General features: G+C 42.6%; 4 protein-coding genes and 1 long non-coding RNA gene across 5 annotated transcripts in view; 3 read left to right on the forward strand and 2 right to left on the reverse strand.

The window, feature by feature from the left end:
• The first annotated feature begins 2,505 nt into the window (after positions 1 to 2,505).
• LOC103282547 (mucin-2-like) lies at positions 2,506 to 32,181 on the forward strand. The gene is made up of 5 exons (XM_062959889.1): positions 2,506 to 2,581; positions 6,317 to 7,726; positions 11,261 to 13,152; positions 13,246 to 15,140; positions 30,549 to 32,181. The coding sequence occupies exons 1-5, from the start codon at positions 2,506 to 2,508 to the stop codon at positions 32,179 to 32,181; spliced, it is 6,906 nt and encodes a 2,301-aa protein (XP_062815959.1).
• LOC134293101 (uncharacterized) lies at positions 9,715 to 10,690 on the reverse strand. The gene is made up of 3 exons (XR_010000137.1): positions 10,551 to 10,690; positions 10,371 to 10,442; positions 9,715 to 9,794 (listed from the first exon to the last, which is right to left on the reverse strand). It is a non-coding gene; the product is annotated as an uncharacterized LOC134293101 (long non-coding RNA).
• A 2,566-nt stretch (positions 32,182 to 34,747) lies between the features above and the next one.
• LOC103282787 (mucin-16) lies at positions 34,748 to 65,350 on the forward strand. Its single transcript, XM_062959890.1, has 34 exons — positions 34,748 to 37,001; positions 37,086 to 37,193; positions 37,272 to 37,498; positions 37,598 to 37,665; positions 37,779 to 37,951; positions 38,037 to 38,063; positions 39,627 to 39,763; positions 39,798 to 39,810; positions 39,853 to 39,988; positions 41,153 to 41,325; positions 42,529 to 42,555; positions 44,250 to 44,377; positions 44,466 to 44,533; positions 45,540 to 45,703; positions 45,977 to 46,003; positions 46,714 to 46,856; positions 46,939 to 47,009; positions 48,261 to 48,433; positions 48,530 to 48,556; positions 49,588 to 49,715; positions 49,801 to 49,868; positions 50,174 to 50,361; positions 50,967 to 51,115; positions 54,136 to 54,203; positions 54,320 to 54,492; positions 55,567 to 55,700; positions 55,849 to 55,916; positions 56,030 to 56,184; positions 56,473 to 56,636; positions 58,359 to 58,426; positions 58,569 to 58,741; positions 63,111 to 63,149; positions 63,249 to 63,328; positions 63,472 to 65,350. Exons 1-34 carry the CDS (start codon positions 34,748 to 34,750, stop codon positions 63,559 to 63,561), a joined length of 5,889 nt encoding a protein of 1,962 aa, XP_062815960.1. The 3' UTR covers positions 63,562 to 65,350.
• A 2,606-nt stretch (positions 65,351 to 67,956) lies between these two features.
• Positions 67,957 to 69,609, forward strand: LOC100552961 (actin-like protein 9). The gene has a single exon (XM_003230578.4). It carries the CDS (start codon positions 68,186 to 68,188, stop codon positions 69,512 to 69,514), a length of 1,329 nt encoding a protein of 442 aa, XP_003230626.2. The 5' UTR covers positions 67,957 to 68,185; the 3' UTR covers positions 69,515 to 69,609.
• A 1,333-nt stretch (positions 69,610 to 70,942) lies between these two features.
• The window catches only part of LOC103282537 (tyrosine-protein kinase ZAP-70), a 32,493-nt gene continuing 31,346 nt past the window's right edge, over positions 70,943 to 72,089 (reverse strand). The window contains exon 13 of the mRNA XM_062959895.1: positions 70,943 to 71,234. Coding sequence (XP_062815965.1) covers positions 71,132 to 71,234 — 103 coding nt within the window. The 3' untranslated portion in view covers positions 70,943 to 71,131. The remainder of the gene's footprint in view (positions 71,235 to 72,089) is intronic.

Genomic DNA, 72,089 nt, shown 5'->3' on the forward strand with positions numbered 1-72,089 from the left:
GTGAAACAAATTTGTTGACTTTGGGTTGCGTCTACACTGCGTAATGAATGTGTTGACTTTGGATCACATCTACATTGTGGAATGAATGTGTTGACTTTGGGCCACGTCTACACTACGGAATGAATACGTTGAGTTTGGTTGACTTTGGGTTGCGTCTACATTACGGAACGAATGTGTTGACTTTGGGGTACATCTACACTGCTGGATGTGTGTGTTGACTTTGGTTGGCTATGGGTTGCGTCTACACTGCGGAATGAATATGTTGAGTTTGGTTGACTTTGGGTTGCGTCTACACTGCGGAATGAGTATGTTGAGTTTGGTTTATTTTTGGTTGCATCTACACTACACTACAATATGAGTTTGGTTGACTTTGCGTCTACACTGCGGAATGAATATGTTGAGTTTGGTTGACTTTGGGTTGCGTCTACACTCCGGAATGAATATGTTGAGTTTGGTTGACTTTGGGTTGCGTCTACACTGCGGAATGAATGTGTTGAGTTTGGTTGACTTTGGGTTGCGTCTACTCTACGGAATGAATACGTTGAGTTTGGTTTATTTTTGGTTGCGTCTACACTACACTACAATATGAGTTTGGTTGACTTTGCGTCTACACTGCGGAATGAATACGTTGAGTTTGGTTGACTTTGGGTTGCGTCTACACTATGGAACGAATGTGTTGAGTTTGGGATGCGTCTACACTGTGGAATGAGTGTGTTGACTTTGAGCTGCGTCTAGGCTGCGGAACGAATGCATTGACTTTAGTGTGTGTCTATACTGCGGAATGAATGTGTTGACGTTGGTTGACTTTGGGGTGCATCTACACTATGGAACGAATGTGTTGTGTTTAGATTGTGTCTACACTGCGGAATGAATGTGTTGAGTTTGGATTGCGTCTACACTATGGAACGAATGCGTTGACTTTGGGCCACGTCTACACTGCGGAATGAATATGTTGAGTTTGGTTGACTTTGGGTTGCGTCTACACTACACTACAATATGAGTTTGGTTGACTTTGCGTCTAAACTACAGAATGAATATGTTGAGTTTGGTTGACTTTGGGTTGCGTCTACACTACGCTACAATATGAGTTTGGTTGACTTTGCGTCTACACTACAGAATGAATATGTTGAGTTTGGTTGACTTTGGGTTGCATCTACACTACACTACAATATGAGTTTGGTTGACTTTGCATCTACACTACAGAATGAATATGTTGAGTTTGGTTGACTTTGGGTTGCGTCTACACTACACTACAATATGAGTTTGGTTGACTTTGCGTCTACACTACAGAATGAATACGTTGAGTTTGGTTGACTTTGGGTTGCGTCTACACTACACTACAATATGAGTTTGGTTGACTTTGCGTCTAAACTACAGAATGAATGTGTTGAGTTTGGTTGACTTTGGATTGCGTCTACACTACACTACAATATGAGTTTGGTTGACTTTGCGTCTACACTACAGAATGAATACGTTGAGTTTGGTTTACTTTTGGTTGCGTCTACACTACACTACAATATGAGTTTGGTTGACTTTGGGTTGCGTCTACACTACACTACAATATGAGTTTCATTGACTTTGCGTCTAAACTACAGAATGAATATGTTGAGTTTGGTTGACTTTGGATTGCGTCTACACTACACTACAATATGAGTTTGGTTGACTTTGCGTCTACACTACAGAATGAATACGTTGAGTTTGGTTTACTTTTGGTTGCGTCTACACTACACTACAATATGAGTTTGGTTGACTTTGGGTTGCGTCTACACTACACTACAATATGAGTTTGGTTGACTTTGGGTTGCGTCTACACTACACTACAATATGAGTTTGGTTGACTTTGGGTTGCGTCTACACTACACTACAATATGAGTTTGGTTGATTTTGGGTTGCGTCTACACTACACTACAATATGAGTTTGGTTGACTTTGGGTTGCGTCTACACTACACTACAATATGAGTTTGGTTGACTTTGCGCCTACACTACAGAATGAATATGTTGAGTTTGGTTGACTTTCAGATGTGTCTACACTGCGGAATGGATGCATTTCTTCAACGCTGCTCGAATCGCCAAGGCTCAAAGCTATGGGATCCTATGTACTAAAGAATTCCGGAGACCTTGTGAAACTATAAATCCTAGGATATCCTCGCAGATAGATTTGCACTTCACGACTGTGATGCATCGCTGGATTTTTTGGCGTCTTCATCCTCCTCTTCCTCCATTAACCAGGCGCCGTCGGAGCCACGCTCGAGCTCCCTTTCCTTCTCTTCTTTTCTTTGTCGTGTTATGAAATCGTGCCCTTTTCTCTCTCTCTCTCTCTCCCCGCTTTCCAGGTGAGGGTTGGGTCGGGCGATTGATTGATGCTTCTCGCTCTGGGTGTGTCGGCTTCTTAAGCTCATGGCTTCAAACGTCCCCGGCCTTTGCCACTTGGCACCGGAGACGGCAGAACGAGGGCTTCCGACAGGAACAGAACGAGCCGCGAAGGACTCCATGCGGGATTCAAGATGGTCCGGAAGCGCCACCGCGGACTCCGGAACGTGTTCCTCGTCCTGATCCTATATTGCCACTTATGGGCTCCAGGTAGGGATTCTTCCGACCTACGAGTTAGTATTTATCCTACTATTGGGTTGGCTAGAATAACCAATTACGAGCCCGAGGTGAAATTGACGAAATTCGGGATTTGGTTGGTCGTAATATATTGTTTGTAGACAAAATTGCCAGAAATTCAGGATTCGGTTGCTCGTAATATTTCGTTGGCTATAGTGACCAATTAAGAGCACTAGCGAAATTGCCAGAAATTCGGGATTCAGTTGCTCGTAATATATTGATGGTTATAATGACCGATTAAGAGCCTTAGATGAAATTGCTGAAAATTTGGGATTTGTTTGGCTCTAATATATTGTTTGTAGACAAAATTGCCAGAAATTCGGGATTTGTTTGGCTCTAATATATTGTTTGTAGACAAAATTGCCAGAAATTCGGGATTTGTTTGGCTCTAATATATTGTTTGTAGACAAAATTGCCAGAAATTCGGGATTTGTTTGGCTCTAATATATTGTTTGTAGACAAAATTGCCAGAAATTCGGGATTTGTTTGGCTCTAATATATTGTTTGTAGACAAAATTGCCAAAAATTCGGGATCTGTTTGGCTCTAATATATTGTTTGTAGACAAAATTGCCAGAAATTCGGGATCTGTTTGGCTCTAATATATTGTTTGTAGACAAAATTGCCAAAAATTCGGGATCTGTTTGGCTCTAATATATTGTTTGTAGACAAAATTGCCAAAAATTCGGGATTTGTTTGGCTCTAATATATTGTTTGTAGACAAAATTGCCAGAAATTCGGGATCTGTTTGGCTCTAATATATTGTTTGTAGACAAAATTGCCAAAAATTCGGGATCTGTTTGGCTCTAATATATTGTTTGTAGACAAAATTGCCAAAAATTGGGATCTGTTTGGCTCTAATATATTGTTTGTATATAAAATTGCCAGAAATTTGGGATTTGTTTGGCTCTAATATATTGTTTGTAGACAAAATTGCCAAAAATTCGGGATCTGTTTGGCTCTAATATATTGTTTGTAGACAAAATTGCCAGAAATTCGGGATTTGTTTGGCTCTAATATATTGTTTGTAAACAAAATTGCCAGAAATTCGGGATTTGTTTGGCTCTAATATATTGTTTGTAAACAAAATTGCCAGAAATTCGGGATTTGTTTGGCTCTAATATATTGTTTGTAGACAAAATTGCCAAAAATTCGGGATCTGTTTGGCTCTAATATATTGTTTGTAGACAAAATTGCCAGAAATTCGGGATTTGTTTGGCTCTAATATATTGTTTGTAAACAAAATTGCCAGAAATTCGGGATTTGTTTGGCTCTAATATATTGTTTGTAAACAAAATTGCCAGAAATTTGGGATTTGTTTGGCTCTAATATATTGTTTGTAGACAAAATTGCCAAAAATTCGGGATCTGTTTGGCTCTAATATATTGTTTGTAGACAAAATTGCCAGAAATTCGGGATTTGTTTGGCTCTAATATATTGTTTGTAAACAAAATTGCCAGAAATTCGGGATTTGTTTGGCTCTAATATATTGTTTGTAAACAAAATTGCCAGAAATTCGGGATTTGTTTGGCTCTAATATATTGTTTGTAGACAAAATTGCCAAAAATTCGGGATCTGTTTGGCTCTAATATATTGTTTGTAGACAAAATTGCCAGAAATTCGGGATTTGTTTGGCTGTATTATATTGTTTGTAGACAAAATTGCCAAAAATTCGGGATTCGGTTGCTCGTAATATATTGTTTGTAGACGAAATTGCCAAAAATTCGGTATTCAGTTGCTCGTAATATATTGTTGGTTATAATGACCGATTAAGAGCCTTAGATGAAATTGCCGAAAATTTGGGATTCGGTTGCTCGTAATATATTGTTTGTAAACAAAATTACCAAAAATTCAGGATTCGGTTGCTCGTAATATATTGTTTGTTATAATGACCGATTAAGAGCCTTAGATGAAATTGCCGAAAATTCGGGATTCGGTTGGCTGTAATATATTGTTTGTAGACAAAATTGCCAAAAATTCCGGATTTGGTTGCTCGTAATATTTTGTTGGCTATAGTGACCAATTAAGAGCACTAGTGAAATTGCCAGAAATTCGGGATTTGTTTGGCTGTGATATATTGTTTTTAGACAAAATTGCCAGAAATTCGGGATTTGTTTGGCTGTAATATATTGTTTGTAGACAAAATTGCCAGACATTTGGCATTCGGTTGCTCGTAATATTTCGTTGGCTATAGTGACCAATTAAGAGCACTAGTGAAATTGCCAGAAATTCGGGATTTGTTTGGCTCTAATATATTGTTTGTAGACGAAATTGCCAGAAATTCGGGATTTGGTTGCTTGCAATATATCGTTGGCTATATTGACCGATTAAGAACATTAGGCGAAATTGCCGGAAATTCGGGATTCGGTTGTCCGTAATATATTGTTGGTATAATGACAGATTAAGAGCCTTAGATGAAATTGTCGGAAATTCGGGATTCGGTTGGCCGTAAATTACCGATTAAGAGCACTAGGCGAAATTGCCGGAAATTCGGGATTCGTTTGCCCGTAAATGCACTTTGTTGTTTATTGTAACTGTGAAACTCCCTGCCCAAGGAGGACACCGTATGTCATACGAAAACCCGTTTCGACGTGTGATCTTGTGCCAACTCTGCTAGTCGTGTGTTTGAGAATCCGATTATGGTTGACAGCTTGACATGAGAAATCTTTCTGGCCTCAAAACTCACAATATTTTGATTATTTCGAGCACCGTTCGGGATAAAATTCGGACCGTTGTCCGATGCGGTTGCTTTCTGTTTTCCGGCTCGCCGAGCGTGTCTTTTGTCACCATTATTCCTGTCCGCGCGACGGTTCGGTTTCCTTTCTCGCAAAATCAAGACGAGCTTGTTGATTTAAGCGACGGGGCGAGAGATCAGCGCAAACAGTGCGGGCGGCGAGAAAGTCGCCCGACAAGCCTCTTTTGGCAGCAACAACGGGAAAGGCATCCAGAAGTTCAGAAAGAGTTCGGCGGGGAAGCGAAATTCAAGTCAGGAACACTGGGGTGTCTGTGGTGGAGGCAAAAAAAAGAAATAGGAAAAGGGTTGAGGGAGAGTCAGTGGGTGGGGTGATGCGAATTCCACACCCATGGAGAGAGTCAGGAACACTAGGGTGTCTGTGGTGGAGGAAAAAAGAAATAGGAAAAGGGTTAAGGGAGAGTCAGTGGGTGGGGTGATGCGAATTCCACACCCATGGAGAGAGTCAGGAACACTAGGGTGTCTGTGGTGGAGGAAAAAAGAAATAGGAAAAGGGTTAAGGGAGAGGCAGTGGGCGGGATCATGCAAATTCTACACCAATGGAGAGAGTCAGGAACACTGAGGTGTCTGTGGTGGAGGGAAAAAAGAAATTGGAAAGGGTTAAGGGAGAGGCAGTGGGCGGGGTCATGCAAATTGCACACCAATGGAGAGAGTCAGGAACACTGGGGTGTTTGTGGTGGAGGGAAAAAAGAAATAGGAAAGGGTTAAGGGAGAGGCAGTGGGCGAGGACATGCAAATTCCACACCAACGGAGAGAGTCAGGAACATTAGGGTGTCCGTGGTGGAGGAAAAACGGCAAATTGTCCCAGTTGCGTGGTGGGCACTGTGGTGTCTGTGGATACACAAATTCATATTTTCACTGTTATTATTTGTATATATTATTATTATTACTATTTATTATTATTAGTAGTAGTAGTAGTAGTTGTAGTAGATGGTGACATCTCTCTTTGTCTTTCAAGTGAATTCACAAAGCACAGAATCAAGCCAGGAAAGTGTTACTACGGTCAAGGATGTGTCGACTGAGGCGGAAACCACTTTTCCAACAACTAGTGCGAGAACAAGTTCAGAGACAACCACCTTGACGCTTACTCCATCTACCAAAGAATCCACATCTGCTTCAAAGACAACCACGTTGTCAAAGGATACGTCTACTGGGAAATCCACGTCTACTCCAGAGACAACCGCCTCTTCCCAAACTACTCCAGAGACCACCACCTTGACCCCAACTACATCTTCCGAAGAATCTACCACTGCTCCAGAGACAACCACCTTGTCTGATTCTACCACTGCTCCAGATACAACCACCTTGTCTGAATCTACCAATGGTCCAGAGACCACCACCTTGTCTGAATCTACCACTGCTCCAGAGACCACCACCTTGTCTGAATCTACCAATGGTCCAGAGACCACCACCTTGTCTGAATCTACCACTGCTCCAGAGACAACCACCTTGTCTGATTCTACCACTGCTCCAGAGACCACCACCTTGTCTGAATCTACCACTGCTCCAGAGACCACCACCTTGTCTGAATCTACCACTGCTCCAGAGACAACCACCTTGTCTGAATCTACCACTGGTCCAGAGACCACCACCTTGTCTGATTCTACCACTGGTCCAGAGACAACCACCTTGTCTGAATCTACCACTGCTCCAGAGACCACCACCTTGTCTGAATCTACCACTGCTCCAGAGACCACCACCTTGTCTGAATCTACCACTGCTCCAGAAACCACCACCTTGTCTGATTCTACCACTGGTCCAGAGACAACCACCTTGTCTGAATCTACCACTGCTCCAGAGACCACCACCTTGTCTGAATCTACCACTGCTCCAGAGACCACCACCTTGTCTGAATCTACCACTGCTCCAGAAACCACCACCTTGTCTGATTCTACCACTGGTCCAGAAACCACCACCTTGTCTGAATCTACCACTGCTCCAGAGACAACCACCTTGTCCGAATCTACCACTGCTCCAGAGACCACCACCTTGTCTGAATCTACCACTGCTCCAGAGACAACCACCTTGTCTGAATCTACCACTGCTCCAGAGACCACCACCTTGTCTGAATCTACCACTGCTCCAGAGACCACCACCTTGTCTGAATCTACCACTGCTCCAGAGACCACCACCTTGTCTGAATCTACCACTGCTCCAGAGACCACCACCTTGTCTGAATCTACCACTGCTCCAGAAACCACCACCTTGTCTGATTCTACCACTGGTCCAGAGACAACCACCTTGTCTGAATCTACCACTGCTCCAGAGACCACCACCTTGTCTGAATCTACCACTGCTCCAGAGACCACCACCTTGTCTGAATCTACCACTGCTCCAGAAACCACCACCTTGTCTGATTCTACCACTGGTCCAGAAACCACCACCTTGTCTGAATCTACCACTGCTCCAGAGACAACCACCTTGTCTGAATCTACCACTGCTCCAGAGACAACCACCTTGTCTGAATCTACCACTGCTCCAGAGACAACCACCTTGTCTGAATCTACCACTGCACCAGAGATAACCACCTTGTCTGAATCTACCACTGCACCAGAGATAACCACCTTGTCTGAATCTACCACTGCACCAGAGATAACCACCTTGTCTGAATCTACCACTGCTCCAGAGACAACCACCTTGTCTGAATCTACCACTGCACCAGAGATAACCACCTTGTCTGAATCTACCACTGCACCAGAGACCACCACCTTGTCTGAATCTACCACTGCACCAGAGACCACCACCTTGTCTGAATCTACCACTGCACCAGAGACAACCACCTTGTCTGAATCTACCACTGCTCCAGAGACCACCACCTTGTCTGAATCTACCACTGCACCAGAGATAACCACCTTGTCTGAATCTACCACTGCTCCAGAGACCACCACCTTGTCTGAATCTACCACTGCTCCAGAGACCACCACCTTGTCTGAATCTACCACTGCACCAGAGACAACCACCTTGTCTGAATCTACCACTGCTCCAGAGACCACCACCTTGTCTGAATCTACCACTGCTCCAGAGACAACCACCTTGTCTGAATCTACCACTGCTCCAGAGAAAACCACCTTGTCTGAATCTACCACTGCACCAGAGACCACCACCTTGTCTGAATCTACCACTGCACCAGAGACCACCACCTTGTCTGAATCTACCACTGCTCCAGAGACAACCACCTTGTCTGAATCTACCACTACTCCAGAGACCACCACCTTGTCTGAATCTACCACTGCACCAGAGACCACCACCTTGTCTGAATCTACCACTACTCCAGAGACCACCACCTTGTCTGAATCTACCACTACTCCAGAGACCACCACCTTGTCTGAATCTACCACTGCTCCAGAGACAACCACCTTGTCTGAATCTACCACTACTCCAGAGACCACCACCTTGTCTGAATCTACCACTGCACCAGAGACCACCACCTTGTCTGAATCTACCACTACTCCAGAGACCACCACCTTGTCTGAATCTACCACTACTCCAGAGACCACCACCTTGTCTGAATCTACCACTGCTCCAGAGACAACCACCTTGTCTGAATCTACCACTGCTCCAGAGACAACCACCTTGTCTGAATCTACCACTGCTCCAGATACAACCACCTTGTCTGAATCTACCACTGCTCCAGAGACAACCACCTTGTCTGAATCTACCACTTCTCCAGATACAACCACCTTGTCTGAATTTACCACTTCTCCAGATACAACCACCTTGTCTGAATCTACCACTTCTCCAGAGACCACCACCTTGTCTGAATCTACCACTTCTCCAGATACAACCACCTTGTCTGAATCTACCACTGCTCCAGAGACAACCACCTTGTCTGAATCTACCACTTCTCCAGAGACAACCACCTTGTCTGAATCTACCACTTCTCCAGATACAACCACCTTGTCTGAATCTACCACTGGTCCAGAGACAACCACCTTGTCTGAATCTACCACTGCTCCAGAGACCACCACCTTGTCTGAATCTACCACTGCTCCAGAGACCACCACCTTGTCTGAATCTACCACTGCTCCAGAGACCACCACGTTGTCTGAATCTACCACTGCTCCAGAGACAACCACCTTGTCTGAATCTACCACTGCTCCAGAGACCACCACCTTGCCTGAATCTACCACTTCTCCAGAGACCACCACCTTGTCTGAATCTACCACGGCTCTAGATACAACCACCTTGTCTGAATCTACCACTGCTCCAGAGACCACCACGTTGTCTGAATCTACCACTGCTCCAGAGACAACCACCTTGTCTGAATCTACCACTGCTCCAGAGACCACCACCTTGCCTGAATCTACCACTTCTCCAGAGACCACCACCTTGTCTGAATCTACCACGGCTCTAGATACAACCACCTTGCCTGAATCTACCACTGCTCCAGAGACCATCACCTTGTCTGAATCTACCACTGCTCCAGAGACCACCACCTTGCCTGAATCTACCACTGCTCCAGAGACCACCACCTTGCCTGAATCTACCACTGCTCCAGAGACCACCACCTTGTCTGAATCTACCACTGCTCCAGAGACCACCACCTTGTCTGATTCTACCACTGCTTCAGAGACCACCACCTTGTCTGATTCTACCACTGCTCCAGAGACAACCACCTTGTCTGAATCTACCACTGCTCCAGAGACCACCACCTTGTCTGATTCTACCACTGCTCCAGAGACCACCACCTTGTCTGAATCTACCACTGCTCCAGAGACCACCACCTTGTCTGAATCTACCACTGCTCCAGAGACCACCACCTTGTCTGATTCTACCACTGCTCCAGAGACCACCACCTTGTCTGAATCTACCACTGCTCCAGAGACCACCACCTTGTCTGAATCTACCACTGCTCCAGAGACCACCACCTTGCCTGAATCTACCACTGCTCCAGAGACCACCACCTTGTCTGAATCTACCACTGCTCCAGAGACCACCACGTTGTCTGAATCTACCACTGCTCTAGAGACAACCACCTTATCTGAATCTACCACTGCTTCAGAGACAACCACCTTGTCTGAATCTACTACTGCTCCAGAGACAACCACCTTGTCTGAATCTACTACTGGTCCAGAGACCACCACCTTGTCTGAATCTACCACTGCTCCAGAGACCACCACGTTGTCTGAATCTACCACTGCTCTAGAGACAACCACCTTATCTGAATCTACCACTGCTCCAGATACAACCACCTTGTCTGAATCTACTACTGCTCCAGAGACCACCACCTTGTCTGAATCTACCACTGCTCCAGAGACCACCACCTTGTCTGAATCTACCACTGCTCCAGAGACAACCACCTTGTCTGAATCTACCACTGCTCCAGAGACCACCACCTTGTCTGAATCTACCACTGCTCTAGAGACAACCACCTTGTCTGAATCTACCACTGCTCCAGAGACAACCACCTTGTCTGAATCTACCACTGCACCAGAGACCACCACCTTGTCTGAATCTACCACTGCTCTAGAGACAACCACCTTGTCTGAATCTACCACTGCTCCAGAGACAACCACCTTGTCTGAATCTACCACTGCTCCAGAGACCACCACCTTGTCTGAATCTACCACTGCTCCAGAGACAACCACCTTGTCTGAATCTACCACTGCTCCAGAGACAACCACCTTGTCTGAATCTACCACTGCTCCAGAGACAACCACCTTGTCTGAATCTACCACTGCTCCAGAGACCACCACCTTGTCTGAATCTACCACTGCTCCAGAGACCACCACCTTGTCTGATTCTACCACTGCTCCAGAGACCACCACCTTGTCTGAATCTACCACTGCTCCAGAGACAACCACCTTGTCTGAATCTACCACTGCTCCAGAGACCACCACCTTGTCTGAATCTACCACTGCTCCAGAGACCACCACGTTGTCTGAATCTACCACTGCTCTAGAGACAACCACCTTATCTGAATCTACTACTGCTCCAGAGACAACCACCTTGTCTGAATCTACTACTGGTCCAGAGACCACCACCTTGCCTGAATCTACCACTGCTCCAGAGACCACCACCTTGTCTGAATCTACCACTGCTCTAGAGACAACCACCTTGTCTGAATCTACTACTGCTCCAGAGACAACCACCTTGTCTGAATCTACTACTGGTCCAGAGACCACCACCTTGTCTGAATCTACCACTGCTCCAGAGACCACCACGTTGTCTGAATCTACCACTGCTCTAGAGACAACCACCTTATCTGAATCTACCACTGCTCCAGATACAACCACCTTGTCTGAATCTACTACTGCTCCAGAGACCACCACCTTGTCTGAATCTACCACTGCTCTAGAGACAACCACCTTGTCTGAATCTACCACTGCTCCAGAGACCACCACCTTGTCTGAATCTACCACTGCTCTAGAGACAACCACCTTGTCTGAATCTACCACTGCTCCAGAGACCACCACCTTGTCTGAATCTACCACTGCTCTAGAGACAACCACCTTGTCTGAATCTACCACTGCTCCAGAGACCACCACCTTGTCTGAATCTACCACTGCTCTAGAGACAACCACCTTGTCTGAATCTACCACTGCTCCAGAGACCACCACCTTGTCTGAATCTACCACTGCTCTAGAGACAACCACCTTGTCTGAATCTACCACTGCACCAGAGACAACCACCTTGTCTGAATCTACCACTGCTCTAGAGACAACCACCTTATCTGAATCTACCACTGCTCCAGATACAACCACCTTGTCTGAATCTACTACTGCTCCAGAGACCACCACCTTGTCTGAATCTACCACTGCTCTAGAGACAACCACCTTGTCTGAATCTACCACTGCTCCAGAGACCACCACCTTGTCTGAATCTACCACTGCTCTAGAGACAACCACCTTGTCTGAATCTACCACTGCACCAGAGACAACCACCTTGTCTGAATCTACCACTGCTCCAGAGACAACCACCTTGTCTGAATCTACCACTGCACCAGAGACAACCACCTTGTCTGAATCTACCACTGCACCAGAGAAAACCACCTTGTCTGAATCTACCACTGCACCAGAGACCACCACCTTGTCTGAATCTACCACTGCACCAGAGACCACCACCTTGTCTGAATCTACCACTGCTCCAGAGACAACCACCTTGTCTGAATCTACCACTGCTCCAGAGACAACCACCTTGTCTGAATCTACCACTGCTCCAGAGACAACCACCTTGTCTGAATCTACCACTGCACCAGAGACCACCACCTTATCTGAATCTACCACTGCTCCAGAGACAACCACCTTGTCTGAATCTACCACTGCACCAGAGACCACCACCTTGTCTGAATCTACCACTGCTCCAGAGACAACCACCTTGTCTGAATCTACCACTGCTCCAGAGACAACCACCTTGTCTGAATCTACCACTGCTCCAGAGACAACCACCTTGTCTGAATCTACCACTGCTCCAGAGACAACCACCTTGTCTGAATCTACTACTGCTCCAGAGACAACCACCTTGTCTGAATCTACCACTGCTCCAGAGACCACCACCTTGTCTGAATCTACCACTGCTCCAGAGACCACCACCTTGTCTGAATCTACCACTGCTCCAGAGACAACCACCTTGTCTGAATCTACCACTGCTCCAGAGACAACCACCTTGTCTGAATCTACCACTGCACCAGAGACCACCACCTTATCTGAATCTACCACTGCTCCAGAGACAACCACCTTGTCTGAATCTACCACTGCACCAGAGACCACCACCTTGTCTGAATCTACCACTGCTCCAGAGACAACCACCTTGTCTGAATCTACCACTGCTCCAGAGACAACCACCTTGTCTGAATCTACCACTGCACCAGAGACCACCACCTTATCTGAATCTACCACTGCACCAGAGACAACCACCTTGTCTGAATCTACCACTGCACCAGAGACCACCACCTTATCTGAATCTACCACTGCTCCAGAGACAACCACCTTGTCTGAATCTACTACTGCTCCAGAGACAACCACCTTGTCTGAATCTACCACTGCACCAGAGACCACCACCTTGTCTGAATCTACCACTGCACCAGAGACAACCACCTTGTCTGAATCTACCACTGCTCCAGAGACCACCACCTTGTCTGAATCTACCACTGCTCCAGAGACAACCACCTTGTCTGAATCTACCACTTCTCCAGAGACAACCACCTTGTCTGAATCTACCACTGCTCCAGAGACCACCACCTTGTCTGAATCTACCACTGCTCCAGAGACAACCACCTTGTCTGAATCTACCACTTCTCCAGAGACAACCACCTTGTCTGAATCTACCACTGCTCCAGAGACCACCACCTTGTCTGAATCTACCACTGCTCCAGAGACCACCACCTTGTCTGAATCTACCACTGCTCCAGAGACAACCACCTTGTCTGAATCTACCACTGCTCCAGAGACAACCACCTTGTCTGAATCTACCACTGCTCCAGAGACAACCACCTTGTCTGAATCTACCACTGCTCCAGAGACAACCACCTTGTCTGAATCTACCACTGCACCAGAGACCACCACCTTATCTGAATCTACCACTGCTCCAGAGACAACCACCTTGTCTGAATCTACTACTGCTCCAGAGACAACCACCTTGTCTGAATCTACCACTGCTCCAGAGACAACCACCTTGTCTGAATCTACCACTGCACCAGAGACAACCACCTTGTCTGAATCTACCACTTCTCCAGATACAACCACCTTGTCTGAATCTACCACTGCTCCAGAGACCACCACCTTGTCTGAATCTACCACTGCTCCAGAGACAACCACCTTGTCTGAATCTACCACTTCTCCAGAGACAACCACCTTGTCTGAATCTACCACTGCTCCAGAGACCACCACCTTGTCTGAATCTACCACTGCTCCAGAGACAACCACCTTGTCTGAATCTACCACTGCTCCAGAGACCACCACCTTGTCTGAATCTACCACTGCTCCAGAGACCACCACCTTGTCTGAATCTACCACTGCTCCAGAGACAACCACCTTGTCTGAATCTACCACTTCTCCAGAGACAACCACCTTGTCTGAATCTACCACTGCTCCAGAGACAACCACCTTGTCTGAATCTACCACTGCTCCAGAGACAACCACCTTGTCTGAATCTACCACTTCTCCAGAGACAACCACCTTGTCTGAATCTACCACTGCTCCAGAGACCACCACCTTGTCTGAATCTACCACTGCTCCAGAGACCACCACCTTGTCTGAATCTACCACTGCTCCAGAGACAACCACCTTGTCTGAATCTACCACTGCTCCAGAGACAACCACCTTGTCTGAATCTACCACTGCTCCAGAGACAACCACCTTGTCTGAATCTACCACTGCTCCAGAGACAACCACCTTGTCTGAATCTACCACTGCACCAGAGACCACCACCTTATCTGAATCTACCACTGCTCCAGAGACAACCACCTTGTCTGAATCTACCACTGCTCCAGAGACCACCACCTTGTCTGAATCTACCACTGCTCCAGAGACAACCACCTTGTCTGAATCTACCACTGCTCCAGAGACCACCACCTTGTCTGAATCTACCACTGCTCCAGAGACCACCACCTTGTCTGAATCTACCACTGCTCCAGAGACAACCACCTTGTCTGAATCTACCACTTCTCCAGAGACAACCACCTTGTCTGAATCTACCACTGCTCCAGAGACCACCACCTTGTCTGAATCTACCACTGCTCCAGAGACCACCACCTTGTCTGAATCTACCACTGCTCCAGAGACAACCACCTTGTCTGAATCTACCACTGCTCCAGAGACAACCACCTTGTCTGAATCTACCACTGCTCCAGAGACAACCACCTTGTCTGAATCTACCACTGCTCCAGAGACAACCACCTTGTCTGAATCTACCACTGCACCAGAGACCACCACCTTATCTGAATCTACCACTGCTCCAGAGACAACCACCTTGTCTGAATCTACTACTGCTCCAGAGACAACCACCTTGTCTGAATCTACCACTGCTCCAGAGACAACCACCTTGTCTGAATCTACCACTGCACCAGAGACAACCACCTTGTCTGAATCTACCACTTCTCCAGATACAACCACCTTGTCTGAATCTACCACTGCTCCAGAGACCACCACCTTGTCTGAATCTACCACTGCTCCAGAGACAACCACCTTGTCTGAATCTACCACTTCTCCAGAGACAACCACCTTGTCTGAATCTACCACTGCTCCAGAGACCACCACCTTGTCTGAATCTACCACTGCTCCAGAGACAACCACCTTGTCTGAATCTACCACTGCTCCAGAGACCACCACCTTGTCTGAATCTACCACTGCTCCAGAGACCACCACCTTGTCTGAATCTACCACTGCTCCAGAGACAACCACCTTGTCTGAATCTACCACTTCTCCAGAGACAACCACCTTGTCTGAATCTACCACTGCTCCAGAGACAACCACCTTGTCTGAATCTACCACTGCTCCAGAGACAACCACCTTGTCTGAATCTACCACTTCTCCAGAGACAACCACCTTGTCTGAATCTACCACTGCTCCAGAGACCACCACCTTGTCTGAATCTACCACTGCTCCAGAGACCACCACCTTGTCTGAATCTACCACTGCTCCAGAGACAACCACCTTGTCTGAATCTACCACTGCTCCAGAGACAACCACCTTGTCTGAATCTACCACTGCTCCAGAGACAACCACCTTGTCTGAATCTACCACTGCTCCAGAGACAACCACCTTGTCTGAATCTACCACTGCACCAGAGACCACCACCTTATCTGAATCTACCACTGCTCCAGAGACAACCACCTTGTCTGAATCTACTACTGCTCCAGAGACAACCACCTTGTCTGAATCTACCACTGCTCCAGAGACAACCACCTTGTCTGAATCTACCACTGCACCAGAGACAACCACCTTGTCTGAATCTACCACTTCTCCAGATACAACCACCTTGTCTGAATCTACCACTGCTCCAGAGACCACCACCTTGTCTGAATCTACCACTGCTCCAGAGACAACCACCTTGTCTGAATCTACCACTTCTCCAGAGACAACCACCTTGTCTGAATCTACCACTGCTCCAGAGACCACCACCTTGTCTGAATCTACCACTGCTCCAGAGACAACCACCTTGTCTGAATCTACCACTGCTCCAGAGACAACCACCTTGTCTGAATCTACCACTGCTCCAGATACAACCACCTTGTTTGAATCTACCACTGCTCCAGAGACAACCACCTTGTCTGAATCTACCACTGCTCCAGAGACAACCACCTTGTCTGAATCTACCACTGCACCAGAGACCACCACCTTATCTGAATCTACCACTGCTCCAGAGACAACCACCTTGTCTGAATCTACCACTGCACCAGAGACCACCACCTTGTCTGAATCTACCACTGCTCCAGAGACAACCACCTTGTCTGAATCTACCACTGCTCCAGAGACAACCACCTTGTCTGAATCTACCACTGCACCAGAGACCACCACCTTGTCTGAATCTACCACTGCTCCAGATACAACCACCTTGTTTGAATCTACCACTGCTCCAGAGACAACCACCTTGTCTGAATCTACCACTGCTCCAGAGACAACCACCTTGTCTGAATCTACCACTGCTCCAGAGACAACCACCTTGTCTGAATCTACCACTGCTCCAGAGACAACCACCTTGTCTGAATCTACCACTGCTCCAGATACAACCACCTTGTCTGAATCTACCACTGCTCCAGATACAACCACCTTGTCTGAATCTACCACTGCTCCAGAGACAACCACCTTGTCTGAATCTACCACTGCTCCAGAGACCACCACCTTGTCTGAATCTACTACTGCTCCAGAGACAACCACCTTGTCTGAATCTACCACTACTCCAGAGACCACCACCTTGTCTGAATCTACCACTGCTCCAGAGACAACCACCTTGTCTGAATCTACCACTGCTCCAGAGACAACCACCTTGTCTGAATCTACCACTGCTCCAGAGACCACCACCTTGTCTGAATCTACCACTGCTCCAGAGACAACCACCTTGTCTGAATCTACCACTTCTCCAGAGACAACCACCTTGTCTGAATCTACCACTGCTCCAGAGACAACCACCTTGTCTGAATCTACCACTGCTCCAGAGACAACCACCTTGTCTGAATCTACCACTACTCCAGAGACCACCACCTTGTCTGAATCTACCACTGCTCCAGAGACAACCACCTTGTCTGAATCTACCACTGCTCCAGAGACAACCACCTTGTCTGAATCTACCACTGCTCCAGAGACAACCACCTTGTCTGAATCTACCACTGCTCCAGAGACCACCACCTTGTCTGAATCTACCACTGCTCCAGAGACAACCACCTTGTCTGAATCTACTACTGCTCCAGAGACAACCACCTTGTCTGAATCTACCACTGCTCCAGAGACAACCACCTTGTCTGAATCTACCACTGCTCCAGAGACAACCACATTGTCCTATACTACATCTAGCAAACAACTCACATCCACTCCCGAGACCTCCACTTCTCTTCCAACCACAGGGACTACTATTGAGGTTCCACGTTCCTCAGAGACATCCAAATCTTCTACAGAAAACCCAACAACGTTTACTACATCAGTGGTACCCACTACCTCAGGTAATTTTGGCAATCGGATTCCCAACAACTTGGAGTAGTGTTACTCATTCTTGGTCGTGGTTTTTAATCGTAGTCCTTTCGTTCTCCTTCCGTTTTAGTTGAAGTCATTCATCCGGTCACTGCGGGGCAACAAGGAGGCGAAAACGGGAAAGCCAGGACCACCGTGACTACGTCCGCGCCAACCACCAGCAGTCGTGGTAAGTCGTAATGCTGTTGAATATCAAATCATGGTTGACTCCAGGTTGCATTTCCCACGTGGCTCCACTAGGGGGCAGCATATAATCAAAGCAGATGCGAAACAATTTTCTGCCGAAAAGGGAAATCAAGGACTGGAGATTGGCAGCCACGTTAATTTGATTTTGTGTGCCTTTGACCACGATCACGCCTTTTGAGCCCGACACTCTAAGCACTACACCGTGCTTTCGTAATACGGTAGAGCCCTCTATCTGTGGACCCCGTATCCGCAGTTTCATTTACCTCTGGATTTGTATGATGCTTTGACACTTTTCTCTTGATTTGTATGATGCTTTGACTTTCTTCTCTGTATTTGTATAACACTTTGCCTCTTTCCTCTGGATTTGTATGATGCTTTGACTATTCTCTCTGGATTTGTATGACAGTTTATCTCTTTTCTCTCAATTTATATGACGCTTTGACTATTGTCTCTGGATTTGTATGATTCTTTACCTCTTTCCTCTGGATTTGTATGACCCTTTATCTCTTTCCTCTGGATTTGTATGATACTTTGACTCTTTCCTCTGGATTTGTATGATGCTTTGACTATTCTCTCTGGATTTGTATGATGCTTTGACTATTCTCTCTGGATTTGTATGACCCTTTATCTCTTTTCTCTCGATTTATATGATGCTTTGACTATTCTCTCTGGATTTGTATGACGCTTTATCTCTTTTCTCTCGATGTATATGATGCTTTGACTATTCTCTCTGGATTTGTATGATGCTTTGACTATTCTCTCTGGATTTGTATGACCCTTTATCTCTTTTCTCTCGATTTATATGATGCTTTGACTATTCTCTCTGGATTTGTATGATGCTTTGACTATTCTCTCTGGATTTGTATGATGCTTTGACTCTTTCCTCTGGATTTATATGATGCTTTGACTCTTTCCTCTGGATTTGTATGACCCTTTATCTCTTTCCTCTGGATTTGTATGATGCTTTGACTCTTTCCTCTGGATTTATATGATGCTTTGACTCTTTCCTCTGGATTTGTATGATGCTTTGACTATTCTCTCTGGATTTGTATGACCCTTTATCTCTTTTCTCTCGATTTATATGATGCTTTGACTATTCTCTCTGGATTTGTATGACGCTTTATCTCTTTTCTCTCGATGTATATGATGCTTTGACTATTCTCTCTGGATTTGTATGATGCTTTGACTATTCTCTCTGGATTTGTATGACCCTTTATCTCTTTTCTCTCCATTTATATGACACTTTGACTATTCTCTCTGGATTTGTATGATGCTTTGACTCTTTCCTCTGGATTTATATGATGCTTTGACTCTTTCCTCTGGATTTGTATGATGCTTTGACTATTTTCTCTGGATTTGTATGATGCTTTGACTCTTTCCTCTGGATTTGTATGACCCTTTATCTCTTTTCTCTCGATTTATATGATGCTTTGACTATTCTCTCTGGATTTGTATGACCCTTTATCTCTTTTCTCTCGATTTATATGATGCTTTGACTATTCTCTCTGGATTTGTATGATGCTTTGACTCTCTCCTCTGGATTTGTATGACCCTTTATCTCTTTTCTCTCCATTTATATGACACTTTGACTATTCTCTCTGGATTTGTATGATGCTTTGACTCTCTCCTCTGGATTTGTATAACACTTTGCCTCTTTCCTCTGGATTTATATGATGCTTTAACTCATTCCTTTGGATTTGTATGACGTTTTACCTCTTTTCTCACGATTTATATGATGCTTTGACTATTCTCTCTGGATTTGTATAATGCTTTGACTCATTCCTCTGGATTCCCATGATACTTTGACTCTCCTCTGGATTTGTATGATGCTTTGCTTCTTTCCTCTAGATTTGTTTGCTTGTTTCCTCCGGATTTGTATGATGCTTTGACTATTCTCTCTGGATCGTATGATGTTTTGCCTCTTTCCTCTGGATTTATATGATGCTCTGACTCTCGATTTATACGATGCTTTGACTCTCGATTTATATGATGCTTTGACTCTCGATTTATATGATGCTTTGACTCTCGATTTATATGATACTTTGACTCTCAATTTATATGATACTTTGATTCTCGATTTATACGATGATTTGACACTCGATTTATACGATGCTGTGACTTGATTTCTACAATGCTTTGACTCTCGATTTATACGATGCTTTGACTCTCGATTTATATGATACTTTGACTCTCGATTTATATGATGCTTTGGCTCTCGATTTATACGATACTTTGACTCTCGATTTATATGATGCTTTGACTCTCGATTTATATGATGCTTTGGCTCTCGATTTATACGATGCTTTGACTCTTGCTTTATACGATGCTTTGACTATTTTCTCTGGGTGTTTGTATGATTCCCTTGGGTGATGCTCAGCCTACCCGGCACGCATCACTGCGACAACCTTAGATGCTCCCTTGTGTAGATCTGTATTAATCCCCTTCTAATGCCATGTAAACCTGGGAGCATCCTTCTCCGCCGGATCCATTAGTAACTTACGCAACGGAGCACTTCCTTGTGCGCATCGTGCCAACCGTTGTCGTTAGGTGTGACCTTTGTGTGAAACGTGGTGGAAGAAAGACGTTATGAAACCAGCGAATTATGGTCACTTTTCTTCCTCCTTTTTATATCATTATACTTCACAACATTGGCTTCAATTTGGGAGTTGTAGTTCACCTACATCCTGCGGACTCAAACAATAATTGATCCGGACCAAACTCAACACGAATATTCAATATACCCCAATGTGAACCCTGATGGAGTTTGGGGATAATAGACCTTGACATTTGGGAGTTGTAGTTGCTGGGATTTATAGTTCACCTACAATCAAAGAACCACACCAACGATAGAATTGGACCAAATTTCCCGCACAACTAGCAGAAAATACCAGAGGGATTTGGGTTCCTGAGACCATCCGAAATAGGTGTTTTCTTTTTTGTTATTTACATTTTTATTGGTATATATAAGAATTAAATACAACGAAAGAGCGAGAACAATTTTTGTTGATAGAAAGCGAAGGGGAAAAAATATAGAATCTATTTTGAAAAGAAAGGAGAAAAAGAAGAAGCGTAAGAGTGGAAAAAAGACACAAAGAAGGGGATAAAAAGGGGGGAAAATATTAAAAATTTAAACGGAAAAAAACAACAAATAAAAACAAACTATAAATACTAGGCATGTCCGATCGATGAAAAAAATGTTTCAATTCTCGTTTCTAAAGTAGGGGGTGCTGGCGCTTCGATATAGAAAGTATTTCCGATTTTTTCACCCAAAAATTTCGGATATTTCCGAAAATTCGTAATGATTCTAAATTTTTTCTAAAATGGCGGACGAGCATGCGCAATCGCTACACACCGGGCTTGTATGGCAATCTTCCATGTGGATGCAGAGGACGTTAGCCCCCACCTTTGCGTCCATCGTGGAAGCTTCTGATTGACCGGGGAGCGGCAGCCATGTTAGGCTGCGCTAAGCTCCCATTCAAGGTAGGTTGCAGAAACAAAAAATTTTAAAAATATTTTAAAATATATATTTTAAAAAATTTGGGGGGGGGGAATTAACGAAACATTAAGAGACAATTAGAGAATGGGTCAACAATGGTTCGAATTACATTGCTGGTTGCACTGTGAGACAATGTCTCGGAATGTGTATCAAAAAGCGAGAACAATCCGAAATAATTCCGATATACGATTCAAAACGATTTTTTGGACATGTCTAATAAATACATATAAAATGTATCTTCGCCTTTGCATTTCCACTTTTAGAGTAAGAAAAGAGGATGAAAAATAAAATAAAAATAAATCAACCTCTTTTTTGGAAATAATGACAAACACAAAAAACAATGTTGTCCTTAATATTGGCTGAGAAATATGAGTTTTCTGATGGTCTTTGGCGAGACATCTGAAACTTGACTCGCGACCCACCCTGGGGTCACGATTCCCAGTTAGAGACCAGTAGGAACCACCATGAGACCATTTTGAGCAAATTTTGGTTCGGACTTCACCCCGAACCCCATAAGTCCGACCCCGAAACCGTTATATCATGGCATTAGTTATGAAAGCGGGTCCGTTATCGGAAACGAATATTTCTGGGACGCTGTTGATCGAGGAAGCACCCCGAGGGCATAACGATTGTCAAGTCTCCGCTCATGCGAACAAGATGGGATTCTGACCTTTGAGAAATGACATTTTTAATTATTTTTTGGAAAAAATATGTTCTACTCAAGGGCGGGGAAGGGATCGTATCACCCAAAAAAGGTGTGTCCGTGTCGGGTTGCACCTGAGCGGCGACGCGGACGGGCGACGGCAATAAGACGGAGCTGCATCTTCTTCTCTGCTGACAAATATCTTGGAGAGCTTGACCGTTGATCGATCGGGAGAGGTTGATCAATTGAGCGAGCGAACGAGGCAGGTCAATGGCAAGATGTTTTGATTGGAGACAACCGAGATGGAGCGATAAGCGTAGATCAGTCCATAGTCAGATTGCTCGATCGAGACGGGAAATATCGTATCCGAGGGTGAGCTCGAATCCCCGAAGTCGGAACGACATGGGCCTCTTTGCGTTTGCCTGTTGCATTTTGGGTAAGTGGGATATTATCGCGCTCGTAAGTCTCGGAATTCGGATGCCCGATCGGAATTCGCCCGAAGACTGCAAAACCATCGGTTTGATGGGTTGTTGTGAGTTTTCAGGGCTGTACGACCATGCTCCAGAAGCATTCCCTCCTAACATTTCGCCCACATCGATGGCAGGGGGTGGAACGTCAGGAGAAAATGCTACTGGGACATCGCCGTACAGTCCAGAAAACTCACAACAAACCCAGGGATTCCGGCCGTGAGAGCTTTCGACAACACATCGGTGAAATGCTTAGTTTCGGAAATGGATATGACATATATTTTGCATCCTTGAGGTCGACTTCACAAAGCTTGGCTTGATCCCTGGACTCTTGCACATTTAATACTAATGAAGTACGGCTTCGTTTGTCTTTCTGGCTATGTAGCGATGCTCATGGAGCCCCTGGTGGTATAGTGAGTTGAACTGCTGAGCTGCTGAACTTGTGGTTCGAATCCGGGGAGTGGGGGTGAGCTCCCTCTGTTAGCCCCAGCTCCTGCCATCCTTCCCACCAATAGGAGCAGTACCTCTTGATCTACTCACATTTGCATGTTTTCGAACTGCTAGGTAGGCCGAAGCTGTGGCTAGGAGCGGTACCTATTGATCTACTCACATTTATATTTTTTCGAACCGCTAGGTTGGCCGAAGCTGGGGACTAGGAGAAGTACCTATTGATGTACCCGCTCCCCGGCTCAATATTTATTATTATTATTTTATTGTATGACACAGCAAACAAGATAGATATGTTGGATTTCGTATCACAAAACCACAAGTTGAACACTTCCCAAGTGTCTAGGACTGTGTGTTGGGTCATCAGCTAATTTTTCGATCTTGGCCTGAATTGCATTTGTCCTGATGTCTTGCTCCTGGGCTGCAAGGATTAGGCCTTCTGTCTCCTTCTTCAGGGTCCCATTTGTGAGCCAGAGCCAGGTCTTCTCCTTATCAGCTTTTCCTTCAATCTTGTCAAGGAACTTTCCATGCAATGTTTTGTTGTGCCAGCTGTCAGCTCTAGTTTGTAGTGCGGTTTTCTTGTACTGATTCTGCTCTAGTTTGTAGTGCGGTTTTCTTGTACTGATTCTGCTCTAGTTTGTAGGGCGGTTTTCTTGTACTGATTCTGCTCTAGTTTGTAGTGCGGTTTTCTTGTACTGATTCTTTGTCTGCTGTGCTTTGAGGAGTTTCTGATTTTTGACTTCAATCAAAGCAGGTTCTTCACTTTGCTTTACATACTCTGCCAGGGCATGTTCTTCTTCTTTGACTGCTTGTTTTACTATTATTATTATTATTATTATTATTCGGGGAGATAGAGGTGGGGTACAAAAATAAAATTATAATATTATTATTATTATTATTATTCAGGGATATGGAGGCGGGGTACAAAAATAAAGTTATATTATTATTATTATTAAGTTATTATTATTATATTATTAGCTTGGCCACTCTCCGATCGTGTCTCCAATTGCCGTTGGAAGGAGTCACTTGCAAACGTTAGCCGCATTCCGAGCGCTCATTCGCATGCTTGGGTTCCTTTTGCTCGTTCTCGGGAATATTGCAAAACCAGGCCGTCTTGTTTTTCCTCCCTCCGGGGCCGAGAGAGTGTGACTTTGTGCCCAGCGACACCTGTTGTTTGTCGCAGGTGAGAAAACAACGCCCTGGGCCACTGGTAAACGAAAGCGAGTGGAAATAAAAAAATGCAGAGAACGAGGCGGGTGGGACCCGAACAAAAGGCGGAATGGAAGGAAACCTGTTCTGCCGATAATGAAACGCCATGATTCATAGAGTTTAAGGCCATTGAGTTCAACCCTATTCTCCCAGGCTGAAAGATACCATCCGATCCCTCCCGACAGATGGCCATCCAAACTCCAAATTATATTGTATATATTATAATTATTATATAGAATACTAGGTGTGCCCGGCCACACGTTGCTGTGGCTTTTTTTAGGTGGTTCCGTGTCTTAGAGGGGGGGAATCCTTTGTTGGGAGGTGTTAGGTGGCCCTGATTGTTTCTTGGATGGAATTCCTTTGTTTTCAGTTTTCTAGGTTGGGGGGCCTTTAGTTTTGTTGTTTTGCTCGATGGAGCAACGCCATTATCCTTTTATATATATAGATAGTATTATTATATTGCATGTATGATATAATCATATATTATTATTATTATTATTATTATTATTATGTTATTATTATTATATAATTATTAATATTATATATATATACACAGTAGAGTCTCACTTATCCAACACTCGCTTATCCAACGTTCTGGATTATCCAACACATTTTTGTAGTCAATGTTTTCAATATATCATGATATTTTGGTGCTAAATTCGTACATACAGTAATTACTATATAGCATTACTGTGTACTGAACTACTTTTTCTGTCAAATTTGTTGTATAACATGATGTTTTGGTGCTTAATTTGTAAAATCATAACCTAATTTAATGTTTAATAGGCTTTTACTTAATCTCTCTTTATTATCCAACATATTCGCTTATCCAACATTCTGCCGGCCCATTTACGTTGGATAAGTGAGACTCTACTGTGTGTATATATATATATATATATATATATATATAATAAAACTTTATTTATATACCGCCCTATCTCCCGGATGGGACTCAGGGCGGTTTATAGTCATAAAAGCAACACAAACATTACATAACAACATAATACACATTATTAAACAAAGTAAAATAATACAATTATAACAATAAATCACACTTACATGACCACATCAAGGGATATATATTATATATATATATTATTATTATCATTATTATTATTATTCTTTTATTATGACACAAGATTTAAATAAATAAATATTATTATTATGAGGTGAGATACAATGGGTCCCGGCTCCCTATAAATAAATGATATATTGGGAACAAAATGGGGGAAAAAAAATAGTGAGCAAGGTGGCACCAAGACAAGTGTGGAAAATGTTACTCAAAAAAACATAATTGTGTTATGACGGGACTTGAAAATTGTAATAATTCGCAGAAAATAGCATGGCAGGATCTCCGTCTCTGGAGGTTTTCAAGCAGAAGCCGGATGTCCATCTGTTGGGAGGGATTAGATTGGGTCTCTGGCAGAAGGAGGTCAGTCTGGATGTTCTTTGCAGTCTCCTCCACTCTACGAGTTTTATAATATACTAGCTGTGCCATGAGTTGCTGTGGCTAGGACTTAATTTTTCTTTTCTTTTTTTGTATGAACGTAGAGGCGTGGATGAGAGGTTGTGCTGTCAATTTTCAAGGTTGTGGGGCATTTAGTTTAGTTGTTTTGTCCGGTGCCGTGATTCCATTACCCTTTTATATATATAGATTTGCCCGGCCACGCGTTGCTGTGGCTACGACTTACCTTTTCTTTTCTTTTTGTTGTATGAACGTAGAGGCGTGGATGAGAGGTTGTGCTGTCAATTTTCGAGGTTGTGGGGCGTTTAGTTTAGTTGTTTTGTCCGGTGCTGTGATTTCATTACCCATATATATATATATATATATATATATATATATATATATATATATATATATATATATTTGCCCAGCCACGCATTGCTGTGGCTAGGACTTAATTTTTCTTTTCTTTTTGTTGTATGAACGTAGAGGCGTGGATGAGAGGTTGTGCTGTCAATTTTCGAGGTTGTGGGGCGTTTAATTTAGTTGTTTTGTCCGGTGCCGTGATCCCATTACCCTTTTATATATATAGATGTGCCCGGCCACGTGTTGCTGTGGCTAGGAGTTAATTTTTCTTTTCTTTTTGTTGTATGAACGTAGAGGCGTGGATGAGAGGTTGTGCTGTCAATTTTCGAGGTTGTGGGGCGTTCAGTTTAGTTGTTTTGTCCGGTGCCGTGATCCCATTACCCTTTTATATATATAGATGTGCCCGGCCACGTGTTGCTGTGGCTAGGACTTAATTTTTCTTTTCTTTTTGTTGTATGAACGTAGAGGCGTGGATGAGAGGTTGTGCTGTCAATTTTCGAGGTTGTGGGGCGTTTAGTTTAGTTGTTTTGTCCGGTGCCGTGATCCCATTACCCTTTTATATATATAGATGTGCCCGGCCACGTGTTGCTGTGGCTAGGAGTTAATTTTTCTTTTCTTTTTGTTGTATGAACGTAGAGGCGTGGATGAGAGGTTGTGCTGTCAATTTTCGAGGTTGTGGGGCGTTTAGTTTAGTTGTTTTGTCCAGTGCCGTGATCCCATTACCCTTTTATATATATAGATGTGCCCGGCCACGTGTTGCTGTGGCTAGGAGTTAATTTTTCTTTTCTTTTTGTTGTATGAACGTAGAGGCGTGGATGAGAGGTTGTGCTGTCAATTTTCGAGGTTGTGGGGCGTTCAGTTTAGTTGTTTTGTCCGGTGCCGTGATCCCATTACCCTTTTATATATAGATGTGCCCGGCCACGTGTTGCTGTGGCTAGGACTTAATTTTTCTTTTCTTTTTGTTGTATGAACGTAGAGGCGTGGATGAGAGGTTGTGCTGTCAATTTTCGAGGTTGTGGGGCGTTTAGTTTAGTTGTTTTGTCCGGTGCCGTGATCCCATTACCCTTTTATATATATAGATGTGCCCGGCCACGTGTTGCTGTGGCTAGGACTTAATTTTTCTTTTCTTTTTGTTGTATGAACGTAGAGGCGTGGATGAGAGGTTGTGCTGTCAATTTTCAAGGTTGTGGGGCATTTAGTTTAGTTGTTTTGTCCGGCGCCGTGATTCCATTACCCTTTTATATATATAGATCAATGACAGGCATCTCTGCCGAATAATTTTCCAGCTGGCCGGCAATGCGTATCTCAAACAAGGGAGTGTCTCCATATACAATGGACGGAGGAGCAATAAAGGGCCATTTAGTTTCCGTTCCCACACTTTTCCGTGGGGCAGGGCTGTTTGCCACCTCATCTGGGAGGCTCCCCGACGTCACCTTCATGGCCTTTAGATGTCATTTTTAATGACAATACTTCAATTAATGGACTTAGTGATGCCTTTCGAGGTTGAGATTGAGCTCCTTGAATAGGCGATTTGGACGCAACATGACTTCCCTCTTGTCGTGTTTATACATAAGCAGGCGCCTGTCTTGTAAATGTCGTCGTCCTTTTTTTCCGGGTTTCCGAGCCGAAACCAAAGCGGATCTCGTTCAAAAAGGGCTCCTGCGCCCGTCAGAGCTTAATCCGCCCTGACACGGACTGTCATCCCTATTGATCGCAACAGCACATCGCTCGACGGCAGAAATAAAAACGAGTTAATCCAGACGAGAGGTTGACAGACGGTTGGACATTTCGTTCCATCCATGTGTTTACAGTCCCAAAGTTACACACAAGATAGGTTCTGGGTTGCTGTAAGACTCCTGCAGAGGGGAGAGGAGATTTTTTTTAATTTTTGGCATGTGTCGGATATCGCAATCATAAGTACGAATCATACAAAACTCATCCGACTTACGACACTTTCCGATTTTTTGCACATGCCTAATAACTCTTCCGGGAGTGAATTTCTGTACGAAACTCATCTGCCTTATGACACTTTCCGATTTTTTTGCACATGCCTAATAACAACTCTTCCGGGAGTGAATTTCTGTATGAAACTGATCCGACTTACTACGCTTTCCGATTTTTTGCACATGCCTAATAACAACTCTTCCGGGAGTGAATTTCTGTACGAAACTGATCCGACTTACTACGCTTTCCGATTTTTTGCACATGCCTAATAACAACTCTTCCGGGAGTGAATTTCTGTACGAAACTGATCCGACTTACGACGCTTTCCGATTTTTTGCACATGCCTAATTAACAACTCTTCCAGGAGTGAATTTCCGTATGAAACTAATCCGACTTACGACACTTTCCGATTTTTTGCACATGCCTAATAACAACTCTTCCAGGAGTGAATTTCCGTACGAAACTGATCCGACTTACGACGCTTTCCGATTTTTTGCACATGCCTAATAACAACTCTTCCGGGAGTGAATTTCCGTACGAAACTGATCCGACTTATGATGCTTTCCAATTTTTTTGCACATGTCTAATAACAACTCTTCCGGGAGTGAATTTCCGTATGAAACTCATCTGTCTTTTGACACTTTCCGATTTTTTTGCACATGTCTAATAACAACTCTTCCGGGAGTGAATTTCCTAGAGGAAGATTCCTCTCACTTCCTGCTGTCTCACCCCTGTTTGTAACTATGAGTCATTTGTACAACTCTTCCAGTCGTGATTTTCCTAGATTCCTCTCACTTCCTGCTGTCTCACCACTGTTTGTAACTACGAGTGGTTTGCAAGTCAGATGTTAGTAACTGTGTGCATCGGATATTGTGTCGTAAGTACGAATTGTACAAAACTCATCCGAGTTACAATGCTTTCTGACTTTTTCACACATGCCTAATAACAACTCTTCCAGTTGTGAATTTTCCTTCCTAGAGGTAGATTCCTCTCACTTCCTGTTATCTCAACCCTGTTTGTAACTATGAGTCATTTGTAAGTCAGATGTTAGTAACTGTGTGTGTCAGATATCGCGTCCTAAGTACGAATTATACAAAACAGATCCAAGTTACAACACTTTCCGTTTTTTTCGCACATGCTTAATAACAACTCTTCTAGGAGTGAATTTCCTAGAGGTAGATTCTTTCACTTCCTGCTGTCTCACCCCTGTTTGTAACTATGAGTCATTTGTAAGTGAGATGTTAGTAACTGTGTGTGTCGGATAGCACGTCATAAGTACGAATCATACGAAACGGATCCAACTTATGACGCTTTCCAATTTTTTCGCACATACCTAATAACAACTCTTCTAGGAGTATATTTCCTAGAGGTGAATTCCTCTCACTTCCTGTTATCTCACCACTGTTTGTAACTACGAGTCGTTTGTAAGTCAGATGGTAGTAACTGTGTATGTTGTCTCTAGGGTAGAAGGGAGAAGTAAAACACACCCAACACCCGAATTCCTCCCCTCATTGCCTCCTCCAGCAATGGGACGGACTGTTTCCTTAAGCAGTTAGTTCCAATACCCGAAACTATGCAGAGTCTTGGTTACAGTTGTAGCAGAGATTTTAAAGCTCTGTGTAGTAGCTCACCAAGCAGGGATTTGAAACTCGTTGTCCCCAGCCCAACCACATTGACATTCTGGCAAAGAACGAGCTGGCGAGCAGGAAACGTTTCGGGAAGAACGGCGTTTGATTGACGTGAAGCGAGCGAGAAGCGGAAGAACGAGCCAGCTCCTTCCTTGACGTTGTTTTCATTGGCGCCTTCTTTCTTTGTGCATCCTTGTTTATGTTTTCGCAAAGAGAAAAATAGCAAAATATCGGGATTGTGTTGATGGGTTTCGTGACGAGAACCGGACTTGACGTGGTCCCGTTGAGAAGTACTTTTCCTTCTCAAGATCTCATCCTACTAATCCTACTACACCATCTAAGCCCTCCCGACAGATGGCCACCCAACCAACAAGTTTCCTTTACAGGGTGTTCTGTGTTGTCTGACATTGCCACGTTGTGGTGTTATGACTCAAAGAAAGTGACATTTCCTCCTGGGAGTAATCTCCCCGTATCTTCCGGTTACAAGGGTGGAGTCTAACACAGTAAAAGGGATTAGTAGGGTACTAGGAGGAAGCTCAAGGACTTGACGTGGTTTCACGAAATGCCAAGATGGGAACCAGATTCGGTGGTCTTAGTGTATGTCCAATTCTATTCTATTTACTTTCTATTCTTCCTCAATGTTGTCGTTTTTGGGTTGTACGCTACTCCTAATAGTAACCCGATCTTTCCCTTTTTCCCAGTGGCAACTAGCGTGGCAACGACGGTCCCGACAACAGTCTCCACGTCGTCCGAAAAAGAGAATGCAACATCTCCCTCGTACTCTACGTCCACGGAGGCAAGATCAGCGACAACACAGAGCTCTGCGTCTCCAACTACTACTACGGGTGCAATATCAGCAACCACTTTGCTTTCTGTATCACCACCAGATGTTTCAACTCTTTCTACTCTGACCACAGCTCAAACTGGGACTTCTGTGTCTCCAGTAACCGGTTCTACTTTGTCCAAAGAAGCAGTATCAGCCACAACTATAAGCTATGTGTCTACACCAGATGTTACAACTTTGTCCACAGAGGCGATATCCATGACAACTGGGACCTCTGTGTCTCCGCCGGATGTTACAACTGCTTCTACTTTGTCCACAGAAGCAATGTCATCCACAAGCAGGAGCTCCATATCTTCACCAGAAGTTACAACTGGTTCTACTTTGTCTACAGAGGCAATATCAGCCACAAGCGGGAGCTCCATATCTTCACCAGAAGTTACAACTGGTTCTACTCTGTCCACGGAGGCAATGTCATCCACAAGCGGGAGCTCCATGTCTCCACCAGATGTTACAACTGGTTTTACTCTGTCAACGGAGGCAATATCAGCCACAAGCGGGAGCTCCATATCTTCACCAGAAGTTACAACTGGTTCTACTTTGTCCACGGAGGCAATATCAGCTACAAGCGGGAGCTCTGTGTCTCCACCAGATGTTACAACAGGTACTACTTTGTCCACAGAGGCAATATCCATGACAACTGGGACCTCTGTGTCTCCTCCAGATGTTACAACTGGTTCTACTCTGTCCACAGAGGCAATGTCATCCACAAGCGGGAGCTCTGTGTCTTCACCAGAAGTTACAACTGGTTCTACTTTGTCCACAGAAGCAATGTCAGCCACAAGCGGGAGCTCAATGTCTTCACCAGAAGTTACAACTGGTTCTACTTTGTCCACAGAGGCAATATCCATTACGACTGGGACCTCTGTGTCTCCACCAGATGTTACAACTGGTTCTACTTTGTCCACAGAGGCAATATCAGCCACAAGCGGGAGCTCTGTGTCTTCGCAAGAAGTTACAACTGGTTCTACTTTGTCTACAGAGGCAATGTCATCCACAAGCGGGAGCTCCGTGTCTTCACCAGAAGTTACAACTGGTTCTACTTTGTCCACAGAAGCAATGTCAGACACAAGCGGGAGCTCAATGTCTTCACCAGAAGTTACAACTGGTTCTACTTTGTCCACAGAGGCAATATCCATGACGACTGGGACCTCTGTGTCTCCACCAGATGTTACAACTGGTTCTACTTTGTCCACGGAGGCAATATCAGCCACAAGCGGGAGCTCTGTGTCTTCACAAGAAGTTACAACTGGTTCTACTTTCTCGACAGAGGCTATTTCTGTGAAAACAGGGAGCTCTGTGTCTCCACCAGACGTTACAACAGGTACTACTTTGTCCACAGAATCAATGTCACCTGCAACTGGGAGCTCCGTGTCTGCACCAGATGTTACAACTGGTTCCACTTTCTCGACAGAGGCTATTTCTGTGACAACTGGGACCTCTGTGTCTCCACCAGATGTTACAACTGGTTCTACTTTGTCTACAGAGGCAATATCAGCTACTACTGGGATATACGTATCTTCACCTGATCTTACACCTGGTTCTACTTTGTCTTCAGAGGCAATATCAGCTACTACTGGGAGATACGTATCTTCACCTGATCTTACACCTGGTTCTACCTGGTCCATGGAAGCAATATCAGCTACAACCGGGAGCTCCGAGTCTCCATCAAATGTTACACCTGGGTCTACTTTGTCCATAGAGACAATGTCAACCACAACCGAGACCTCTCTGTCTCCACCAGATGTTACAACTAGCTCTACTTTCTCCACAGAATCTATATCTTTGACAACAGGGAGTTCGGTATCTCCACCAGATCTTACAACTGGTTCTACTTTGTCCACTGAGCCAGTATCAGTGACAACCGAGACCTCTGTGTCTCCACCAGATGTTACAACTGGTTCTACTTACTCCACAGAAACTATATCTGTTACAACAGGGAGCTCAGTGTCTCCACCAGATCTTACAACTGGTTCTACTATCTCCACAGAGACTATATCTGTGACAATAGGAAGCTCTGTGTCTCCACCAGATCTCACAACGGCTTCTACTTTGACCACAGAGGCAATGTCATCCACAAGTGGGAGCTCAGTGTCTCCACCAGATGTTACAACTGGTTCTACGTACTCCACAGAGGCTATATCTGTGACAACAGGGAGCTCTGTGTCCCCAACAGATGGTGTAACTGTATCTACGTTGTCTACCATGACTTCACTAGAACCCACAACACCTCCTGAAACCACTGTGGTAACTTCAATGGAACCCACAACTTCTCCTCCAGGAACCACTATGTTGACATCACTAGAACCCACAACATCTCCTCCTGAAACCACCATGTTGACTTCCCTAGAATCCACAACTTCTCCTAGCACCATCTTAGTCACATCGTTAGAACCCACAACTTCTCCTTCCGAGACAACCACGATCACTTCCCTGGAACCCACAACGCCTCCTGAGACCACTATGTTCACGTCACTAGAACCCACAACCTCCCGTCCTGAGACCACCATTGTCACATCAGTAGAACCAACAACTTCTCCTCCTGAGACCACCATGATCACATCTTTGGAACCCACAACTTCTCCTGAAACCACCATGGTCACATCACTAGAACCCACAACTTCCCTTCCTGAAACCACCATGATCACGTCACTAGAACCCACAACATCTCCCCCAGAAACCACCATAGTCACCTCACTAGAACCCACAACTTCGCCTCCTGAGACCACCATGGTCACCTCACTAGAACCCACAACTTCGCCTCCTGAGACCACCATGGTCACCTCACTAGAACCCACAACTTCGCCTCCTGAAACCACAATATTGACTTCCCTAGAACCCACAACTTCTCTTGAAACCACCATGGTCACATCAGTTGAACCCACAACGTCTCCTGAAACCACTGTGTTGACTTCCCTGGAACCCACAACCTCTCCTCCTGCCACCACCATGGTCACATCACTAGAACCCACAACTTCTCCTCTTGAGACCACAATGTTGACTTCCCTGGAACCCACAACTTCTCCTCCTGAGACCACAATGTTGACTTCCGTGGAACCCACAACTTCTCCTCCTGAAACTCCCATTGTCACATCACTGGAACCCACAACTTCTCCTCCTGAGACCACAATGTTGACTTCCGTGGAACCCACAACTTCTCCTCCTGAAACTCCCATTGTCACATCACTGGAACCCACAACTTCTCCTCCTGAGACCACAATGTTGACTTCCGTGGAACCCACAACTTCTCCTCCTGAAACTACCGTGGTCACTTCTCTGGAACCCACAACCTCTCCACCTGAAACCACGATGTTGACTTCCCTGGAACCGACAACTTCTCCTCCTGAGACCACCATGATTACTTCTTTGGAACCCACAACTTCTCCTCCTGAGACCACCATGGTCACCTCACAAGAACCAACAACTTCTCCCGAAACCACAATGTTGACTTCCTTGGAACCAACAACATCTCCTCCTGAAACCACCATGATCACGTCACTAGAACCCACAACATCTCCTCCTGAGACCACGATTACTTCCCAGGAACCCACAACATCTCCTGAAACCACCATAGTTACATCACTAGAACCCACAACTTCTCCTGAGACCACTATGATTACTTCCCAGGAACCCACAACTTCTCCTGAGACCACCATAGTCACATCACTAGAACCGACAACCTCTCCTCCTGAGACCACGATGCTGACTTCCCTGGAACTGACAACTTCTTCTCCTGAGACCACCATAGTCACATCACTAGAACCAACAACTTCTCCTGAGACCACGATGTTGACTTCCTTGGAACCGACAACATCTCCTCCTGAAACCACCATGGTCACGTCACTAGAACCCACAACATCTCCTCTTGAGACCACGATGTTGACTTCCTTGGAACCGACAACTTCTCCTCCCGAGACCACGATGTTGACTTCCCAGGAACCCACAACTTCTCCTGCTGAGACTACAATGGTCACATCACTAGAACCCACAACATCTCCTGAGACCACCACAGTCACATCACTAGAACCGACATCCTTTCCTCCTGAGACCACGATTACTTCCCAGGAACCCATAACTTCTCCTCCTGAGACCACCATGGTCACTTCTTTGGAACCCACAACGTCTCCTGAGACCACCATAGTCACATCACTAGAACCGACAACCTCTCCTCCTGAGACTACGATTACTTCCCAGGAACCCACAACTTCTCCTCCTGAGACCACGATTACTTCCCAGGAACCCATAACTTCTCCTCCTGAGACCACGATTACTTCCCAGGAACCCACAACTTCTCCTCCTGAGACCACGATTACTTCCCAGGAACCCACAACTTCTCCTGAGACCACGATTACTTCCCAGGAACCCACAACTTCTCCTCCTGAGACCACGATTACTTCCCAGGAACCCACAACTTCTCCTGAGACCACGATTACTTCCCAGGAACCCACAACTTCTCCTCCTGAGACCACGATTACTTCCCAGGAACCCACAACTTCTCCTCCTGAGACCACGATTACTTCCCAGGAACCCACAACTTCTCCTCCTGAGACCACGATTACTTCCCAGGAACCCACAACTTCTCCTCCTGAGACCACGATTACTTCCCAGGAACCCACAACTTCTCCTCCTGAGACCACGATTACTTCCCAGGAACCCACAACTTCTCCTCCTGAGACCACGATTACTTCCCAGGAACCCACAACTTCTCCTGAGACCACGATTACTTCCCAGGAACCCACAACTTCTCCTCCTGAGACCACGATTACTTCCCAGGAACCCACAACTTCTCCTGAGACCACGATTACTTCCCAGGAACCCACAACTTCTCCTCCTGAGACCACGATTACTTCCCAGGAACCCACAACTTCTCCTCCTGAGACCACGATTACTTCCCAGGAACCCACAACTTCTCCTCCTGAGACCACGATTACTTCCCAGGAACCCACAACTTCTCCTCCTGAGACCACGATTACTTCCCAGGAACCCACAACTTCTCCTCCTGAGACCACGATTACTTCCCAGGAACCCACAACTTCTCCTTCTGAGACCACGATTACTTCCCAGGAACCCATAACTTCTCCTCCTGAGACCACGATTACTTCCCAGGAACCCACAACTTCTCCTCCTGAGACCACGATTACTTCCCAGGAACCCACAACTTCTCCTCCTGAGACCACGATTACTTCCCAGGAACCCACAACTTCTCCTCCTGAGACCACGATTACTTCCCAGGAACCCACAACTTCTCCTCCTGAGACCACGATTACTTCCCAGGAACCCATAACTTCTCCTCCTGAGACCACGATTACTTCCCAGGAACCCACAACTTCTCCTCCTGAGACCACGATTACTTCCCAGGAACCCACAACTTCTCCTCCTGAGACTACGATTACTTCCCAGGAACCCACAACTTCTCCTCCTGAGACCACGATTACTTCCCAGGAACCCACAACTTCTCCTCCTGAGACCACGATTACTTCCCAGGAACCCACAACTTCTCCTCCTGAGACCACGATTACTTCCCAGGAACCCACAACTTCTCCTCCTGAGACCACGATTACTTCCCAGGAACCCACAACTTCTCCTCCTGAGACCACGATTACTTCCCAGGAACCCATAACTTCTCCTCCTGAGACCACGATTACTTCCCAGGAACCCACAACTTCTCCTCCTGAGACCACGATTACTTCCCAGGAACCCACAACTTCTCCTCCTGAGACTACGATTACTTCCCAGGAACCCACAACTTCTCCTCCTGAGACCACGATTACTTCCCAGGGACCCACAACTTCTCCTCCTGAGACCACGATTACTTCCCAGGAACCCATAACTTCTCCTCCTGAGACCACGATTACTTCCCAGGAACCCACAACTTCTCCTCCTGAGACCACGATTACTTCCCAGGAACCCACAACTTCTCCTCCTGAGACCACGATTACTTCCCAGGAACCCACAACTTCTCCTCCTGAGACCACGATTACTTCCCAGGAACCCACAACTTCTCCTCCTGAGACCACGATTACTTCCCAGGAACCCACAACTTCTCCTCCCGAGACCACGATTACTTCCCAGGAACCCACAACTTCTCCTCCTGAGACCACGATTACTTCCCAGGAACCCACAACTTCTCCTCCCGAGACCACGATGCTGACTTCCCTGGAACCGACAACGTCTCCTCCCGAGACCACCATGGTGACCTCACTCGAACCCACAACGTCTCTTGAAACAACCACGATGACTTCTCTGGAACCCACAACATCCGAGACCACTCTGACATCTTCACCTTCTGTGACTACAACCACTGTCGTGTCAACTCCAACTGAGACGATCACCTCCATATCTACCACAGGTACTACAATAATTAGTTGTACGTACACATTGAGTATCTCTTACCTTACTTTTTGATTAACCCAACCACCAATCTTTTCTCCAGTCAACGAGTCTCTAATCCACGCCGTTACAGAGAGACCGATAGATCGACCGGTGGACGGTAAGAACGTCACAACTCCAGGGACAACAACGCTGCCTGTAACAACACTGAGTAAGTACGTTCTACTTGGACTTTAAGAGAGAATATAGAAAATATAAGTGTGTCACCATCTAATGTTTTCTTCCATAGGTTCATCCACCAAGCTCGTTCTTCCACCCGTTGTGCCTCCCAATGTTACCACCACAGCCACAACAACGTCCACCAGAAAAGAGACAACAACTTCTGCCACAACGCCTACTCCGGACTTGGAAGAGTTCACCGTCAACTTCACCATCACCAACCTCCGGTACCGGGAAGGGATGGGAACTCCTAATTCAAGCACGTTCAACGCAACCGAGAGGGCGGTCACCACGTTGGTGAGTTAGCTACTCGGGATCTGGCACAAAATTCGGAATAACCACGTCAGACAACCGCCGAACGAGTCCTCATTTATTGTTCTCATTTTCTTTTCTCAGATGGGCCGAATACTCCGCGAGAGCAGCATCGGCCCGGCCTTTTCGAGGTGCAAAGTTGTCGCTCTGAAGTAAGTGGTCTCCAACTATCTGGTGTGTCTCGTGCATCTTCGTCTTTTACTCAGTGAGTTGTCAACTCAGTCGTCTACTCACTTTGTATTTTCTCTCTCCTCCCGCCCACCAGATCGGCGCAAAACGGAGACGCAACCTGGATCGACTCCGTTTGCACGTACCGAAACGACTCCGCGACTCCCGTTTTCGACCGGGTGACAACGTTCCGCGAAATCGTGAACCGGACCAACGGTTTCACCACGATGGGGCCCTACAAACTGAAACAATACAGTCTCTACGTTGACGGTAGGCAGATGGTTTTCGAGTATTTCCAGTGCTGTAATTGGTCGACGATTTGCTCGATTGACGGCTCTTTCTTCTCCCTTCTTAGGTTACCACGAAGATCCTCCAGAACCGAGTAAGTAATTTGCAAATAGTTATTTGTTACTCAAAATAAAATTGGCAGGTAAGCATTGAGAAGTAGCACAGACTTCTCAGATTGGATTCGATCCCAAGGATTATCTAGTTGGAGGATCATCTCGGGTTGGAGGTAGGAATACACTACTCAAGTGTTAATCCAACAACCCCCTAATGTGTAGAGTAGGACTCCTTTCTCGTAGTTCTTCCTAATGTGTAGAGTAGGACTCCTTTCTCGTAGTTCTTCCTAATGTGTAGAGTAGGACTCATTTCCCGTAGTTCTTCCTAATGTGTAGAGTAGGACTCATTTCCCATAGTTCTTCCTAATGTATAGAGTAGGACTCCTTTCCCGTAGTTCTTCCTAATGTATAGAGTAGGACTCTTTTCCTGTAGTTCTTCCTAATGTATAGAGTAGGACTCCTTTCCCGTAGTTCTTCCTAATGTGTAGAGTAGGACTCCTAATGTTTACATCAGGTTTCCCTTCCCGTAGTTCTTCCCAATGTTTACGTCAGGTCTCGCTCCCCGTAGTTCTTCCTAATGCGTAGAGTAGGACTCCTTTCCCGTAGTTCTTCCTAATGCGTAGAATAGGACTCCTTTCCCATAGTTCTTCCTAATGTGTAGAGTAGGACTCCTAATGTTTACGTTAGGTCTTGCTTCCCGTAGTTCTTCCTAATGTTTACGTCAGGTCTCCTTTCCCGTAGTTCTTCCTAATGTGTAGAGTAGGACTCCTTTCCCGTAGTTCTTCCTAACGTTTAGGTTAGGACTCCTTTCTCGTAGGAAATGCCCTGTGAGCAACCAATAGCTTTCTTAAGTTGAGGAAATGCCCTGTGAGTAACGAATAGCTTTCTTAAGTTTAGGAAACGTAATATGAGTAACCAATAGCTTCCTTAAGTTTAGGAAATGTAATATGAGTAACCAATAGCTTCCTTAAGTTTAGGAAACGTAATATGAGTAACCAATAGCTTTCTTAAGTTTAGGAAGTGTAATATGAGTAACCAATAGCTTTCTTAAGTTTAGGAAACGTAATATGAGTAACCAATAGCTTTCTTAAGTTTAGGAAACGTAATATGAGTAACCAATAGCTTTCTTAAGTTTAGGAAGTGTAATATGAGTAACCAATAGCTTTCTTAAGTTTAGGAAACGTTATATGAGTAACCAATAGCTCTCTTAAGTTTAGGAAGTGTAATATGAGTAACCAATAGCTTTCTTAAGTTTAGGAAATGTCCTATGAGTAACCGATAGCTTTCTTAAGTTTAGGAAATGTCCTATGAGTAACCGATAGCTTTCTTAAGTTTAGGAAATGTCCTATGAGTAACCGATAGCTTTCTTAAGTTTAGGAAATGTCCTATGAGTAACCAATAGCTTTCTTAAGTTTAGGAAATGTAATATGAGTAACTGATAACTTTCTTAAGTTTAGGAAACGTAATATGAGTAACCAATAGCTTTCTTAAGTTTAGGAAATGTCATATGAGTAACCAATCGCTTTCTTAAGTTTAGGAAACTACTGATAACCGTTGTGACTTCTCCAAACCAGTGCGGTGATAGTATTTTCTTTGTATTCCAGCCGTTCCGCCAACCCCGTCTTGGACAGTCGTGAATTTTACTACGAATTTCACCGTCACCAACCTGCGGTACAAGCCGGATATGGGGATCCTTCACTCCAAGACCTTCAATGCCACAGAAGTGCCACTCGTGACACTGGTAAATATTTTGTAAGAACTCGGAATGAAAACAGAACGGATTTTTGAGTAACTTTCCCAACCCTTAGCTATGCTTCTGATCTTGTATAGTAGTTTACCACAGTGAATATACTATTCTATTGTATACTCATTACTCAACACTATACTTTCTCCTTAAGCTTGACAGATGCCTCAACAGGAGCAGCATCGGACCAGTGTTTTTGGGGTGCAAGGTAACTACTCTGAGGTAAGTAGTTCTTAATGCTAAGATAATAATAATAATAATAATAATAATAATAATAATAATAATAATAATAATAACAACAACTATATAATAATAACTATATAATAATTGTTTGGTCCCAACTGTATTTTGGCTCCGCCCACCCCTATGGTATGGGATTCCTTCCAAATAATAACAATAACAACAACTATATAATAATAATAATAATAATAATAATAATAGTAATAATAATAACAACAACTATATAATAATAATAATTGTTTGGTCCAAACTGTATTTTGGCTCCGCCCACCCCAATGGTATGGGATTCCTTCCAAATAATAACAATAACAACAACTATATAATAATAATAATAATAATAATAATAATAATAATAATAATAGTAATAATAATAACAACAACTATATAATAATAATAATTGTTTGGTCCAAACTGTATTTTGGCTCCGCCCACCCCTATGTTATGGGATTCCTTCCAAATAATAACAATAACAACAACTATATAATAATAATAATAATAATAATAATAATAATAATAATAATAATAGTAATAATAATAACAACAACTATATAATAATAATAATTGTTTGGTCCAAACTGTATTTTGGCTCCGCCCACCCCTATGGTATGGGATTCCTCCCAAATAATAATAACAATAACAACAACTATATAATAATAATAATAATAGTAATAATAATAACAACTATATAATAATAATAATTGTTTGGTCCCAACTGTATTTTGGCTCCGCCCGCCCCTCTGGTATGGGATTCCTTCCAAACAATAATAATAATAATAATAATAATAATAATAATAATAATAATTTATTATCTATCTTGTTTGCTGTGTCATACCATAAAATAATAATAATATAATAAAACTTTCTATTCTGCCCTATCTCCCCAAGGGATAAATTAAATCAGCCTCCCCGCATTAAGTGGTACCTAGAATTCTCTACTTACAGATACAGCTGTTTTCGAGCTGCTTAGGGTATTAATGGTCAGGAGCTTGACCCCCAACCCGGGCATTGAACCAACAGCCTCTCAGTCAGTGGTGATTTATTGCGGCCGGCTACTAACCAGCTGCACCACAGTCCGGCTAGATGAGCTTAGTGTTATTATCTCGACTCGTTGTTTGGCTTCAAAGCTCTTTCTGTCTGTCTTCCCAGGCGTCTGAACGACGGGGACGCAACAGGGACAGACTACGTTTGCTCGTACCGAAACGATTCCACCGGGCCTACGTTTGACCGCGTCAAAGTCTACCACGAGATTGTCAACCAGACCAGAAACTTCACCCAGATCGGCCCCTACAAGTTGGAAGAATACAGTCTCTACGTCAACGGTAACCAGACAGTTCTCAAATGTTAAAACCATTAATATCATATCTATCTAAACATGTCTATATATGTGTGTGTGTTCATTTCCCCCCTGTAATATTTGCAAGCCATATATATATATATATATATATATATATATATATATATATTCATATCTATCTAGACATGTCTCTATATATTTGTGTGTTCATTTCCCCCTGTAATATTTGCAAGCCCTATATATATATATATATATATATATATATATATATATATTCATATCTATCTAGACATATCTATAGATATTTGTGTATTCATTTCTCCCTGTAATATTTGCAAGCCCCATATATATATATATATATATATATATATATATATATATATATTCATATCTATCTAGACATGTCTCTATATATTTGTGTGTTCATTTGCCCCTGTAATATTTGCAAGCCATATATATATATATATATAGACCTGTCTATAGATATTTGTGTGTTCGTTTCTCCCTGTAATATTTGCAATCCCTATATATATATATATTCATATCTATCTAGACATGTCTCTATATATTTGTGTGTTCATTTCCCCCTGTAATATTTGCAAGCCATATATATATATATATATATATATATATATATATATATATATTCATATCCATCTAGACATGTCTCTATATATTTGTGTGTTCATTTCCCACTGTAATATTTGCAAGCCATATATATATATATTCATATCTATCTAGACATGTCTATAGATATTTGTGTGTTCATTTGCCCCTGTAATATTTGCCAGCCCTATATATAGGTAGGTAAGAATATATTCATATCTATCCAGACATCTCGCTTTACATAGATATTTGCAGAGACATGCAAACATATGAGGGTAAATTCATATATAAAAATAATGTATATGTATGGCTACAGATACACAGGTACATGGATCTATATGTATAAAGGATTTGCAAAGACCCGCAAACATAGGAGGGGAAATTCATCCCCGAAACAATGCAGAGTCTTGGTTACAGTTGCAGAGATTTTACAGCACAGCCTCTGATCTTGTATAGTAGCTCAACAACTACTTCAACTCTGGCTTTAATCCAAAGTTTTTCAGAGTTAGATTCCATAGCCTGTGGGCCGCCTTCCAACTTGATGATACTTCAACACCCATCATCCCCAGCAAACAGGTTTAATCTCTGATTATCGTGGTAATATCTTTGTTCTTCTCCCTAGGTTATCATGAAACGCCTCTGGAATCAAGTAAGTACATGCTTAAAGGGTACTACTACTACTATTACTACTATTATTATTTGGACATTGTAGAAGTTATGCATGTAGGAATCGGGCTTAGCACAGCAGACTAAACCACTGTGATGTGGATAAGAAATAAAATGTACTACTTTGAGTAAAAGGGTACTACTACTACTACTACGATTATTTGGACATTGTCGAAATAATGCATGTAGGAACCGGGCTTAGCACAGTGGACTAAACCACTGTGATGTGAATAAGAAATAAAATGTACTACTTTGTGTTAAAGGGTACTACTACTACTACTACTACTACTATTATTTGGACATTGTAGAAGTAATGCGTGTAGGAACTGGGCTTAGCACAGAAAACTAAACCACTGTGATGTGAATAAGAAATAAAATGTACTACTTTGAGTAAAAGGGTACTACTACTACGACTACTACTATTTGGACATTGTCGAAGTAATGCATGTAGGAACCGGGCTTAGCACAGTGGACTAAACCACTGTGATGTGAATAAAAAATAAAATGTACTACTTTGAGTAAAAGGGTACTACTACTACTACTATTATTTGGACATTGTCGAAGTAATGCATGTAGGAACCGGGCTTAGCACAGCGGACTAAACCACTGTGATGTGAATAAGAAATAAAATGTACTACTTTGAGTAAAAGGGTACTACTACTACTACTACTATTTGGACATTGTCGAAGTAATGCATTTAGGAACCGGGCTTAGCACAGCGGACTAAACCACTGTGATGTGGATAAAAAATAAAATGTACTACTTTGAGTAAAAGGGTACTACTACTATTATTATTATTATTTGGACATTGTCGAAGTAATGCATGTAGGAACCAGGCTTAGCACAGCGGACTAAATCACTGTGATGTGAATAAGAAATAAAATGTACTACTTTGAGTAAAAGGGTACTACTACTACTACTACTACTATTTGGACATTGTCGAAGTAATGCATGTAGGAACCGGGCTTAGCACAGCGGACTAAATCACTGTGATGTGAATAAGAAATAAAATGTACTACTTTGAGTAAAAGGGTACTACTACTACTATTATTATTTGGACATTGTCGAAGTAATACATGTAGGAACCAGGCTTAGCACAGCAGATTAAACCACTGTGATGTGAATAAGAAATAAAATGTACTACTTTGAGTAAAAGGGTACTACTACTACTATTATTATTTGGACATTGTCGAAGTAATGCATGTAGGAATCGGGCTTAGCACAGCGGACTAAACCACTGTGATGTGAATAAGAAATAAAATGTACTACTTTGAGTAAAAGGGTACTACTACTACTATTATTATTTGGACATTGTCGAAGTAATGCATGTAGGAACCAGGCTTAGCACAGCAGACTAAACCACTGTGATGTGGATAAGAAATAAAATGAGTAAAAGGGTACTACTACTACTACTAGTACTACTACTAATAATAATAGAACGACCAGTACAAGGTGTCAAAATGATGACGGGAATATAGTCACTCCAAATAACTTGATCCGTGGGGGAATCAATGGTGGTTTTTTTTACATTGTTGTTGCAAGCACAAGGTTAACTACAAACCAGTCATCTATATAGGGGAATCAATATAATATGAAAGAATGAGTCCCGAATAGTAATGGATCATATAAACAAATCTATCCAATGTAAACTATGCTGTCTTCCGTTCTGGTCCACAGCCCTGCAAACGCCAACAGTAGGATATTTCACAACAAATTTCACTATCACCAACCTCCGTTACAAGCCGGAGATGGCCGTTCGCCATTCAAAGGCCTTCAATGCCACAGAACGGACACTCCTCACTCTGGTAAGTCTCGTTTTGTTTTGGTCGGGGATTGTATTACATGTCTCCCGTTCGTTTGGTATATTACTCAACGCCGTCTTATCTTCTCCAGCTTGGCAGATCCTTCAACACGAGCAGCATCCGTTCAGTGTTTATGGGCTGCGAAGTGACTGCGCTTAGGTAAATCTTTGGCAAGTGTATGATCTAGAACATTGGCAAGTGTATGATCTTGAGTAAGAAGTGTATGATCTAGAACAGTGGATCCCCGGGGTGTGAATTCACTAGTAGGCATGTGAATTCAATCCTCTTATGTCCTTCTCAAGCTGAAGAATGGGATGAACTACCTCAAAGGAAAGCAGTTCGTTCCAATCCCTGAAACAATGCAGAGTCTTGGTTACAGTATTAGCAGAGATTTTATATCACAGCCTCTGATATTGTACAGTAGCTCACTAACCTGAAGAAGTACACTTTAGATTTGATCTCAGAAAGCAGGGCGTGAAAAGTAGACAGTAGACATGTCCAAAAAATCGTTTTGAATCGTATATCGGAATTATTTCGGATTATTCTCACTTTTTGATACGCATTCCGAGACATTGTCTCACAGCGCAACCAGCAATGGAATTCGAACCATTGTTGGCCCATTCTCTAATTGTCTCTTAATGTTTCGTTAATTCCCCCCCCCCCCAAAAAATTTTTTAAAATATATTTTTAAAAATATTTAAAAAAATTTTTTCTCTCTGCAACCTACCTTGAATGGGAGCTTAACTTGGCTGCCGCTCCCCGGCCAATCAGAAGCTTCCACGATGGACGCAAAGGTGGGGGCTAACGTCCTCTGCGTCCACATGGAAGATTGCCATACAAGCCCGGTGTGTAGCGATTGCGCATGCGCGTCCGCCATTTTAGAAACATTTAGAATCATTACGAATTTTCGGAAATATCCAAAATTTTGGGGTGAAAAAATCGGAAATGCTTTCTATATCGAAGCGCCAGCGCCCCCTACTTTAGAAACGAGAATTGAAACATTTTTTTCATTGATCACACATGCCTAGTAGACAGACTAAGTCTTTCAATCGCCTTCCAAGATTAAAGCTTTGAGATCCAGGTGCCTTTGGAACGATTTCATGGGAGCCTGGTAGGGCTTAAATTAGGTGTTTGGTTCCAAGCAAATACTCTCTTTTCTTTCCAGACCGGTCAAAAACGGGGATCAAACCAAGGTGGACTCCGTCTGCACTTACCGCAACGACTCTGTCTTTGACCGGGTGAAGGTGTACCACGATCTAGTCAATGGGACCAATGGCTTCACCAAGATGGGACCCTATCGCTTGGAGCCGAACAGCCTCTACATCAATGGTAAATAAATATATGCTTCTTGAGTGTGTTCTCAAGGTCCTCATTCACAGTTGACATCATTTCTCTGCTGCTGGATGCCTTTGGTTGTTGAACAATTCCTCTGGTTGCTGTGTGCAAATATAAAGGAATAGGAGAGGGTAACGGGAGAGGCAGGGGGTGGGGTCATGCAAATTCCACACCAATGGAGAGAGTCAGGCACACTTGGGTGTCCATGGTGGAGGAAAAACAGCAATTAAACACGAGCTAACCATACTTCTGCTCTTCTTTTCTTAGGTTATAATGAAGGCTACCTCCAAACAAGTAAGTGTTGCTTCGAGTGTCTTAACTTTTGCCTCAAGCTTTAATTGACAAATCTTCTAATTAATAATAACTAAACACAGCTGTCTATTCTAAACAATATCTGAGAAATATGCGCCACGATAAAGGTTCAAAGCATGGAACACAATATGTATATTAGAGCATCGTATACATAGTAATATTAACAATAATACAAATAATAATACAACTGATGTGTAGTGGCACACAGTCGTAACTTACAGAGTATAAAGATTTATAGTCTGCAATCATCCAGATTTAAATGCTACACAGAGCAGTTTTCAGTATAAAACATATATCAAACATATCAACCAAAATTTGTTAGCGACACAATATGTTTACATTCAGTCTCTCCAAAATGGTATGTAATATGCTGTGAAACTAAATATATCAGTGGACAAATCAATTGGCTCAAACCTGGCTTGGAGTCAAAACAAATCAAAGTCTCTGTAGTCTTGGAGCAATTCTATAGGACTCCTCAGGTTGTAAATGCAGTCAATTAGCCGTAGCTTCAGTTTGTTGACAATAAATTCAGTTTTTCAGAGATAAGCTTCCAAATCTTCTAATTAATCATAGAGAAACCATGTCAATAAACATTGACCCGGAAAATTGTATCATTAAGCACTCAAATAAGTTGGAAATGAAGACAAGTATATCGGAAATATCAGTTGTGTTGTTTTCACTTTCATTTCAAGCCGTTTCGCCCAAGACAACGCCAACCACAACGGTGGCCCATTTCATGGCGAATTTAACCGTCACCAACCTCCGGTTCAAGCCAGAGATGGGAATCTACCATTCGAAGACCTTCAACGCGACCGAACGGCCGCTCCTGATTCTGGTAAGCCTGGATTCATTCCGGACGAAGTTGACGTGGAGTATCTTGTTGGTTCCGTACACTCGATCAATCTTTTCTTCTTCAGCTTGGCAGGATGCTGAACCAAAGCAACGTTATCGGCTCAAGATATTTGGGGTGTCAAGTGACAACTTTCAGGTGAGTTACTGAGCTGGAGAAAGGAGAAAGTAGGTCTTCGCAGATCTGGAGAAGGTAGACCTTCTCAAAACGGGAGAAGGGAGAAAGTAGGTCTTCTCAGAGCTGAAGGAAGTAGACCTTCTCGAAACCGGAGAAGGTAGACCTTCTCAAAGCTGGAGAAGGGAGAAACTAGGTCTCCTCAAGAGCTGGAGAAAGGAGAAAGTAAGTCTTCCCAGATCTGGAGAAAGCAGACCTCCTCAAAGCTAGAGAAGGAAGAAAGAAGATCTTCTCAGAGGTGGAAAAAGTAGACCTCAAACCTTGAGAAAGTAGACCTTCTCAAAGCTGGAGAATGGAGAAAGTTGGTCTTCCCAGATCTGGGGAAAGTAGACCTTCTCAAAGCTAAAGAATGGAGAAACTAGTTCTTCTCAGACATGGAGAAGGTAGACCTTCTCAAAGCTGGAGGAGGGAGAAAGTAGGCCTTCTCAGACATGGAGAAAGTGGACCTTCTAAAAGCTGGAGAAAGGAGAAAGTTGGTCTTCTCAGAGCTGGAGAAAGTAGACCTTCTCAAAGCTGGAGAAGAGAGAAAGTAGGTCTTCTCAGACATGGAGAAGGTAGACCTTCTCAAAGCTGGAGGAGGGAGAAAGTAGGTCTTCTCAGACATGGAGAAGGTAGACCTTCTCAAAGCTGGAGGAGGGAGAAAGTAGGTCTTCTCAGACATGGAGAAGGTAGACCTTCTCAAAGCTGGAGGAGGGAGAAAGTAGGTCTTCTCAGAGCTGGAGAAGGTAGACCTTCTCAAACCTGGAGAAAGTAGACCTTCTCAAATCTGGAGAAAGTAGACATTCTCAAAGCTAGAGAAGGGAGAAAGTAGGTCTTCTCAGAGCTGGAGAAAGTAGACCTTCTCAAATCTGGAGAAAGTAGGCTTTCTCAAAGCTGGAGAAGAGAGAAAGTAGGTCTTCTCAGACATGGAGAAGGTAGACCTTCTCAAAGCTGGGGGAGGGAGAAAGTAGGTCTTCTCAGAGCTGGAGAAGGTAGACCTTCTCAAACCTGGAGAAAGTAGACCTGAAATCTGGAGAAAGTAGACATTCTCAAAGCTAGAGAAGGGAGAAAGTAGGTCTTCTCAGAGCTGGAGAAAGTAGACCTTCTCAAATCTGGAGAAAGTAGGCTTTCTCAAAGCTGGAGAAAGGAGAAAGTAGGTCTTCCCAGAGTTGGAGAAAGTAGACCTCCTCAAAGCTGGAGAAGCTGATCCGCCTAAGCTCTTTTTTCTCTTTGAAGACCTCTCAACCATGGCGAAGAAACCGGTATGGATGCCGTCTGCACTTACCGAAACGACTCCGCTGCCCCCGCCTTCGACCGAGTCCAAGTCCACCACGAACTGGTCAACAAGACCAGTGGGTTCACCAAGATGGGGCCCTACAAACTGGACCCAAACAGCCTCTACGTCAATGGTAAAACTCGGAGACCCAATCTCTTGACATTTCCATCAGAATCCTTCTCTTGGAAGACTCTCTCCTTACCTGTTGTTTTCTTCTTTTGTTCCTTAGGTTATAACGAAGCTCTCGTTCGTACAAGTAAGTGTTCCTTCGGAAGCGTGCTAGGCCCATAACCCCTGTCAGGAAACCTTGTCATATACCTGAATGGTATATGAGTCAGGTCTCACCTCTCCTGCTCATCTGTTAGACCACTTAGTGATTACCAAGCAGCACTAACAATAGTCGATCTTATCTGCTGATCCCAGCGGCAATAAATCTTTATTTACAGATATTTACTGAATGGTATATGAGTCAGGTCTCACCTCTCCTGCTCATCCGTTAGACCACTTAGTGATTACCAAGCAGCACTAACAATAGTCGATCTTATCTGCTGATCCCAGCAGCAATAAATCTTTATTTACAGATATTTACAAGGTAAACAGCCAGAGCTGCTCGAACACATCTTGCTTTGGCGAGTACAAATCATGGAGTTCCTTTGTGTCTGTTATCAGTAAACTTTAAGCACATCCCACATTCCACAATCTATGACATATCTTCCTGTCACGTAGCTCAAACGGAAGTCTTGATGCTTTGCCCTTCTAGCCATAAATCAGTGCTCTCTGCAATTAACCACTTGACTGCTGGAATGCTTACCGGAGCAAATGCATACACTTACATAGCAACAACGAATTAAACGGCTTATACTCTAGTATATACAATATCTTCCTGCCACGTAGCTCAAACGGAAGTCTTGGCACTTTGCCCTTCTAGCCATAAACCAGAGCTCTCTGCAATTAACCACTTGACTGCAGGAATGCTTACCGGAGCGAATACATACACTTACATAGCAACAATGAATTAAACGGCTTATACTCGAGTATATACAATATCTTCCTGCCATGTAGCTCAAACGGAAGTCTTGGCGCTTTGCCCTTCTAGCCATAAATCAGTGCTCTCTGCAATTAACCACTTGACTGCTGGAATGCTTACATATACTTATATAGCAAGAATGAATTAAACATTTCACTACATAACACAAAAACCGTTAACATTAATCACAGTCTGCTTGAAGAAACTAGGACTCTAGATTTTGTAGATATCGAATCCGAATAATTTTGTCTGGTCTGCAGCTCCCAGGACTCCGATGGTGGAGAACTTCACCATGGATTTCATCATCACCAACCTCCGCTACAAGACAGAAATGGGAATCCCGAAGTCGAAGGCCTTCAACGCCACGGAAATGCCGCTCACCACTTTGGTAAGCCGAGCTGGATGGGATGGATTTTGCGTCGTACTTTGTGGGGTTCATTCTATACACTCAACTCAATCTCTTTTTGTTTCAGCTCGCCCGAATGTTCAACCAGAGCAACATCGGTCCAGCGTTTAAGGGATGTGATGTGACGACTCTAAGGTACGCCATCCCCAAATGCTAGACATGTCCAATAAATCGTTTTGAATCGTATATCGGAATTATTATTATTATTATTATTATTATTATTATTATTATTATTATTATGGATATATAGCTTGTAAGCCGCCCTGAGTCTGCTTCGGGGTGAGAAGGGCGGGATATAAATGTCGCTAATAAATAAATTAATAAATAATAAGCAGGCAAAGGCATGCAGGCTGAGGCACTGAGCCACGAGGTACAATGGGCAATCTCATTGCTTTTTGTTGATTAATTCTTCTTGTTGTCAACACCTATTTTCTTTCCAGACCTATGAAAAATGGGGACGAAACTGGAGTCAACGCTGTCTGCCGTCACACCGTCCCCGCCTTCGATCGAGTGGAAGTCTACCACGACGTGGTCAACAGGACCAAGGAGTTCACCAGGCTGGGACCCTACAAACTGGACCAACACAGCCTCTATGTCAATGGTTACAATGAGCGAACGCACCTTCCAGGTATGTATTTACTAGGCATGTCCGATCAATAAAAAAATGTTTCAATTCTCGTTTCTAAAGTAGGGGGCGCTGACGCTTCGATATAGAAAGTATTTCCGATTTTTTTCACCCCAAAATTTCGGATATTTCCGAAAATTCGTAATGATTCTAAATGTTTCTAAAATGGCGGACGCGCATGCGCAATCGCTACACACCGGGCTTGTATGGCAATCTTCCATGTGGACGCAGAGGACGTTAGCCCCCACCTTTGCGTCCATCGTGGAAGCTTCTGATTGGCCGGGGAGCGGCAGCCATGTTAGGCTGCGCTAAGCTCCCATTCAAGGTACGTTGAAGAAACAAATTTTTTTTAAATATTTTAAAAAATATATTTTTTAAAAAAATTGGGGAAAAAAATTAACGAAACATTAAGAGACAATTAGAGAATGGGCCAACAATGGTTCGAATTACATTGCTGGTTGCGTTGTGAAGCAATGTCTCGGAATGCGTATCAAAAAGCGAGAACAATCTGAAATAATTCCAATATACGATTCAAAACGATTTTTTGGACATGTCTAATGGTCACCTTAGGTTCGTTTCACAACCAATGTTGATTTCCCACCCTCCAGGTCAACCCCCGATGACTTCCGACCCCGAGACTCCTGTTTTGAGGCCTTTCACCGTGAACTACACCTTGTCCAGCTTGCCTTACACCACGGACATGGGGATCCCTGGATCTCGCAAGTTCAACGACACAGAACGAGTCGTCAAACATATCGTAAGTATCACCTCGTGCTTTCGGGCAAAAATCCTGATTTTCTTAAGCCGCAGTTACTGGTTTGGGTTGACTTTTGATTGAAGTTGCCGTCAAACAATCCAAAATCAAGGCTTGACTTGAACCAAGAACAAGAGAACGCAGGCTTAGCTTCTCAATCTAACACAGTGTTGCCTGAACTGATCTTACAGTAAACAACTTGTTTAATAGCCGCCAATGAAAGCATGACGTCTTCCATGAATTTTCTCCCCAACTTTCCTAATATTTTGTTTAATAGCCACCCATGAAAGCATGACGTCTCCCATGAATTTTCTCCCCAACTTTCCTAATATTTTGTTTAATAGTCACCCATGAAAGCATGACGTCTTCCATGAATTTTCTCCCCAACTTTCCTAATATTTTGTTTAATAGTCACCCATGAAAGCATGACGTCTCCCATGAATTTTCTCCCCAACTTTCCTAATATTTTGTTTAATAGTCACCCATGAAAGCATGACGTCTCCCATGAATTTTCTCCCCAACTTTCCTAATATTTTGTTTAATAGTCACCCATGAAAGCATGACGTCTTCCATGAATTTTCTCCCCAACTTTCCTAATATTTTGTTTAATAGCCACCCATGAAAGCATGACGTCTTCCATGAATTTTCTCCCCAACTTTCCTAATATTTTGTTTAATAGCCACCCATGAAAGCATGACGTCTTCCATGAATTTTCTCCCCAATTTTCCTAATATTTTGTTTAATAGTCACCCATGAAAGCATGACGTCTTCCATGAATTTTCTCCCCAACTTTCCTAATATTTTGTTTAATAGCCACCCATGAAAGCATGACGTCTCCCATGAATTTTCTCCCCAACTTTCCTAATATTTTGTTTAATAGCCACCCATGAAAGCATGACGTCTTCCATGAATTTTCTCCCCAATTTTCCTAATATTTTGTTTAATAGCCACCCATGAAAGCATGACGTCTTCCATGAATTTTCTCCCCAATTTTCCTAATATTTTGTTTAATAGCCACCCATGAAAGCATGACGTCTTCCATGAATTTTCTCCCCAATTTTCCTAATATTTTGTTTAATAGTCACCCATGAAAGCATGACGTCTTCCATGAATTTTCTCCCCAACTTTCCTAATATTTTGTTTAATAGCCACCCATGAAAGCATGACGTCTTCCATGAATTTTCTCCCCAACTTTCCTAATATTTTGTTTAATAGCCACCCATGAAAGCATGACGTCTCCCATGAATTTTCTCCCCAATTTTCCTAATATTTTGTTTAATAGTCACCCATGAAAGCATGACGTCTTCCATGAATTTTCTCCCCAACTTTCCTAATATTTTGTTTAATAGTCACCCATGAAAGCATGACGTCTTCCATGAATTTTCTCCCCAACTTTCCTAATATTTTGTTTAATAGCCACCCATGAAAGCATGATGTCTCCCATGAATTTTCTCCCCAATTTTCCTAATATTTTGTTTAATAGCCACCCATGAAAGCATGACGTCTTCCATGAATTTTCTCCCCAACTTTCCTAATATTTTGTTTAATAGCCACCCATGAAAGCATGACGTCTTCCATGAATTTTCTCCCCAATTTTCCTAATATTTTGTTTAATAGTCACCCATGAAAGCATGACGTCTCCCATGAATTTTCTCCCCAACTTTCCTAATATTTTGTTTAATAGCCGTCCATGAAAGCATGACGTCTCCCATGAATTTTCTCCTCAACTTTCCTAATATCTCAGCCCGGCGTAACTATTTTCGGCTCTGATTTGTAAACAGAGACTTTTGTTGCTCTCCATAGTTATCCATAGCTACCCTCCTCATCACTCAGCTCTTCACTGGAATCCTTGTCTTCCATACATTTTCTCCCCAACTTGCCTAATATCTCAGCCTATTTTCGTACTCTATTTTCGGCTGTAAACAGAGACTTTTGTTGACCTCTGTAGTTATCCGTAGCTACCCTCCTCACCACTCAGCACTTCACTCGATTCCTTGTCTACCATTGACTTCTCGAACTGACCTTGAGGCCCTGCACTTTCCGAGGTAGTTTTCTCACAGAGAGAGACGCCATTTCCCATTCAATGGTAGATAAGGATCCTAGTGAAGAGCTGAGTGATGAGGAGGGTAGCTACGGATAACTACGGAGATCAACAAAAGTCTCTGATTACAAATCAGAGCCTAAAATAGTTACACCGGGTTGAGATATTAGAAAAGTTGGGGAGAAATTTTATGGGAGACATAATGCTTTCATGGGCAGCTATTAAACAAAATATTAGGAAGGTTGGGGAGAAAATTCATGGAAGACATCATGCTTTCACAGGTGGCTATTAAACAAGATATTAGGAAAATTGGGGAGAAAATTCATGGGAGATGTCATGCTTTCATGGGTGGCTATTAAACAAAATATTAGGAAAGTTGAGGAGAAAATTCATGGAAGGCATCATGCTTTCATAGGTGGCTATTAAACAAGATATTAGGAAAATTGGGGAGAAAATTCATGGGAGATGTCATGCTTTCATGGGTGGCTATTAAACAAAATATTAGGAAAGTTGAGGAGAAAATTCATGGAAGGCATCATGCTTTCATAGGTGGCTATTAAACAAGATATTAGGAAAATTGGGGAGAAAATTCATGGGAGACGTCATGCTTTCATGGGCGGCTATTAAACAAGTTGTTTACTGTAAGATCAGTTCAGGCAACGCTGTGTTAGAGTGAGAAGCTAGGCCTGCATTCTCTTGCTCCTGGTTCAAGTCAAGCCTTGATTTTGGATTGTTTGATGGCAACTTCAATCAAAAGTCAACCCAAGCCATCACTTTGGGCCACGGGAAAGCCCACAATCCTCTCTGAATCCTAAATTAAACCATCAACCTCTGGCTGATCTGCAACAACCACCATGAAAATGGTGGTCCAAGTTTATAAGGAGGAGGAGGAGGAAGAACGGGATGATGGGAAAAGACAAAAGAGATAGGGTTAAAATTACGATGATCTTTATGTTTGCTCTCATTTTGCTCCCTGCTCCAGATGGAATCCTTACTCAACAAGACCAGCGTCGGCCCGGCGTTTACCAGTTGCAAAGTGCAGAGTTTTCGGTAAGCCTAGATGAAAACTCGTCGTGGATTTATCAACCCAAAGATATGGGAATAATGCACTTTTTATGTCTCTGGGATGCTTTGCAGTGCTCTAAGAAGTATTTATGTTTTCTCAGATCTCCGGAAACAGGGGCGGCGGTGATGGTCGACCAACTTTGCGGCTACTGGAAAAACCGGCTCGCTGTCCCCTTTGACCGCGTGAAGGTTTACGACGAGCTCCTCAACCTCACCAAAGACGGTACCAAATTTAGACATATCGACATGGAGAAGAACAGCCTCCGGGTGAACGGTAAGCATCCATTTGACGTGGTAGTTGTTCGTCTAACCAGAAATGGGAGGAATACAAACAAAGAAGAGAACATACTCGGGCTGGGATTCCGGATCACGTTCTGTGTAACTTTAGGAGTCCGTTGATTTGAACCAGGATCAAGAGAACGCAGGCTTAGCTTTTCACTCTCACGCAGTGTTGCCTGAACTGAACTTGTTTAATAGCCACTAGACATGTCCAAAAAATCGTTTTGAATCGTATATCGGAATTATTTCGGGTTGTTCTCGCTTTTTGATAAGCATTCCGAGACATTGTCTCACAGCGCAACCAGCAATGTAATTCGATCCATTGTTGGCCCATTCTCTAATTGTCTCTTAATGTTTCGTTAATTTTTTTCCCCCAAAAATTTTTTAAAAAATATATTTTAAAAAATATTATTTTAAATTGTTTCTGCAACCTGAATGGGAGCTTAGCGCAGCCTAACATGGCTGCCGCTCCCCGGGCAATCAGAAGCTTCCATGATGGATGCAAAGGTGGGGGCTAACGTCCTCTGCATCCACATGGAAGATTTCCATACAAGCCCGGGGTGTAACGATTGCGCATGCGCGTCCGCCGTTTTAGAAACATTTAGAATCATTACGAATTTTCGGAAATATCCGAAATTTTGGGGTGAAAAAATCGGAAATACTTTCTATATCGAAGCGCCAGCGCCCCCTACTTTAGACATGAGAATTGAAACATTTTTTTCATTGATCGGACATGCCTAATAGCCACCCATGAAAGCATGATGTCTCCCATGAATTGGTCGTTTTTGTCCAGAAGGATCCCTTAGCGACCTCTCTTGAGAATGTAAGTTTCCCATGAACCCTCCGGTCTCGTGACTTGAGTTTATCCATACCTTACAACCTCTGAGGATGCCTGCCATAGATGTGGGCGAAACATCAAGAGAGAATACTTCTGGAACATGGCCACACAGCCCGAAAGACATACAACAACCAGACTTGAGTTTTGCTCGGGGAAAATTAGGATGCCGAAGGAGGAGGAACCAATCTGGTACCCATTAATTTACAACACCACGTTTCTTACTCGTTCCAGGATACCCACCGTCCAGCTTGGCTCCCGAAGGAGCGGGTTACGAACTGAGCTTCACCATCGTCAATGAAAACCTGACCAACACGGACCCATCGTCCCCGGAATACAAACGTCTGGAGGCCAGCATCAATGACCAGGTGAGGGCCATTTTTCTTTGTGTTTTGTGTTCCCGGAGCTGAGAGTCCCTTCCAGATTTGGTCTTGTGGATCCTGGAATGAATGGGAGTGATAATCCAAAGCTCTCCGGGATATTAGGGATCTAATTGGATCCATTTAACCATTGCAGATGAACCAGATCTTTGGCCGGAGCAGGATCGGCAATGGATTCAAACTCTGCGTTGTTACAGGATTGAGGTCAGCAAGGAGCGAGGTGTAATGGGTTCAGGGTTGGACCCCAATCGGTGTGAATTCCTCCTCGATCCCAAACAATAAGTACTGAGTTCTGATCCCAAACCAATCCCTTTCAGGTACGGCTCGATCGTGGTGGACTGCAAGTGTTATTTCGACGTCGACATGCTCCCCAGTGAGAAGACCGTGAAAGAAACTTTCCGGCAAGAGACTCAAAACGCCACGTCCCAGTGGCTTGGCAGTCAGTTCCAGCTCAGAAGCGTGACGGTGAGAGGTAGGTCGGTTTATGGTAACATGAAATTACCCGGACTGCAGATCCCTAGAATGAAATCTATGCACAGCAAGGCTTGGAAAAAGATTCCTTTACTCCCGATCAATCGAGAGAAAGCTCCTTAGACAGATCTGCAGACGATAGAGAGTCAACAAACGTCTTTGTTTACAAATCAGAGCGGAAAATAGATGATGTTGTTCAGAAAGATTATGTGGGAAAGTTGTGAAAGAAATTTACGGGAAACAAAATGCTTTCATGGTTGTCTATTAAGCTTCTGCCTTACTTCTTCAGCGATTGACCCAGCAATAGAAGCCGTGACGGATATCTCCTTGCTGGCGCTCGACTTGAACACCTTCACTGTCAACTTCACCATCATTAACCTCCCGTACAAGGAGGAGATGAAGAACCCGAACTCGGGCTTCTACCGGAAGGCCAAAGAGAGCGTTGAACAAGAGGTGAGTGTCCAACCAAGAGGTTGGCTGGTCTAACGGTTAGGAAACCAACCCCAAGTCTTGGTCCTTATACTGTTATAGTGTTGGGTGAAGATTCGAGCAGAACCTGGGCTTCAAAGCAAGAAGGAAAAGGGATACATTTTGGGTAAAGTGTCTATGTATAGTTGATAGGCATGTCCGATCGATGAAAAAAATGTTTCAGTTCTCGTTTCTAAAGTAGGGGGCGCTGGTGTTTCGATACAGAAAGTATTTCCGATATTTTCACCCAAAAATTTCGGATATTTCCGAAAATTCGTAATGATTCTAAATGTTTCTAAAATGGCAGACGCGCATGCGCAATCGCTACACACTGGGCTTGTATGGCAATCTTCCATGTGGACGCAGAGGACGTTAGCCCCCACCTTTGCGTCCATCATGGAAGCTTCTGATTGGCCGGGGAGCGGTAGCCATGTTAGGCTGCGCTAAGCTCCCATTCAAGGTAGGTTGCAGAAACAAATTATTTTTAAAAAATATTTTTTAAAAAATATTTTTTTAAAAATATTTTTTAAAATATATTTTTTTAAAAAATGGGGGGGGGGGCGGGAATTAACGAAACATTAAGAGACAATTAGAGAATGGGCCAACAATGGTTCGAATTACATTGCTGGTTGCGCTGTGAGACAATGTCCCGGAATGCGTATCAAAAAGCGAGAACAATCCGAAATAATTCCGATATACGATTCAAAACGATATTTTGGACATGTCTAATAGTTGATTTGATCCTTCCTGGTCCAGAAGGTTTAGAAGCTCAAAGGTTTCTAATCTAGTCTAGGAAACCCCAAGGACCATCTATCTCTACCATGCAAGAATACCCAAGTAAAGCACCCCAGAAAGATGTCCATCAAGCCTTTGTTTGAAGGCCTCCAAAGAAGGAGAATCTTGAAGGCCCTCAAAGACAGAGAACCTTGCAGGCAAATTTCCAGAATTTTTAGGAAGTCACAGAAATGTTTCTAGAGGAGTCTATAGGCTGAAGGAATCCCTTTGAGAGCCCAACTACTTTGGTGGTTATTAGACATTTCCAAAAAATCGTTTTGAATCGTATATCGGAATTATTTCGGATTGTTCTCGCTTTTTGATAAGCATTCCGAGACATTGTCTCACAGCGCAACCAGCAATGTAATTCGAACCATTGTTGGCCCATTCTCTAATTGTCTCTTAATGTTTCGTTAATTTTTCCCCCCCAAAATTTTTTTTAATATATTTTTTAAAATATTTAAAAAAAAATTTTTTTTCTTCAACCTACCTTGAATGGGAGCTTAGCGCAGCCTAACATGGCTGCCGCTCCCCGTCCAATCAGAAACTTCCACGATGGACGCAAAGGTGGGGGCTAACGTTCTTCCACATGGAAAATGGCCATACAAGCCCGGTGTGTAGCTATTGCGCATGCGCGTCCGCCATTTTAGAAACATTTAGAATCATTACGAATTTTCTGAAATATCCGAAATTTTTGGGCGAAAAAATAGGAAATACTTTCTATATCGAAGCGCCAGCGCCCCCTACTTTAGAAACGAGAATTGAAACTTTTTTTCATCGATCGGACATGCCTAGTGGTTATGGTCCTCAAAGTGGAATTAAGTTGGCCCAACGTGAAGACCATACAAGTCTCCTCCATGTTTCGTCCGAGGTTTCTTCTTCTTCAACAAATAAATAAATATGGATTCCTCCTTCCTTTCCTTTTTTCCCCAGCTCGACCGTCTCTACCAACGCAGCAACCTGGGTGCAAATTTCATGGCTTGCTTTGTAGAAAGCTTCAGGTGAGTCCATATCCTCCAGAACATGGGTGAGGAGCAATATCAGGGCCTGATGAGCCAAAAATTGAGCTTTTTTTGGCCTAGCCTTCCCCTGCTTGGAGTGGTTGACTTGCCCACAATGGTTGTTATCATTTCTGTTCTGTAGGCCGACCAGCTGGAGAAACCAAACAGGGGTCAATTCTGTCTGTATGTTCACAAAGGAGAATGGCCAGAGACCCTACGACAGAGGCCTGGTCTATGACGTCTTTAAGAACCTCACCGGCAAGGGTTCGTCCTTAGGGAGGTACATGCTGGACGACCGGAGCCTGCTGGTGAATGGTAAGATTTTGGGGAATATGTTTGGAGGACATCGTGTTTGAGGAACATCATGTTTGGGGAACATCAAGGAGCCTAATATTTGGAGAACATCATGGGATGTAATGTTTTGAGAACAAGTTTGGAGAATGTCATGTTTGGAGAGCATGATGTTTGGAGAACAGTATGGGGCATAATGTTTGGAGAACATCAAGTTTGGAGAAGATCATGTTTGGAGAGCATGATGCTTGGAGAACAGTATGGGGCATAATGTTTAGAGAACGTCAAGTTTGGAGAAGATTATGTTTGGAGAGCATGATGCTTGGAGAACAGTATGGGGCATAATGTTTAGAGAACGTCAAGTTTGGAGAATGTCATGTTTGGAGAGCATGATGTTTGGAGAACAGTATGGGGCATAATGTTTGGAGAACATCAAGTTTGGAGAAGATTATGTTTGGAGAGCATGATGTTTGGAGAACAGTATGGGGCATAATGTTTGGAGAACATCAAGTTTGGAGAATGTCATGTTTGGAGAGCATGATGTTTGGAGAACAGTATGGGGCATAATGTTTGGAGAACATCAAGTTTGGAGAAGATCATGTTTGGAGAGCATGATGCTTGGAGAACAGTATGGGGCATAATGTTTAGAGAACGTCAAGTTTGGAGAAGATTATGTTTGGAGAGCATGATGCTTGGAGAACAGTATGGGGCATAATGTTTAGAGAACGTCAAGTTTGGAGAATGTCATGTTTGGAGAGCATGATGTTTGGAGAACAGTATGGGGCATAATGTTTGGAGAACATCAAGTTTGGAGAAGATTATGTTTGGAGAGCATGATGCTTGGAGAACAGTATGGGGCATAATGTTTGGAGAACATCAAGTTTGGAGAATGTCATGTTTGGAGAGCATGATGTTTGGAGAACAGTATGGGGCATAATGTTTGGAGAACATCAAGTTTGGAGAAGATTATGTTTGGAGAGCATGATGCTTGGAGAACAGTATGGGGCATAATGTTTAGAGAACGTCAAGTTTGGAGAACATCCTGTTTGGAGAACATCAAGTTTGGAGAGCATTATGCTTGGAGAACAGTATGGGGCATAATGTTTAGAGAACGTCAAGTTTGGAGAACATCATGTTTGGAGAGCATTATGCTTGGAGAACAGTATGGGGCATAATGTTTAGAGAACATCAAGTTTGGAGAACATCATGTTTGGAGAACATCAAGTTTGGAGAACATCATGTTTGGAGAACATCATGTTTGGAGAAGAGTGTGGGGCATAATGTTTGGTGAACATCAAGTTTGGAGAACATCATGGTTGGGGAACACCATGTTTGGGGAACATCATGTTTGGAGAGCATGATGCTTGGAGAACAGTATGGGGCATAATGTTTAGAGAACGTCAAGTTTGGAGAACATCAAGTTTGGAGAACATCATGGTTGGGGAACACCATGTTTGGAGAACATCATGTTGTAGCTTGAGGCATAATGTTTGGAGGACATCATGTTTGGAGAAAAGTATGGGGCATAATGTTCAGAGAACATCAAGTTTGGAGAACACTATGTTTGGAGAACATCATGTTTAAGAACATGAATGGTTATAATGTGTGGAGAACATCAATGGTTATAACGTTTGGAGAACATCAATTGTTATAACATTTGGAGAACATCAATTGTTATAACATTTGGAGAACATCAATGGTTATAATGTTTGGAGAACATCATTCGTTATAATGTTTGGAGAACATCAATGGTTATAACGTTTGGAGAACATCAATGGTTATAATATTTGGAGAACATCAATTGTTATAACATTTGGAGAACATCAATGGTTATAATGTTTGGAGAACATCAATGGTTATGATGTTTGGAGATCAATAATTATAATGTTTGGAGAACATCAATGGTTATAATGTTTGGAGAACATCAATGGTTATAACGTTTGGAGAACATCAATGGTTATAATATTTGGAGAACATCAATGGTTATAATGTTTGGAGAACATCAATGGTTATAATGTTTGGAGAACATCAATGGTTATAATGTTTGGAGAACATCAATGGTTATAATATTTGGAGAACATCAATTGTTATAACATTTGGAGAACATCAATGGTTATAATGTTTGGAGAACATCAATGGTTATAATGTTTGGAGAACATCAATGGTTATAATATTTGGAGATCAATAATTATAATGTTTGGAGAACATCAATGGTTATAATGTTTGGAGAACATCAATGGTTATAATGTTTGGAGAACATCAATGGTTATAATATTTGGAGAACATCAATTGTTATAACATTTGGAGAACATCAATGGTTATAATGTTTGGAGAACATCAATGGTTATAATGTTTGGAGAACATCAATGGTTATAATATTTGGAGATCAATAATTATAATGTTTGGAGAACATCAATGGTTATAATGTTTGGAGAACATCAATGGTTATAATGTTTGGAGAACATCAATGGTTATAATATTTGGAGATCAATAATTATAATGTTTGGAGAACATCAATGGTTATAATGTTTGGAGAACATCAATGGTTATAATGTTTGGAGAACATCAATGGTTATAATATTTGGAGAACATCAATTGTTATAACATTTGGAGAACATCAATGGTTATAATGTTTGGAGAACATCAATGGTTATAATGTTTGGAGAACATCAATGGTTATAATATTTGGAGATCAATAATTATAATGTTTGGAGAACATCAATGGTTATAATGTTTGGAGAACATCAATGGTTATAATGTTTGGAGAACATCAATGGTTATAATATTTGGAGATCAATAATTATAATGTTTGGAGAACATCAATGGTTATAATGTTTGGAGAACATCAATGGTTATAATGTTTGGAGAACATCAATGGTTATAATATTTGGAGATCAATAATTATAATGTTTGGAGAACATCAATGGTTATAATGTTTGGAGAACATCAATGGTTATAATATTTGGAGATCAATAATTATAATGTTTGGAGAACATCAATGGTTATAATGTTTGGAGAACATCAATGGTTATAATGTTTGGAGAACATCAATGGTTATAATATTTGGAGAACATCAATTGTTATAACATTTGGAGAACATCAATGGTTATAATGTTTGGAGAACATCAATGGTTATAATGTTTGGAGAACATCAATGGTTATAATATTTGGAGAACATCAATTGTTATAACATTTGGAGAACATCAATGGTTATAATGTTTGGAGAACATCAATGGTTATAATGTTTGGAGAACATCAATGGTTATAATATTTGGAGATCAATAATTATAATGTTTGGAGAACATCAATGGTTATAATGTTTGGAGAACATCAATGGTTATAATGTTTGGAGAACATCAATGGTTATAATATTTGGAGATCAATAATTATAATGTTTGGAGAACATCAATGGTTATAATGTTTGGAGAACATCAATGGTTATAATGTTTGGAGAACATCAATGGTTATAATATTTGGAGAACATCAATTGTTATAACATTTGGAGAACATCAATGGTTATAATGTTTGGAGAACATCAATGGTTATAATGTTTGGAGAACATCAATGGTTATAATATTTGGAGATCAATAATTATAATGTTTGGAGAACATCAATGGTTATAATGTTTGGAGAACATCAATGGTTATAATGTTTGGAGAACATCAATGGTTATAATATTTGGAGAACATCAATTGTTATAACATTTGGAGAACATCAATGGTTATAATGTTTGGAGAACATCAATGGTTATAATGTTTGGAGAACATCAATGGTTATAATATTTGGAGAACATCAATTGTTATAATGTTTGGAGAACATCAATGGTTATAATGTTTGGAGAACATCAATGGTTATAATGTTTGGAGAACATCAATGGTTATAATATTTGGAGAACATCAATTGTTATAACATTTGGAGAACATCAATGGTTATAATGTTTGGAGAACATCAATGGTTATAATATTTGGAGAACATCAATTGTTATAACATTTGGAGAACATCAATGGTTATAATGTTTGGAGAACATCAATGGTTATAATGTTTGGAGAACATCAATGGTTATAATGTTTGGAGAACATCAATGGTTATAATATTTGGAGAACATCAATTGTTATAATGTTTGGAGAACATCAATGGTTATAATATTTGGAGAACATCAATTGTTATAACATTTGGAGAACATCAATGGTTATAATGTTTGGAGAACATCAATGGTTATAATATTTGGAGAACATCAATTGTTATAACATTTGGAGAACATCAATGGTTATAATGTTTGGAGAACATCAATGGTTATAATGTTTGGAGAACATCAATGGTTATAACGTTTGGAGAACATCAATAGTTATAACGTTTGGAGAATAGTCCTCATCTATCTCTTCTTTCTTTCCAGGATACCCAACAGAGGCGATCCCAATACCCGCGAGGAAAGGTAACTGTGGTTTTGTGGGTCGTTGTGTCACGAAATTGACGTGGTTTGGGTAGACGGGCTCCTAATATAACTCTGGTGACGTGGTTTTTGTGTTTCCAGAGCTTCCATTCTGGGCGATTATCCTCATTTGTCTGTCTGTCCTGCTGGCCTTCCTCTTGCTCTTCCTCCTGTGTTTCTTGGTAAGTCCGCCATTGTTGTCGTCGGCATATTTATTTATTTTCACTTTTTAATTATTTTATTTTATTATTTATTTTCATTATTTCATTATTATTATTATTATTATTATTATTATTATTATTATTAATAATAATTTATTTTCTAGGCGAGGAGGAGAAGCGCGGGAAAGTACCAGGTCCAGCAGAACGTTTTCGGCATCTACTTCCCGCACTTGGAGATGAGGAAAGGCCGGTGAGATGGATTTCGGACACTTCACCTCCTTTTCCACAAAATCCACCCCTACGATCACCACCACGTTCCCATCACTCATTCCCCTCCCGTGGTCTGCCCGGCGACAGATGATGCGGACTCTTCAGGAACTGCTCGAGCTTCGGAATTTTTTTCGAAGTTGATTTGGTACCGAGTGCGACGGGACTGGATGTGTTTTCGAAGATTCGGGACGATGGGCCGTCTTCCGGTGGCCACGCCCCTTTCACACAAGCCACGCCCCCTCCCCATCCTTGACTTTTAGATCAGTGTTGAGTTTACAAGCGTTCCTCTTTGAACGGGAAAAAAAATTGAAGTAATTCTCGCCAGAGCGTGGGATGTAACTTACGGCCAGGAACTAGTTACTTTATTCCATCAAATCATTTACTCGTCGTCGTAGATCCGGTTACTCATTACGAATAAGTTTTAGAAAGGACTTAGTTACTTTGTTCATCACTGTATTCATCTAAGTAGGATGTAACTAGTTACTTTATTCCATCAAATCATTTACTCGTCGTCGTAGATCCGGTTACTTGTTACGAATAAGTTTTAGAAAGGACTTAGTTACTTTGTTCATCACTGTATTCATCTAAGTAGGATGTAACTAGTTACTTTATTCCATCAAATCATTTACTCGTCGTCGTAGATCTGGTTACTCATTACGAATAAGTTTTAGAAAGGACTTAGTTACTTTGTTCATCACTGTATTCATCTAAGTAGGATGTAACTAGTTACTTTATTCCATCAAATCATTTACTCGTCGTCGTAGATCTGGTTACTCATTACGAATAAGTTTTAGAAAGGACTTAGTTACTTTGTTCATCACTGTATTCATCTAAGTAGGATGTAACTAGTTACTTTATTCCATCAAATCATTTACTCGTCGTCGTAGATCCGGTTACTCATTACGAATAAGTTTTAGAAAGGACTTAGTTACTTTGTTCATCACTGTATTCATCTAAGTAGGATGTAACTAGTTACTTTATTCCATCAAATCATTTACTCGTCGTTGTAGATCCGGTTACTCATTACGAATAAGTTTGTCAAAAGAACTAATTATTTTGTTCTTTATTATATTCATCTAAGTAATTTAATTACTATTGGAAAAATACTTTCTCTTGTCGCCCCCAAGTGGCCGGTTCAGAGATTGCACTTTGTTTCCAGGAAACGGCTTTCTATCGTCGCCCCCAAGTGGCCGGTTCAGATATTGCACTTTGTTTTAATTTCCCGACTGAAAAAAATAAGTTACTTCCTCTGCTCTGGTTCGAACACTAGTGCACTTTAGTTATTCTAGACACGCCATTATTTCTATTTCACTGCCAAAACGTTCCGGATTCGACTCAAAACGAAACCATTCCTCCGTCTCGTAATATAGGATCCGATTTCCGGGAAAATTCGCCCTGGATTTGTGGATGATTTACTCGTTTATTTTTGTACCTGGTATTTAAATAGGTTCGAGATTTTGCTTGCAAAGATCAATAAATTCAAATATGCAAAAAAAAAAAGCGATGCGGTACCTAAGTTTCCTACTTGACAGATACAACTGTCTTAAGTCAACAGTAGGCTAGACTATTAATGCTCGAGAGCTCACTCCGGGCTGGCTTCGAACTCGTGACCTCTTGGTCAGTAGTGATTTATTGCAGCTCGCTACTAACCAGCTGCGCCACAGTCCGGTCCTATATTCCAGAGGAGGCCTATATCAACCCTTTAAGGGGGTAAATAATGAATCGAGGGCCATATATTATAATATATTGTATATACATGTAATATTAATATTAATAATATTATGATGTAATACCATGTAATAATAATTATAATTCACTATCATCATTGTATATTTATATTACATGCAATATTGCTAATAATGTTGCAATATAGTCGTATAATATATACTTGTAAATATATTATATTTATATTTTATTATATATATATATATTAGGCATGTCCGATCGATGAAAAAAATGTTCCAATTCTCGTTTCTAAAGTAGGGGGCGCTGGCGCTTTGATATAGAAAGTATTTCCGATTTTTTCACCCAAAAATTTCGGATATTTCCGAAAATTCGTAACGATTCTAAATGTTTCTAAAATGGACGTTAGCCCCCACCTTTGCGTCCATCGTGGAAGCTTCTGATTGGCCGGGGAGCGGCAGCCATGTTAGGCTATAAGGTAGGTTGTAGAAACAAAAATTTTAAAAAATATATTTTTTTTAAAAAATGGGGGGGGGGGGTTAACGAAACATTAAAAGACAATTAGAGAATGGGCCAACATTGGTTGGAATTCCATTGCTGGTTGCGCTGTGAGACAATGTCTCGGAATTCGTATCAAAAAGTGAGAACAATCCGAAATAATTCCGATATACGATTCAAAACGATTTTTTGGACATGTCTAATGTATAGTTTAAATAACAAAAATATATAATTGTAATATATAACTGTATTTAATAAATCAAAAACTATTTGCTACCATTATTTCCATGCACAACAATCTATGGTCCCTCTTGCAGTTTCCACGCTGATTTCTCTCTATTGTAGTTTCAATGTAGTCATGAATAATGAATAATAGAATAATAATATAATTGTAATAATATGATAATATACTACAATTATATATATATATATATATATATATATATATATATATGTATGTATGTAATGTGCATAATTCCCCTGGAGTAAACAACAAAACCACTGGACCAAATTACACCAAATTTAGCCACAAAAGACATAGTCATCCAATCAATCTGCATGCGGCAGCGTGTCAGCAAAAATGGCTAGGCGTGTCAGTGCTGACACGCGTGTCATAGGTTGGCCATCACTGATCTAGGAGGACCAAATCTGATCCTGGACCTTCAAGTCACCCATCACTTATAGATTTTGTAGGATTTTCTTAGACGAGGAAGACTTAGAGGTCCTAAAGTAACTGGGATTCATTGGTGAACTCCCATCCATATCCAAACCAGGGATGACCCTGTAGGAGAGACCTTCTCATGATGCCAGATGGCTCTTATGGGAAGTCCAAGACTTCCCATTGGGCCGGCAATCACAACATTTAGGCCCATGGAGGCCACCATCTTTGAACCATGGTGGGTTTTATCCACCCACAAGGTTCTGAGGTTCTACCCATTGTCCCATCCATATCCCAACCAGGGATGACCCTGTAGGAGAGACCTTCTCACGATGCCAGACGGCTCTTATGGGAGGTCCAAGACTTCTCTTTGGGCAAGCAATCATAATATATAGGCCCATGGAGGCCACCATCCTTGAACCATGGTGGGTTCCATCCATTCGCAAGGTTCTGAGGTTCTACCCATTGTCCCATCATATCCTAACCAAGGATGACCCTGTAGGAGAGACCTTCTCTCTGAGGTTCTGAGGTTCTACACATTGTCTCTCATGAACTCTGTGTTGACTGGACAGGACAGAAGGTCCATTTTGGTCACCATCCTTGAACCATGGTGGGTTCCATCCATCTGTGAAGTTCTGAGATTTCATCCATTGTCTCTCATGAAATGTGGTCAAGAAGGAAGGTCCATCTTGGCATCCATCCTTGAACCATGGTGGGTTCTGTCCATCCGTAAGGTTGTGAGGTTCTCCTCACTGTCTCTCATGAAGTCTGTGTTGACTGGACAGGAAGGAAAGTCCTTGAACCATGGTGGGTTCCATCCATTCGTAAGGTTCTGAGGTTCTACCCATTGTCTCTCATGATGTGTGTGTTGACTGGACAAGACGGAAGGGCCATCTTGGCCACCATCCTTGAACCATGGTGGGTTCCATCCATCCATGAAGTTCTAAGATTCCATCCATTGTCTCTCATGAAGTGTGTGTTGACTGGACAGGACGGAAGGTCCATCATGGCCACCATCCTTGAACCATGGTGGGTTCCACCCATCCGTGAAGTTCTGAGGTTCTAACCATTGTCTCTCATGAAGTCTGTGTTGACTGGACAGGAAGGAAGTTCCATCTTGACCACCAGTTTTGAACCATGGTGGGTTCCATCCATCTGTAAGATTCTGAGGTTCTACCCATTGTCCCATCCATATCCCAACCAGGGATATGTCTCTCATGAAGTGTGGACAAGAAGGAAAGTCCATCTTGGCCTCCATCCTTGAACCATGGTGGGTTCCATCCACTCGTAAGGTTCTGAGGTTCTACCCATTGTCTCTCATGATGTGTGTGTTGACTGGACAGGACGGAAGGTCCATCTTGGCCACCATCCTTGAACCATGGTGGGTTCCATCCATCCATGAAGTTCTAAGATTCCATCCATTGTCTCTCATGAAGTCTGTGTTGACTGGAGAGGAAGGAAAGTCCTTGAACCATGGTGGGTTCCATCCATCCATGAAGTTCTAAGATTCCATCCATTGTCTCTCATGAAGTCTGTGTTGACTGGACAGGAAGAAAGGTCCATCTTGGACCCAGGTGATGGTGGGAGCTAACCACTCCCAGCCCTTGGTGACCCTCAGCTTTGCCCCAGATGTGAGGTCATAGTTCTCCTTTGTGATGCCAAGCTGAGTGGCCACAAGATCCTCCTCGCTGCTCTTCTCCCTCCACTCTGATGTTGCCGCTCGCAGCGTGGCTTGTGGGTAGCGGCCCGGGGATCCCCGTTGAGAAGTCATGTCATCCCGAGGCAGCCCCGGCCCGCCACGGGCGAAGAGTACAGGGAGTTCACGCTCCAAGAGTCCTCGCTCCCGATCGGGGAGCCCCGGACACATGAGGACGAGGACTCCGTCCCCCGGACACGGCTTGGACCACCCGTCCGGATCGCGGGCCTCGTCCAGAGAACGATCCTCGGTCAGGTCCAGGTCCCGGACTCCGGAACGTGGTCGCGCGGTGGTCAAGACCGGAGCGGTGGTCATCGACACCGGGACCGGGACGTGCAAAGCGGGGTTCGCGGGTCAGCAGACCCCGCAAGTGTCCGTCGGGACGCTGGTGGGATACCCGACGGAGCGGTCCATGAGGTCTCGGAGAAACAGGCCGGACACTTTTGTGGGACAACAAGCCCGGCTGGAACCCGATCTCAACATCACGTTACCCGTGAGACACGGAATTATCATTGACTGGGAGGCCGCCGAGACTCTCTGGAGGCATCTCATGACGCAACTCAACACTTTTCCGGAAGAACACGCTCTCCTCATGTCCGATCCACCGCTGTGTCCGACCACCAACCGGGAGAAGCTGGTGGAAGTGGTCTTCGAGTCGCTGAACTCCCCGGCTATGTACGTGGCCTACCAGTCCGTGTTGTCCGTCTACGCCCACGGCAAGATCAGCGGCCTCGTCGTCGACACGGGGTACGCCACGACCCACACGGTGCCCGTCCACCAAGGCTACAACCTCCCGCACGCGACGGAGAGGCTCGACGTCGCCGGGAGCAACATCACGTGCTTTTTGATGGACCTCCTCAAGGACAAGGGCTACTACTTCGACGACCGGATGTTGGCCGTCGTGGAAGACATCAAGCGCAAGTGTTGTTACGTCGCGCTCGATTTCGAGGCCGAGTGGAGCCACCCCAAGCGGGAGTACTCGGCGGACTACCACCTCCCCGACGGTCAGGTCATCAATCTCGGGAAAGAGCGGTTCCAGTGTCCGGAGCTGCTGTTCCACCCGCCGCAGACCCCGGGGTTGTCCCAAGTGGGCATCCACGGCATGGCGTTGCGGAGCCTGAGGAAGGTCCCCGAGGAGGTCAAGAAGGACATGTACGAGAACATCCTCCTCTGCGGAGGCTCCTCCCTCTTCGAGGGCTTGGAGAAGAGGTTCACCCACGACGTCATGACCGGCGTGACCACCAACACCAAGGTGAAAGTGGCTGCCATCCCCTTGCGGCAGTACTCCGTCTGGACCGGCGGGTCCGTCCTGGCCTCGCTGAAGAACTTCCAGTCGTGTTGGGTCAAGAGGGAGCAGTACAACGAGCACGGCCCGTACATCGTCCACAGGAAGTGCTACTGAGACTGGGGCTGAGGGTCTACCCAGTTACTCGCTTCTGGGTAGACCGGCGTTGGACGTGTCTGGAAATAAAACCAGTGTGTTTGCGCAAACTTGAAGTAGTAGTAGTAGTTGTTGTTGTTAATGGAGGAGGTGGGACGATAATAATATAATATGATATAATATAATATAATATAATATAATATAATATAATATAATATAATATAATATAATATAATATAATATAATATAATGGAGGAGGTGGGACAATAATAATATAATATAATGGGATGATAATCTAATCTAATCTAATCTAATCTAATCTAATCTAATCTAATATAATATAATATAATATAATATAATGGAGGAGGTTGTACAATATTAATATAATATAATATAATATAATATAATATAATATAATGGAGGAGGTGGGATGATAATAATATAATATAATGAGATGATGATAATCTAATCTAATGTAATATAATATAATATAATATAATATAATGGAGGAGGTGGGACAATAATAATATAATATAATATAATGGAGGAGGTGGGATGATAATAATATAATATAATGGGATGATGATAATCTAATCTAATCTAATCTAATCTAATGGAGGAGGTGGGACGATAATAATATAATATAATGGGATGATGATGATATAATATAATATAATATAATATAATATAATATAATATAATATAATATAATGGAGGAGGTGGGACGATAATAATATAATATAATGGGATGATGATGATATAATGTAATATAATATAATATAATGGAGGAGGTGGGACGATAATAATATAATATAATGGGATGATGATGATATAATGTAATATAATATAATATAATGGAGGAGGTGGGACGATAATAATATAATATAATGGGATGAGGATTTTCTAATATAATATAATATAATATAATATAATATAATATAATATAATATAATATAATATAATATAATATAATATATCCCTTTCTCTGAGTAGCGAAAGGTGACTCATTTCGGCTCCCCAACTTGCCCGAGTTTGACGTAGACTTATACACAAGTAGATATGGGCACATAACCAAGGGAGAAAACGAGGACAATTTCCTCCTAGATTTTCTGTTTTCCCTCCACCACAGACACCCCAGTGTTCCTTTTGGAATACTGATAGATATTAGACATGTCCAAAAAATCGTTTTGAATCGTATATCGGAATTATTTCGGATTGTTCTCGCTTTTTGATACGCATTCCGAGACATTGTCTCACAGCGCAACCAGCAATGGAATTCAAACCATTGTTGGCCCATTCTCTAATTGTCTCTTAATGTTTCGTTAATCCCCCCCCCCCTAAAATTTCCCCCCCTACTTTAGAAACGAGAATTGGAACATTTTTTTCATCGATCGGACATGCCTAATAGGTATGTTGGAGATGGGACCCGAAACTCGAAACTCATTAATATTCCATATTCGAATATTTTTAATATTTTTGGGGCACATTGAAGTCCTTTTTAATACTTTTGGGGCACATTGAAGTATATCTTAGGGGTATTATTGGAGCTCTGAAACAATTTAAGAGGGTTTTGGATTTGGAGAGGATGGGGAGGAGACACTCGGCTCCTGAACCAACCACTTTTGTCCATTTTCGGCGCTAAGCACGTTCCTCTGGTTTTTCCTCCGTCTTATCGGCGATGCTATAGTAATAGGTCCGGATCAGCGTCTCCACCGCGGCGAAATCCAGGCGGTCTTCCCACCTTCAGAGAAACAAAAGAACCCAATGAACCAGAGAGAAAATTCTAATATTTTTCTTGGTTTTGGAAAATAATAATAATAGTAGTAGTAATAATAATAATATCCGATCTCAACGGGAATATCCTTATATTATTATTATTATATTGTCTTGTGTCATAAAATAATAATAATAATAGTAGTAATAGTAATAATATCCAATCTCAACGGGAATATCCTTATATTATTATTATTATTATTATTATTATTATTATTATTATTATTATATTGTCTTGTGTCATAAAATAATAATAATAATAATAGTAGTAATAATAATAATATCCGATCTCAACGGGAATATCCTTATATTATTATTATTATTATTATTATTATTATTATTATTATTATTATTATTATATTGTCTTCTGTCATAAAATAATAATAATAGTAGTAGTAATAATAATAATATCCGATCTCAACAGGAATATCCTTAAATAATAATAATAATAATTATTATTATTATTATATTGTCTTGTGTCATAAAATAATAATAATAATAGTAGTAATAATAATAATATCCGATCTCAACGGGAATATCCTTATATTATTATTATTATTATTATTATTATTATTATTATTATTATTATTATATTGTCTTGTGTCATAAAATAATAATAATAATAGTAGTAATAATAATAATATCCGATCTCAACGGGAATATCCTTATATTATTATTATTATTATTATTATTATTATTATTATTATTATTATTATTATATTGTCTTGTGTCATAAAATAATAATAATAGTAGTAGTAATAATATCCGATCTCAATGGGAATATCCTTATATTATTATTATTATTATTATTATTATTATTATT

Source organism: Anolis carolinensis, unplaced genomic scaffold, assembly GCF_035594765.1.
Source record: "Anolis carolinensis isolate JA03-04 unplaced genomic scaffold, rAnoCar3.1.pri scaffold_7, whole genome shotgun sequence".
Taxonomy (NCBI): domain Eukaryota; kingdom Metazoa; phylum Chordata; class Lepidosauria; order Squamata; family Dactyloidae; genus Anolis; species Anolis carolinensis.

What these genes read in the sequence shown, in the direction of transcription:
- LOC103282547 (XM_062959889.1), top strand. Translation starts at nt 2,506, where the DNA reads ATGGTCCGGAAGCGCCACCGCGGACTCCGGAACGTGTTCCTCGTCCTG. An exon ending in AGACAACCACCTTGTCTGAA is followed by an intron (nt 13,153 to 13,245) that starts TCTACCACTGCA and finishes GCACCAGAGACC; the next exon opens with ACCACCTTATCTGAATCTAC. An exon ending in ACCTTGTCTGAATCTACCAC is followed by an intron (nt 15,141 to 30,548) that starts TGCTCCAGAGAC and finishes TCCCGACAACAG; the next exon opens with TCTCCACGTCGTCCGAAAAA.
- LOC103282787 (XM_062959890.1), top strand. Translation starts at nt 34,748, where the DNA reads ATGGTCACTTCTTTGGAACCCACAACGTCTCCTGAGACCACCATAGTC. An exon ending in ATACAGTCTCTACGTCAACG is followed by an intron (nt 41,326 to 42,528) that starts GTAACCAGACAG and finishes TCTTCTCCCTAG; the next exon opens with GTTATCATGAAACGCCTCTG. An exon ending in AAGAGAGCGTTGAACAAGAG is followed by an intron (nt 56,637 to 58,358) that starts GTGAGTGTCCAA and finishes TTTTTTCCCCAG; the next exon opens with CTCGACCGTCTCTACCAACG.
- LOC100552961 (XM_003230578.4), top strand. Translation starts at nt 68,186, where the DNA reads ATGTCATCCCGAGGCAGCCCCGGCCCGCCACGGGCGAAGAGTACAGGG.